Source organism: Marmota marmota, unplaced genomic scaffold, assembly GCF_001458135.2.
Source record: "Marmota marmota marmota unplaced genomic scaffold, marMar, whole genome shotgun sequence".
In the NCBI taxonomy this organism is placed as follows: domain Eukaryota; kingdom Metazoa; phylum Chordata; class Mammalia; order Rodentia; family Sciuridae; genus Marmota; species Marmota marmota.
Window position 1 is genome coordinate 6,189,700 of NW_026000242.1, and position 62,059 is coordinate 6,251,758.

The window sequence follows — 62,059 nt, forward strand, 5'->3', positions numbered from 1 at the left end:
GGGCCCAGATGGAAACAAGCAGAGCCCTGTTCTTTCCCGACAGGACCTTCTGAACCTGCCAAGTAATTCGCCTGCATCTCCCACGTATCTCCTACCTACAGGCCTTGGCTTGCTCAGCCCCCTGCACCAAACCCCCATCCTCCTCCTTCAAAGGTCACCTCCTCCAGGAAGATGCCCTGATTAGTCATCCAACACCTGATGAGCATCCTTCTCTTACCTTGGATGCTTTGGGTACGTTTTTCTTAATTGGGACATTTATACTTAGCACTCTTAAGTCCAAAACTTTGTTAGTATTTTCAGAGATTTTTCATGCATTTAGGAAAGTGTGTGTTTCCTCACTTCTAGTTAGGACACGGAAATCTAAAAAGAGATAGATGCGGAAGAAGGAAGAAATACTGGACCAGTACCCAGGAGATCTCATTCTGGTCCCCACTAACAAGCTGTGTGACTTTGAGCAAGTTGCTTGCCTTCTCTGGGCCTTGGTCTCCCACTGTTTGTTTTCTAAGATCTTATCCAGCTTAAACATTCCATGGCACTATTAAGTCCAAAGCTATGGCACTATTTCCTTTAATTCTCCTCCTCATGTCTAGTTTAGGGCTCCAGACTCAGAAATCTCTTATGTCCTGTGCCTTCTAAGACTACCTTTGTGAAGCTGTTTGATCTCGTACCACATGTGTCCCTGGCCCAGGCTGCTGTAGCTCAGACTCATGGTGTGGTCTAAGACTTCAGACCCACCGGGTTGCTTGTGAGTCATGCACGAAGCAGCCTGTGGGTGAGGCCAGTCTCACCCCCAGAGAATCCAATTTACCCATTTCAGTCTGCCTGCTGCGAAACAAAAAGTCATTTTATTTGCTCCGGATCTGTGGATTAGGAATTTGGGCAAGGCCCCGCTGAATGGTTCCAGGTTCAGGTCATTCGGGGGTTGCTTGGGCTGGAAGCCAGGATGGGATGGCAACACCCTAGTTAGCTTCAGGTCTCTCTCCAGCAGGGTGATCTGACCTGGCCTCCAAGAGGCAGCATTCCAAACATGGAAGGCAGAAGTTGCAGACTTCTTAAGGTGCCATGATAGTTGTACCTCTTTTTCTTGCTCAAAATAAATCAGAGCCAGCAGAGGATGAAGGGAGAGGACCCACCCCACCCCTCAGTGGGAGGAGTGGCAGAGTCTTGCTACGGATGAGCAGGAGGGATGAAGGACATCGCTGAGGTCAGCTTTGGGCACCTAATTTACCACAGTTTTTAAAACATACTCCAGATGAGATAGATGTTCTCAAGGTCTGTGAGCCATGCCTCAGGTACCTGCTTTCCATCTCTCTCCTTCTTCCTGCCAAACGAGGTGCAGTGTCTGCCTGCCTCCAGCTCTGATGGAGGGCTAATGATTGATGTGTCCTCTCGTTACTCTCCATCAATATCATTTCTATCTTTGCATGAGCAAAGAATCATCATGCACCATGATATTGGCAAAGGAGGAGTGGAAGGGGAGGGCTAAAGACATAAACCAGACAGTCTTCCTGTTCTCAGGTTGTTCTCCACCTAAGAACAACAACTTTGTCAAGTCCCTGGGCTGAGTCACTGCGTCCTTTCCTGATTCTGAGTTCGAAATCCCGAGTTACACTTAGGAAGGTAACTGTGGATCCTCTTTTTGACAATGTGCTGGGAAGGAGATGGGTTCTGAGTGCAGTGTAAATCTTTAATAGAATGAACAGCCAGAGTGGTCAGTGTTGGAAACTCATCGCCTCCTATCAACCATATCCAAGATCCTCACAAGGTCTTGAAAATGAAAATCAATAATGCTTTAAGTGGTGGACATCAAAACATGCCTTTGGTCTGAGAAGCAATTATCTCAACAGCATCATCAAAGAGATAACTGAATTTTAGGAGGGTGTGGAGGGTGGAGAGTCAACGGGCCCAGAGTCAGTTATAAACTGACAAGAGAAGCGAGGCCTCTCTGGCTACAATGGTTTGCTGACCTGCCCAGTATTCTTCAGTGCCATTAAAGGTGAGCCCTTTTCCCAAGACAGGCCAGGCACAGCCCTAGCTTGGAGTTCTCTGGCCACTGCTGTACTTTTCCCCAGGGAAAAATGCAGATCTGTCGACAGCACTGAGATTGCCTTACAGGGACGGTCCTCTCTGCCTTCAGAGCTGTTAGTCAACAGGCTCCACGAGACTGTGCTCAAATGATTTTTATTGTTTTCCAAAACTGCAGCTCAGGCTTTGGGGTGAGGGTAGAAGTGGGAGATGCAAAAAAGAACAGGTGGATTCAAATCAGTCTTCTTTGCCCAACACACATGACTGGGCTGGAGGGTTATTGTTTGGTTGCGAAGCTGTTGTACAAGCTGAATGGAGGTGCCTGCTGGTCCCTACAATTCCTCCTGGCTCAGGCACTCAGCTCTGCCTCTATTCTGAGCCTGCATCCGGTGGGTTGGAAGAAGGTATACGATGATAAACAGGTGCCTCTCCCCATGATCACTGGCTGCAGGCATTCAGGGAAAGGGGAGGGGGGTGAAATCCAGGCACCTGGGTTTGCTAACAGGCTGTCGGTTTCTCTGCGCTTGGGAAAGCAGAAACAAGAAGTATTCTGGTCTCGTCTAGGGAGCCATTATGTCATGAATTTCCAACGTCATTATCTCCAAAGGGCAATATTGCTCAAGTTTCTCTCGTTTGCATTCAACAGGAAAAGACAAATGGGTGCAGATCTGCAAATTAGAAAGGCTTGGGGGAGGAGTGTTCATGCACTGTTTGAATAACCAGTTGCTCTGAAAGATGCATGTTCGTAATTAGAGATCGGCACCTCGAGGTGACATTTCACACTTAAAAGACAAGTTTAAGTTAATCAGGCAGCAGTTGGTTTCCTTAACCAGTGGGGTTGGGGGTGGGGGGTTTCACTCACAAACAGATCTTGTCCAAGCTTCGACAAGTCTAAAATGATGCTGTTTTCCTACATGTTCCAGCTTCCCCATGGGGAGACTGCGGGTTTAGACTCCTCCCACTCTGACTGCTTTGGCAGACTCCCCCAAATCAATTCCCTCATACAAAGGTAGCCTAAGAAAGGGGCTGTGCAGGACCTTCTAGGCAGGGAAATCCCGTGTTGAGTTGTTTTTCCAATGTGCAGTGTGTCAGGTGTGTGGGACTTGAGGTGACCGGTAGAGGTCTGCTAGGAGAGACTTGTGCTGAATTTCGGCTTCCTTGCAATGAAAGGCCGTCCTGCCAGTGGCCCCACTCCACTTGTGTCAGTAAGGACTGTGTTGGTGGCATGGGGCAGAAACCAGCCCCAGTAGCTTTACATATTAGGAGCTGAGATCCCTCACACAAGACTGGGGGAAGCTATTCATGTGTCCTTGTGGCTCTTTCATGATTCTTGCCCTGACAACCTTGCTTGATGATTTCTTTTCTTCATGTTTACAAAATGGCTGTGCAACCTCCAGGGATGTTTCTGAAAAAAAAAAAAAAAAAAGGAGAAGGACTATTAGGTAGGAGTTCAGGACTCCAGGATGGCGAAGGCAGGGTACAAGAACAAGACAGGAAGATGAATCACCATGTCCCTGCTTACGAAAGGTCTCATTACCATGACAACTCCCGCCACTGGGAACTTACCACCCATGGTAACTCCCGCACAGGTTAGGTATGGTAAAATAACCAATGGCGGTAAAGTGGACAGTATCAAATTAGGTGTTCTAAAGTAACCAACGGGGTAGAATTGGACACTACTCTAACCAGGTATCACAAGGTAACCATGAAGAGCAAATGGGGTAAGGTCGTCCATCTGGTCCACAGAGGGAAGAGAACGCTGCACAGCTCAGCGTATAAGCCACTGATTTTTAACTTTGGGACCTTGAGCCCCTCTCTTGCTTGGCCCACTACTCCCCTCTACCTTACTTCCACCTTCACCTTCAACAACTCTGTACTTTGCCTGTTATTTCTGTATGTCTTGCTCAATTCTTTGTTGGGGACACCAGGGACTTGGACCCCAACTATACACCTTAATCATAACAGGAAGAGGAGGAGGAGGAGGAGGAGAAAGAACAAGGGTAAAGGCATAAGGCATGCATACCACACTGTCTTTTTGGAATTGTTACCAGAGTAATTCTGTTTCCATCTTCATGGCTGGAACTGAGTTATATGGACACCAGTAGTTGCAAAGGAGTCTGGGGAAATGGGCAGTTTACACTGAGCACATCACTGCTTGGTTAGAAAAAGTTCTGATGGGAAAAGAAGAGCAAGGAACAGGCTGGAGAACCAGCAGCACCTGTCTCCAGTTCCTGCAGCTCTACTCACAGAGAGGTCCCGTCCAAGTCAAAGTTGCCTGTTCTCTGCGGGCTTCTGGCCTGGGAGATCTCCAGGACTCACCACCCAGGAGAAGGCCTTCATTTGGAAATGATCAGAGCCTGTGAGACTTACTACCTATCTCTCCTCTGCCTGTGGCCTCAGTAACACCCACCGCTACATCCCTTCATCCTGGGAAGAGAACGCAAAGCTAGCACATCTCACAGGCATGGCCTACGCCCATGGTACAGTGCTCAGGGAGCCAGTTCTGAAGTCCCCCTGACAGCCTTCGGTTATGATCAATGGTTAAGCTGGGAGGTTTCTGGCTGGAGAGAAAGCCAGGAAGAAGTTATCTAAAATGAATGTGGAGAGGTTGGCAGAAACCTGATTATGCAGGGACTTTTAGGTCAAAAGCCACGATTCACTTAAATTCGCCAAGTTGTGCGGGGATCACCCTGGGAGACCCTGGGCCTATAATGGAGTAAGATGCCAGGATTGATCAAGAGGTTCCAGTTCTGTTAGAGCTGCAAACACCATCCAGCATGGGAAAGTTCAGGTCGTGATATGTGCTATCATAGTTATAGAAATGCAGTGCTGTTAATGAGAGCAGGGACAAGGTGGCTTTAATGTCAACACGGTAAAATTTGAATTCACCTCTGTAGGTTAGGAAGCATTTTTCAAGCAGAGACGAAGGAAGAGGATGTTTCAAGCAGACAAAACAATATGAGCAAAGGTTCGAGGCGGGAAGGCAAGCCGGGCGTTTGGATAATGATGTGCGGTCCTCTTGTGCAGGGCACAGCAATTACAAGGACTGGGGTCACAGGGTGACGGAGGGGGAAGTAGGGCACAGATAGGGTTGGCAAGTGAAGCAGGAAAGGCAGGTGCATGTTGCGTTTTAAAGACTGATGTCATATTCAGAATTTGCACTTTAAACTTGCAAGAAATAGGAACCAGACGGTTTGAATCATGTTTGCACTGTGCGGAGCAGAATGACCAAACAGGAGTTGACAGAGGCGGAGGTGGGACTTGAAGCAGAGCCCCTCGGCAGGAAGCCGGTGGCATGGACGTCTGACCTGCAATAGGAACAGCGGAGAAGGAGGAGCAAGCAGCCAAGAGAAAGCACGGGGCAGAGGCATGGAGATGGCGTGCATTTTTCTAGAGGAGGAACAGGATTGGGGCAGAGCTATTTATGAAGTCAAGGAAGACCCGGGAGGGGAGCACCCACAGGCATGGTGCTTTGATTTGGTCTGGTATGTCTCTCAAAGGCCAAGGTGTCCCCAGTCCAGCCTATGGCACTGTTGGGAGCTGGTAGAAGCTTTGAGAGATGGGTCCTTGTGGGAAGTACTTAGGTCACTGGGGGCGTGCCCTCAAAGGGGACAGTAGGAACCTAGACCTCCCTCTTCCTCTCTTTTGATTCTTGGTTGCCACGAGGCAGGCAGCTTTCCTCCACCTCATTCTCCCCATTATGTGCTGCAAGGCCCAAAGCAATGGGCTTCAGACCATGGACTGAAACCTCCAAAACCTTGAGCCCAAATAACCTTTTTCTGTTTATAATTTCATGTGTCTCAAGGTATGTGTTCCAGTGATGGAAAGCTGCCTGGCACACACAGGATTATAGATCCTGCATGGGGTGAAAGGACCCGGCTGGATGCTGGGAGATCATCAAGCCTGTGGATCACATTGCCCAGAAACTGCGTAAAGGGACAAAGGGCCCTACGCAGCTGCTTGAGGGAGAAGCTGGAGGAGTTTGAGAAAGAAAGGCCAGGAGGGAGGAAGGGCTCTGGGATTCAGGAGTGGTGTGGAGTGAGCAGAGCTCTTCGAGCCAAGGAACAGAAAACAGCTCTGTCGTAGGGGGTGACATCTCAGCACTGAGCTGCCTGGCCTGGGGGGCCACCACGCATTCCAGCCTCAGCAATCATGGCGCTGTGAATGGCCACAAAGCAGCAGATGGTGGACAGAATCCGCTTCCGTGATGCAACTTTCACCCCAGGATGAAACCGCGCCCTGATAGCTTCCTGTGTTTACCCTGCTAGCAAGGGTGAGACTCCTGATGGCTCCCCTTGAGTGTCTCCTGTGAGCCCTCCGCTCCCTTTCCAAGGCTACGTGACCTGGGCACTGACTGCGGAGGGGTTATTTCTGCCACAGTACAAGGAACCAGGGCAAGTGCTCTCCAGATGAGGGTTAGCTGCTGGGCCACAAGTCCTGGAGCTCAGCACAAGCTTTCAAGCATGGGCAGTCCCGCACCCATTCCGCAGCTGTGCTGTCCTCCCCAGCCCATGCTGTCTTTCCCATGGCTCCCATTCTGCAGTTGGGAGGGCGCAGAGTGTTCAGGAATGGTTTCTGTTCCTTCTCACCCAATTTCCATCATGGCTGTGCAGCTTTACTGCAGCTCTCTCGCTGCTCCTTGGGCGTCTAGAGAAGTAGGGTTCCTCAGTTAGGATGGAGCCCACTTCTCAGGTTCATGTTAGCAGCGTTCTTACCATGGTCTCCTGAACTCTCACTGCAGGGTCTCCCAGGAGTATCTTGAGAAAGTCTCTTCCCAATTCTTTCTCCTAATAATTTTCTTGATGTCCTCAGTGGCTTCCCATTGTCCCAGTGTTAAAAGCTGGCACCACCAGGAACTGCACAGCCTGGCATCTGCTTCCTACCCCAGCCTGTTTCCTTTGCTCAAGGACTACTTTGAAGGGTCTGGTCACAGTATATTCCTCCTGCCTCAGGGCCTTTGCAAATGTTGCTTTTATTCTACTATGGGAATCATTTCCCAACCCTATCTGGTACTCCAATTCCTGATCCTTTCACCTTTAACCTGATTCTTTCACCTTTAACGCCTCCTGTCCTTCAGCCTGCTTCTCAAAAGCTCCAAATTTCAGGGCCCAATCCATGTACTAATTGCCCACTTATTCATAGAACCATTTGGTAAACATCTATCTTGCCCTTGCTACAAGGGATCTTCCCTCTCTTCCCCTCCCCTTCCTCTCCCTTCCCCTCCCTTCCCTTCCTTTTCTTTCCCAGTGTCATCCCCATAGTTTGACCCAGGGCTCAGTGAGGATTAAGCCTCCCATTCATAAATGAGTTGAAAGAATAGAGCAGCTGGGGACCTCTTTTAACCCATGCCCATGTCCTTCATGGAGGTGAGGGTAGGATAGATGTGTTTCTTTTCCCTAGAAGAAGACAGGACTCCCTCTCCCCTGCCATCAAGGATAAGTCTGCATGTTGTTTCTAACGGTAGTATCCCATGTTCTCCCAGCAGTACACCTGGCTGGAACACCTGTATGGAAACACTCTTTGAGAGTCTAGCCATCTCCATTCCTCGTGAAGATTTTAACTCTTGCTGTCCCTCTGTAGTCTAGGCTGTCCGCAGTGTCAGGCAGGGGGACCTGGGAAGGAACTTGGCTGAACACTTTGGAATTCTCTGGTAAGAAAAGTGCTGAACCAAAAGGTGGCTCAGCTCTGGAGTTCTAACCCATTGGCCTTTCCTTTCCCAACAGGTTCACGAAGCCTGGGCTTGATGTGGGCTGGCCAGCAGCTGCTCCAAAAAACAATAGAGAGGTTTGCAAAAGGCAGAATTTAAAGGTATATGAAAGAATGGATCTCCCGGTTCGTGGCCGTGGGCCTAGAAAGTGATGCAGTTGCATCTTTCCTGCCTAAAGCAAGGGAAAAGGACAATTGTAACAAAGTCCTCAGTGTATAGAGGACAAGGCAGGAACAGCCGGGTCAGGGTTATGGGAAGTACAAGTTAACCCACTCCCCAAGGGTTCAGTATTCTTATGGCTGTTTTCCCATGTGAGGAAACGGAGACTCCAGAGGTTAGTGCAGAGCATGCTCAAGGTCATGTTCCAAGTAGGGCTCCAGAGCTAGGAAGCAAATCTTCATATTCAAAGATGGTCTTGGGAATGGGTTTGGGAGGGGTAATTTGTATCACCTCCTGGCAGAGTCAGGATTGGGGGAACTTGAAAAAGGGGGTTCTGGGAAGCAAATCTCTGGATGAGGTGAGGACCCCGCTCCCAGGGCCCTACCTGAAAATGACTATCAGCCACGCCGGTTTGTGTGCCTACGCGGCAGTCATTCATGCCGTTGGCGCCTGTTCCCCTTAATTGCCAAAGCACTCAATTAACGTGGGTTGCTGTGTCTGATGCTGGGCTATTTTCTCTTATGTCTCTGTCCCCCTGAGTTTACTATTTCAGAGACACACCAACTCTGTCATTGTGTTTGTCTGGCTCCCTTCCCACATTCACCAGAGGAAAACCGGAATGCAACAACAGCTGACGGCAAATCCGCCGCGGCCTTGGCGCGCCTCCTCGGCGGCGCTCCTGTTGCTTCTCCGAGCTTGACGGCCCTGGGGAAGAAATCTCCCCCGGCCTGGGGGAGAGGGGTCGGCGCGTGGACGCTACCCAGAAGCCACCGGACTGCGGCCCCCAGGAGCCCGGCCGAGCGAGCCCCCGCCCATCACACCCGCGCCCGCCGCCCGCCCCAACTCTCCGGCGCCGGGAGGCGGGAAAGCAGCGCAGGCCGCGCCCACCGCCCTGCCCCAGCCGCCACTCCCAGCTCCTCGGGACTCCGCACGTCCTCCCGGGATCTGCTGGAGGGGAGCGGCTGTGCAGGTGAGCGGCTGGGGAGTGGGCGAAGTCGGCTCCTGCTTGCCAGGGGGAAGAGGCGCGGGTGGGACGGAGCCCGAGCGCCGCGGGTGCGGGGTCTTGTTTGTTTCCGTGGGTGTGTGCGTCCCCCCCGCGTCCCCGCCTGGGCAGCCTAAAGGGCTTCGGGGATGTAAACAAGGAGGTGGGCGTCGAAAGACGCAGGGCCCCCGGGAGGAGGCAGGCTGTGGCGGTGGGGCGATGCTGGAGGCTGGGACGTGGCTGCCCAGTGCTGGGGGCTAGAACTGCTCCCACCCTCTATTCAGGGGGACTTTTCCTTTGTTACTGGAAGCCCTGGACCCTTGCGTGGAGCATGGGGATGAGGACGGGGAGTGTGACAGGATGTGAGTGTGGACACTCAGTGATACAAAATGGAACTTGCTGGTTTGGTGCCCAGGGGTGGGATGTGGGCTGGGAGATTGCGGTGGTAGAGAAGAAGGTGTATGGGGTTCCAGGGCGCGGGAATTCATGAGAATGGTTGCATCACTTTTTTTTTCTTATTCTGTTCTACCCAATTCTGTTTTCTTTTCCAGGGGGCCCAGACCCCCATCCCCACCTTTCCCCAGCAAGGCTGGCCCTGGCAGAAACGCCCTCTTTGTGTCGCCCTGGGCTTTCATGTAGAGTTGGACGGGCAGCCTGGGTCTTCCTGCCTGCTCAGGCTCTTACAAGTGGCAGAGCAGCCTGATTGGAACCGGGCCTGTCCAGGTGCCCGCCAACCTCAAGACCTGGGGGGATGTGGGTGCTGGAAGCTTGTTGGCACCAATGTGGCCTCTCTCTCCACTTCCTTTGTTTCCTTGGCTTTGTGCCCTGGCTAGGCCAGGATTTCCAGGTTTGCAGGTGGATCAGTGGGCATCCCAGGCCCTCTATGAAAGAACCCCCAGTCGAGGGGCCAGCTGCCCTCATATTGTGTATGTGTGGATGTGTATGTCTGTTTTGCAACTTGGCCTTTTGCACGTGACCTGCCTGGTAGTTGCCATGGAAACTCCAATTCTCAGCCTCCCTCCTTTTCCTGCCCATTCCTCACCTCCACATTGCCTCCCCTCCCCCCTCACCGTTGCCTAGATACTAGATATCCTTGGCTTCTGTAGAGAGGGTCTCCTGGTTATATGGCTCCCACTCCAAACTGGCATGCCCCCTTACCCACCCTACTCCCCTCACACTCAATACCCATTGCAAGCATCTTTACACATGTACATACACACCACACTACACACATACTATCACCACTCACACACACTACACACATGTCATTCACATTCTCATACTCAGGCCACATGCACCTGTTATCATACTATGTGTGCACCACATACACACCAGATATGCTCCATGCACACTACTTACTCCCCCCTACCTTCCCACTTGTGTTAACACACACATCCCAACAGTAACACATACCATTGCTTCCCCAGCACACATACACACATGCACACACACATTCACTCATTCTTTAAAATAGGTCCCAGGCTGGGCTGAGGTAAGGAAGAGAAGACAGGGTGGTTTGGGGGGGAAGATGTGACACCCCAGAAGAGAAACCCTAACATCTCCCTGGGACTCTACAGAAGAAGGTGGAAGAAAGGCACTTCTAGGTTCCTTCAGAAGAGGGGCCCCTCTTCTAGGTGCCAGACTCTAGAGGCTGAGCACAGACCAGAATTTAAATCACTCCATGTTGTGTTCTCCCTTCACTGATCCTGAGAAAGCTGAGGCTCAGGCATCTCCCTGGCTGGAGGAGCCTCTGTAAGGGAGGGGAAGGCTATTATGATGCTGGAGGGCAGGAGGGGACGAGAAGGAAGAAGAGGCCAGGAAGAGAGGGAAGTCAGACGGTGGAGGGAGAGGAGCCTAGAGAGTGGAAGTGAGGGTCCTTGCTGGCTCTTGCTAGTGTGCAGGCCACTCCCTGCTCCCTCCCCAGTAACATTTTCCTGCTTCCTGCTTGGCTCCTTCAGCCCCATCTGTGCATCTAGAAGAGGAGGTGGATTTGCAAAGACTCCTAGACGGCCAGGGCTCTTTCAGCACTTACACTTCTATGGTCATCAGATGGTAGATGCCTAAAGGAAGGATTTCCTTCCTTGACTGATGGGGAACTCATTTCATTCAATCATTTGATGGATTATTTTAAGTGTCTACTATGGGTTAACTGCTGGGGACATGGCAAGGAGAGAGACACAGTTTATGGCCTCAGAATCTGATTTCTCAGAGCCAGAAGGAGCCTTGAGAGAGCATCCACTCAGGGCATAGTTAGGGAAACTGAGGCTCAGAGATCACATGGCCACTAGGACCTACGGCTTTCTGACTTCTCAGCCAAGATTTTGGATCCCACACCACCTGACTTGAATCTCTTGCCTTCTTTTCTCAGCTACCATCAATCTTTTGGAGATTGGAATGATCCTTCAGAAGTGAGGGTCCTCTAGTAGGCAGGGGACAATAGAGAAGCCGGTTCCAGTATGTTTTCTTGGAAGGTGAAGCTGGAGGGTAAGGCAAAGAGAGGGAAGAAGGAGCTGTTTGTTAGTCCCTGGGATTTCCCCACAGCTTTAGGAGAGTCAGCCTACCTAGATCCCCATGACTTCCCATTGGATTTAGTGGCTGCCATCTGCATGGCAGGCAGTGCCGAGTAGCCCCTAGGCCAGTCCTCATGACTCACTGTCTGAAAGATCACGGGTGGGCTTCTGCAGCAGTGCCCTGGAGGAAGCAAACCTCCAGGAAAGCACAGCACCCTGCAGGTAGAGAGCCTCCATCTGGAAGGCCTGGTTCCAGCCCTGCTCCATAGTAACTGGGCTTCCCAGGGGCCAATGCATTTATCCCACAAATGTCCTCATATGCAAACTGGGCTTCTGGTGAAATCTAAAAAATGATTTAGACTGCTCTCAAGCAACTGAATGCTTCCAAGATTTTAGACCTCTGTTTCCACATCTGCCAACAGGGGGTTTAGAGTCATGATTTTCAAGCCAGCCTTCCTCTAAATTTATGTGGATTTTACAATCTTGAAAGTGATCTCTTTTCTCACTAAATTGTACTCATTACTTTGCAATACAAGGTTGTGCCTGAAAGGGGGTTGGGCTCTGGCTACTCTGGAAATAGATCCTTTTTCATCCAGTGGGCAGGCAATCCAGGAGCTGAAACCAGTTTTTCCTCTCTTGGGTGGTGGGAGCTGGCCTCTCCTGGACCCGGGTCTGCCTGGTCTGTTCTGCCAGGATGCACATGGAATTGGGGAGAGTCTTTAGAGGCTGTCCCCTGGACAGGACCAGACCCAGGGCCATCATTTGGTAGGTCTGCACCAGACTGAGGGCCATCAGTTTGTAGGTCTGTGAAGTCCTCTGTAGGATGAGATTTTGGTGGGCTGGAGAGTTTGCTACAGGAGGTCCTGGTCAGGGACACGATGCTGGCTCTCTGTCCCTGATGAGAAGCAGGCTGAGACAAACCATGGAACTCATTTGGCAGCATCTGCTGTGCTCTGAAATGGAGGTGGGGGAGTCTCTGACCTGGGAAATATGCAGCCAGCTTGGAGGCCACACAGAAACACTTTTGTTAAAATGTGCGGGGGAGAAGGAGGCCCAGGAATGAGGCTAGGGCCCCCGAGGATCAGGCTGGGGCTGTAGGAATGCTGCCGCCCAAACCTAGAATACCTGCTGGAGAGAACCACAGATTAGGGGGGGCGGGGAGTCTAGATGGAGTGACAGTAACCTCTACACTGCTAAAGGGCAAAGCCAGGCCTGGGTTGAGAGACCAGAGGCCAAGGTCTCCAATTCACTCACTCAACAAATGTTCATTGACTTCATTGATGTGCCAGGCCCCTGGGCATCTCAGGACCCAGTAAAGATGTGGAATGATGGCTTCTCATTCACCAGAGTCCTCCTGCTCGCGTTGGATCCCCTTACCTCCCCCCACCCGCCGCCTGCCCAGAAGGGCCCCCACAGCCCTCTTCCTCCCCAGGAGGGGCCCTCATGCTCGCTCACTCTGCACTCACACTTGTGGGCTCGTCCCTTCCTCACACATACATCATCGTCCACACCTGAGAGGCAGGTGCAGTAGGCAGGTCATGCACCTTCTCACCTCTGCAGCTGCAGTCTCTCACCGGGCTCTTGAAATGGCCTCTTCCACCCTCTCAGCCAAATCCAGTCCATTTTATCTGCCAGTCCTGCAGCACAGGTCCAGTTGTGTCCAACCTCCCAGGGGCGCTCCCCTGCAGTTAATTAGGACACGTGCTGACACTGCACTCAGGCTTCTGTAACCTGGCTACAGCCACCTCTCCAGGTGCCTTTTCTGGGTACTCATCTGAAGCCCTGCTGGAACGTGCCCTCACTCCTGCCTGTGGAGCAGGGTGGCAGCCTTGGTGGAGGCACAAGCTTGGGTTCTGATCCAGATTCTGATGCTATCTAGTTTTCTTAACTTTTCTAAGTCCCATTTCCATACCTGTCAAATGAGTGTGAGGTGAGTGGGGTGAGCTCTGTAAAGTGTTAGCACATGGTAAACATGCAGTAAATATTACTTAAAACAAAAACGGGAATGATAGTGACTATCGTATTATAATTAGAATGACATCATTATTGTTATATCATCCTTCAAGGCTCCTTCCAAGTGCCCATTTGGTCAGGTAACTCTAATTCCCAATAAAAACACATGTCCCCAAGGCTCTACTCCATGAGGCCCATGGTGTCTGCTACTTGCCAGATACTTAAAGACACACCCCTTTCTGGGTGTGGTCGTGCACATCTATAATCCCAGCTATTCTGGAGGCTGAGGCAGGAGGATCAGGAGTTCAAAGCCAGCCTCAGCAACATAGTGGGGGCCCTAAAGCAACTCAGTGAGACCCTGTCTGTAAATGAAATTTGAAAAAGGGTTAGGGACTGGACATGGCTCAGTGGTTAAGCACCCCTGGGTTCAATCCCTGGTACCAAAAAAAGAAAAGAAAAAAGAAAAACCCCGACGCACCCCTCCCTCCATTCCACTTGCCTTTTCAGAGGTGAGGTCTGTTTGTTCTCCCCATGCAGCCATGGAGAAAGCCCAGGGAGCCCATGTGAATTGAGCATAAGTAGGAAGAGTCCTTGTTCTCTAGGTGTGGCACCCAGTTGCCCCTCTGGACTGTCTCCCTTGCTTTGTAGAGAGACAGTCCTACAGAGCACAGAACCTGTTCCTAAGCCATTCATTTCTGTCTTCCTAGTCATTGTCCCAGAATGCCTGGTTCCTTTAGTAGAGTCCCAAAACTAAGATTTGACCCCATTTAGGTTCTGGGAGATACTTAAGAGCTGAGGTCAACAGAGGAAAACTGATTTATCATTGATTTTGGGATCTGACAGAGGCCCAGATGGCGGAAATGATGATATGAGGTTGGGTTGGGGTGTTGCTTAAAGCTCAGAGTGCCATAAATGCATGAAAATGCCATAGATGCCTAGGTTGTTCCGACCTCAGATTGGATTATGATTTTAAGAGATAATGAGCTGAAGCATCCATGTATTTCTCATTCATCAACATTTATTGAGCAGCCATTATGCTCAAGTGCTGGGCATCCGGGAATGCCTGGAATGTGTTTCTGGTCCCAAGGAGTTTATACTTTGATAGGACACACACACACACATACAATGGCAGTACCTGGAAGAGGTGTAGGTGTTGGCTTTGTGGAAATCAGGGGAATGAGGGGCCCAGGTGGGAAGAGAAGGGACAATGTGTTTTCTGAAACAGACTGACATCCCCCTCCCCCACCCAGAGATAAGGCAAATTTCCAGGTATCCCATTGGATCATTTTCCTACCACTCCCATCCCTGAGAGATAATGTGGAATGTATGCAAAGGGCTCAGTAGGGGGAAATATGCAGACCTGAGCTGGGCTCCCAAAGGGGTGGACAGAGAGAGTGGAGGCAGCTGGATTAGCCCCTAGGTGCTGAGGTCTGGCTGTGGGCAGGTAGTGTGGGCCTGCCCCAGGACCCCGGCCTGAGCTGCTGCTCCGGATTTTTATTGCTGCAGCCACAACTGCCCTTCTGGCCTCTCTAGAATGGACCTTGGTCATGATCCTATTCCTGACCTGCCTGGGTCACACCTGTTCACCAGAGGACCTACTACTGCTGTTCACTACCTCCTACAGTGGAGGCTCTCTGGGACTGCACTGACGTCCCCTTGGGATGGGTACTTGACCTTGTGCTGGGAGAGGAAAGCCTGTGCCCAACTGGCTGGCTTACTCTGGGCACTTGGTCGTTGGCCTGAGCCTGAGTTGGCAGCACAGTTCTGTTCCATGTTCAGCTTCCCAGGGCTGATACGAGAGGTCCACAGGTAATGGCTGGGATGGCACTGTGAAGATTGTCATGGTCCACAGCCACAGTGAGGTGACAACAAGATACCATGCCCGCTCCTGGTGGGCCAGCTCAGGGTCTTCCCGGGGAGACTTCTGGATATCAGGCCTGGGTTTGGCATTTATGAATTGTTTCCTTTTTTAGGAAGAAGTCTTATTTCTCTTCAAGGTCAGTTCTTTGCTTCCTTTTAATTCCCTTCTTCAGACCAAGTTTTCTTCCCTGGAAGTAACTCCATGTTAAAGATAAAGGTGCCTCTGGGTTAAAGTTAACAAGTCTCCAGTGACTAGTGAGGCTGAGACAGGAGGATGGCAAGTTTGAGGCCAGCCTGGGCAGCAGACCCTATCTCAAAATAAAAAGGGCTGGGGATTTAGCTCAGTGGTGGGGCACCCCTGGGTTCAATCCTCGGTACAGCAAAAACAAACAAATAAACACTCAACAAACCAAAAGCAGCCCAAGTCTCCTCTGCCCTCGCTCTCTACAGCCGGCCGGGCTTTTGTCTGGGTTCAGATAGGATTAGGTCGGGCTGGAGAGCAACAGCTTGGAGCCTTGGGAACCTGAGGGCACAGCTCTAGTCCCCATACATTATGGGCACCTCTCTTCCATGAATGAGGGGAGGTAGGGCAGAATCTCAGCCACTGGGCTGCTCAGGGGCCCTGCCAGGCCTGAAGGCCCTGTGAATTGGTGGAAGGGCCCCAGGGTGGTGCCAGCAGCAGTGTGGTGGGGGTACCATGCCCTGTGCCCAGGCTGTGTTCAGCTGCCTCTGGGCAGCACGGGGAATTTGGGGCCTAGTGTCTGCAGCCACGGAGTGCCCCAGGCATCTTGGATTATCCCTGCCCCTTGCTCTCTCTCCTCTCCCCTCCCCATACGTTGAATTCTCTTGTTGAATTCTCTCTCCTTCTCAGCTCCTCCCTGGAACTTTGTGTGTGTGGGGGGGAGATGATCATTTCAAGCTAAGCTATTAAATAGAATAATTGATGTTTAATTGTTTATCTGAATGGCATTTTAAATCAGGTTGAGGAAACAGGTTGCATTTTCCTCTGGAGGCCGCAGATCCATCCGTGGCCTCTGGTCCAGACCCAAAGCACTTGTTTTAAGAGGCAGCTTTAAAAGCCTTGGCTGGCTCTTGGCTCTGGCTGTGAATTGGAGACGCCCAGCCTCTTACAGAAGCCCTGGACACCGTGCCAGGAAGATGAGCTGGTGTGGGAAGGAAGGGATGCAAATGGAGATCTGTTTTTGTTTTCTTACTGAATAAGAATTTTATTATTGTTCTGTGAACAGCCTTTATTTTTTTTAGAACGGTTTCAGATTTACAGAAAGCTTGGGCAGATGGTGCAGAGTTTGATATTCTCCCCCAGATACAGTTCTGCTTACCTTACTGTTACTACAATTCGTGAGCCACCATTGATACATGATTATTAACTAAAGTTGACACTTTCTTCTAATTTCCTTAGTTTTTACCTGAATGTGCCCTTTCTGTTCTAGGATTCCACCCAGGTCACCATGTTACATTTAGTCTTCAGGTCGTTTTAGACTCCTTTTGGCTGTGATGGTTTCTTAAGACCTTCCTAGTTTTTTGTTTGTTTGTTTGTTTTGTTTTTGCAGGGGCGGGGTGGGGGGAATACCAGGGATTGAATTCAAGGGCAGTTGGTCCCTGAGCCACATCCCCAGCCATATTTTGTATTTTATTTAGAGACAGGGTCTCACTGAGATGCTTAGCACCTCACCATTGCTGGGCTGGCTTTGAACTCGTGATCCTCCTGTCTCAGCCTCCAGAGCCACTGCGATTACAAATGTGCAGCACTGTAAGACCTTCCTAGTTTTTGATGACTGTGGTAATTCTTTCTTTTGAGGGGGTGTACTGGGAAATGAACCTAGGGATGCCCTACCATCGAGCCCTTTGTTTTTTACGTTGATACAGGACCTCACTAAGTTGCCAAGGCTGGCCTTGAACTTGCCATTCTCGGGCCTCAGCCTACTACGTTGCTATGATTACAGGTGTGCACCATCATGCCCAGCTAACTGACAATTCTCAGGAGCAATGGTCAGGCGTATGATGGGATGTCTCTCTATTGAGACTCATCTGATGTTTTCCTCATGATTAGACAAAGTGTGGGTTTGGGAAGGGAAGATCACAGAGGTAAAGAGCTGTTGTCATCACGTCATGTCAAGAGTAAACACTGTCGGTGCCATTTGTCACTGTTGATGTTGAGATCAGTCACATGGTTTCCATCCTTCCACGGCCCTCAAGCAGCATGCTTCCTGTACCTGGCAATTGGAGCTGGGCTCTTTCTGCTCTTAAGACAAACACATTGGCCTGTTGATCAGCTCTCTCTGGCTGTCCTCACTGTCCCAGTTCTTGCAAGTCGTGGAGTAGATCAGAGACCTTCCAGCTAGAACCTTGTAAGAGAGCATGAAACAGAATGTTCTGTGTGCCAGGTCATTGTAACCGACAGGTTGCAGGTACTCTGAAGAAGAGTCTCCAGGTGTCTCCAGGCTGTCATGGTGGTTGGACGGAGGGAGCATTTCTCAATTTTGGCTGCATGTTAGAATTAGCGAGGGAGATTCTTAAAAGTTACTGATGCCTTGGTCACATGTCCCTGAATTTAGAATTTAATGGAGCTTAGTTGATTCCCAGATATCTTTCCTTTGTTTTTCTTTTTGTTTTTCCTTTTCTTTTCTTTTTTCTTAAATCTCTCCACGTGATCCTAAGGTGTAGCCAGAGTTGAGAACTAGAGTCAACAGGAAAGGGAAAGGCTTTCTGAGTAGAGGGAACAAAATGTACAAAGGCATGAAAATAGATGCAGTCAGGGCAGAGCATGGGAAGTAGCTGCCCTTAACTGAAAGTAACTGGGAGAAATTACTGGACGGTATAAAAGGAACAGACTCAAGGGTTTTTTGCATGCCAATAAAGAAAGGTCTGGAGTTTTAAAAAGTAAATAAAACACTGAAGGTACCACTAAGTGCTTTTGAGTTTGCAAGTGATTGGAAGATTGGTCCGGCAGTGATTAGCGTCCAGGACAGAGTGGAGGGAGGAGTTAAAGATGCTCCCAGCTACTGCAGTGGGAGGCAAGCTCCTGTCCAGCAGAGGGCAGCCACAGAAGACCAGGGCAGACTGGAGATGTTGCAGGAGGCAGGGGCTCAGCATGGAGCCCCAAGGGAAAGGCAGGCCCTGAGACCCTGGTCAGACCCGAAGCTCTACCAGGCAGGGACTGTGCCTGTCTTGCTGGTCGTGTAGTAGCCTCAGTGAAAAGCAAAGTGCCTGGAAAACAGAAGGCCATCAGGGAAAGAGAAGACTTCCATTCTTTCCAAACTCACACCTTGTTTCAATTCGCTCTCCCTTTCTACACAAAAATTCCCATTTAAATATAGGCAAATCTCAGGTGCGTGGAAATCAATCTGATTAAATAACTGTGGCTAAGATATACATGGCTGTTAGAATTGGGAGTTTTTCTCTTTTAAAGAAGGCTATCTTTGGAGGCCGTCCTGGGGGAAGAGGCATTTTGGAGTAAGGGGGGGCCTTTATTTCAGTTCTCCATGCTCACATTCTAGCTGGCCCACTGGAGAAAGGCTGCCGGTTGCTGGGCTCCGAGTTGTTGACATTCTCTGGGAGCAGAGCCCTGTGGACAGGATCACCTACAACTGGCCTGGGCCATTGTCCAGCTCCAGCATGGTTGCACTCATACCAGCTGGGCAGAGAGCAACAGGGCGCCCAGCAGCTGCTGTGAGACAGGCAGAGCTGAGGAGGGAGAAAGCCTGTGCTGGGAGTGATGGGGCAGAACTGAACAGCTGGGATCCAGCAAGGCTGGCAGATAGGCAGGCCTCCCTCCTCCTCGGAGGCTCCAGGGCCTCAGCCTTAGCCCAACATCAGCCACAGTTAGCAGAGCAGAACTGGGCAAGAAAATGAGAAACGAACATTTAAAAAGGCATTGTGCATGCTGAAGACTTTTTAAAAAACTATGTTTGGGGTCATTCTTACCCTAGGCTCTTCTACCCTGGCCCCAGCAAGAACATTCCCATCAAATGAGCCCGGCTTGGTCGTGAGTCAGGCTCAGCATCTCCCCTCCTCATCAATTATAGTCACTTTGTTTTCTCAGTAATTTAGTTGTAGATGGACATGAAACCTCTTTTTATTATTATTATTTTACTTATTTATATGGTGCTGAGGATTGAACCCAGTGTCCCACACATGCGAGGCAAGCACTCTACCACTAAGCCACAACCTCAGCCCTCTAATTTTTTTTTTTTATTGTGGTAAAATACACAACATAAAATGTGCTGTCTTAGCCATTTTTAAGTATACATTTTGGTGGTATACTTAAACATTGCTCTGCAAATGTCACCACCATCCATCTCCAGAACTCTCCTTATACAGATCCATGAAGAAAAACTCCCTGTCCTCCCTTCCCCAAGGCCCTGAGAAGCACCATGCTGCTTTCCATTTCTATAATTCTGACAATTCTAAATGTGTCATATAAGTGGAATCATGTGATGTTTATTGTGACTGGCTTATTTTACTAAGCATAATTTCCTCCAAGTTCATCCATATTTTAACATATGTCAGAATTTCCTTCCTTTCTTAAGGCTGAATAATATTCCTTTTATGTAAATACTACATTTTGTTACCACATCATTCATCCTTGGTTGGATACTTGGGTTGTTCTATGCTTTAACTAATAATGCTGCTATGAACCTGAATGTACAAATAGCTCTTTGAGACTTTGTTTTCAGTCCTTTTGAGTATGTGCTTAGATGTGGAAATTTAAAAGTTTATTTAAAAAAAAATATCTTGAGGAATCATCATACTGTTTTCTGTAGTGGCTGTGCCATTTTATGTTGCTATCAGTAGTGCACAGTGGTTCCATTTTTCTCTACATTTTTGCTAACACTTGAGTTTCATGTGTGATCCATTGGGATTTTGATTGATGTTATATTAAATCTACAGATCATTTGGGGTAGTATTGCATCTTAACAATGCTATGTCTTCCAGTCCATGAACATGGCATATCTTTGCATTCATTTGTTGTATTTTCATTTCTTGTAGAAATATTTCATAGTTTTCATTGTGAAAGTTTTCACCTTCTTAGTTAATTTCTAAGTATTTTATTCTTTTTGATGCTATTGATTTTTGTATGTTGAACCATCCTTGCATTCTAGGAATAAATTAGGACCACCATTTCATTTTCTTTAATCCTGTGCATTGTCACACTTACCAGGGAGGCCACAAGGAAGAGTAGAAAGTGCACAGCATTTGGAATCAAAACAAGTAGATGACAATTCCAGCTATGTTCCAGGGCCTTGGGCAAAAGCAAACCAGAGTCTTTCATTTTTCTAGCCTGTAAAATGGCCATGATAACCAAGATCACACAAAGTTGTGGTGTTTCTTTGAGCTAATGCTGTGGAGTTCTTTGGCAGATAGAATGTTAATTGTATGTTTGGTGTTTCATACTACCACCACCACCACCACCACCATCACCACCACCACCACTACCATCATCACCACCATCGCTACCACTATCACCACCACCACCACCACCATCACCACCACCACTACCACCACCACCATCACCACCACCATCATCTTCAGCCAAGGTAGGCCGTGCCAGGAGCTGGGTAGAGTAGGAATCATGCAAACCGCGGTTGCTCCCTTTTTCCTGATAGCCACAGGTATACTGTCGGGTCCAGGGGTGAGGGACAAGAGTCCCTTTCCTGATCCATCTTGCCCTGTCCTCGTGGACTCCAGGAGGAAGGAGGACCTGGACCACCTTAGGAACAACCTGTGGTTTTACAGAAGCACACTCGGCCTTGCCCCACCTCAGGGCCACAGCCCTCCTGGACATACTGCAGGGCCCCTTGTGGGGGGCACTGGCCTCTCCTTGAAGGGAAGGAAGGAGACTCAACATGCTGGCCAGAGGGGTGTGGAGGACCTCAAGGGCAGAGCCTCAGGCTGGGGCACAGTGGGCTGCTGGCCAGTGTCCCGTGGAGACACTGTGCCTTCCACTGGGCAGCTGCCCCATAGCCGGGGAACAGGGTGGGGTGTTTTCTCCCGGGAGCAGCAGTGGTCCGTTGACTTTCCTTTGCAAACTCCACCTTGGTGTGTTTACCTTTTCCTGCTCTTTCAGTTGTCAGTGTGACTAGCGAGCTTAGGGGCTCCGTGGAAGCACGCGGGCAGCTGAGGGTGTGGAGGCCCAGCAAGGACGTGGCAGGAGGACACAGCACAGCCTCTCAAGCAGATGTTCTTTTGTCCCCATGGTGTCCGTCCTCCTGCTCCTCCCCAGTGTCCTTCCCGCTCTCTGGCTCCGTTTCAGCCTCTGTTCCACCTCCAGCCTCTGTCCCCTCTGCCTGTCCCTCTTCCACTTCTCTCTGGCCTCTCCGCCTTTCAGTTTCTCTTCCTCTGGGATTTCCTACTTCGCTGTACATCACACCCTCTCCATTTTGTTTTGTTTTGCTGTTTTGCTTCTGCATATCCTTGAGGGGACTCCCCTAGTTCTTGACCAGTGTTGCTATTCCCTGGCTCTCCCAGTTAGTTGCACCACTCTGCCGATGCCACCTGCGTGTGGCCCCGGATCATGTGGGCTGTTGATCTTGCAGCAGGAGAAGGCAGTGGTCACGGGAGCCTGCATGGGCCATGGGCTGAGGCCCGCTCTGTCCCCTGTGTTGGTTCAGGACACTGGAACCTCCCCATGGTTACAGGAAAGGCAAGGAGGACCAGGAGGGAACTGGGCCTTTCCCTGGCCTCTGAACTCGGTTCTTTCCACCCCTTGTTTCTCTTTGTTACAAGTGGCAGTGACGAACTCATTGAGGCAAGGCAGGGGCTAGCAGTTCACAGGGCCACTCTGCAGGAAGGGCAGGTGCCAGAGGACCCTCTCCCTGTCCCTCCTGGGCAGCTGTCACCTGCTACTGCTGGAGGCTGGTCCACGCATAGACCCTCTGCAGTGGCATTTCTTGGCTTGGCTGCTTTGACCCTTCCTTCCTAGGTTCCAGTGTGACAACCCCAGATGGGGACACTGAAGTCTCTCACCCACTCCTTTTAGCTACCGGGAAGGCATGCAGGTGGCAGCCTGCAGCAGACCTGGGTTTGGGGTGGAGGGCAGGAGCAGGCTCCCTTCCAGCAGGAGATGCTGGCCACCGGACAGGGGTGATGGACAGGCAATAACTGCACCCACAAGGCCTCCCCATGTGACCCTCACAGGCCATGAGAAGCACATTAGTATCGCTCACATTTGCAGAAGCAAAGGCTCAGAAAGGTCAACCAACTTGCTGAGGCCACAAAACCACTGCGCAGCAGAGAGGCAGGAGTGATTCAGAGCAGGGACTCCGGGGCCAGGGCTCTTGAGTTGGAATCTGGGTTCTGCTACTTTCCAGCTCCAGACTCTAGGAAAGTGACTGACCGTTACTGGAGTCAGTTTGCCCGTCTGTCCAGTGGGAATAATCATGATAGTGATCTGGGGCTACTGTAAGGACTGCAGGAGTGGACATAACATTGGCACGATGAGAGCCCCATAAATGATGCGTATTGTGGTCACAGTGCTTTACAGTTTACAAAGAACCTTCACCTGGGTCAGCTCACTTGACCTTCATAATGGCCTTGGGAAGTGGATGAGAGAATGGACTAACTGAGTCAGCCGCACAGTGTGGTCTGTTCAGAAAACTCACTCTCCTGAGTAAAAGTTACCCATCCAGGAGGGGACATAAGCCCGCGCTCAGGGTCTGGAGAGGCTATGGGCTTGGCTGGTGGGCATTCACCCAGAGACAAGAGCCCTTTCCTGTGGCTGACTTTACAGAGCTCTCTGACTCCCTCCGGCCCTGAGTCGTGCGCCCTCCTCCTGCTGGACCAGGGTAGGAGCAAGGGCCACGTGGAAACTACTGAGGGGAAGTGGGTCCTTGAAAGAGCCATAGTGCAGGTGGCCCATGGTGATGCTTCACCACTGAATGGGTGGGAGCCCTCCCCTGTTGATCTGGGGACTGGCAGGCTGGCTACATGCTTATAACTGCAGACCACCCTCCCTCCTCCGACAGGGAGGCAGGCAGAGCAAGGTTAAAGTCTGGAACTCAGCACTCATTTGCTTTTGCTGCCTCAGTTTCTTTCCCTGGAAAGTGGGTTCAGTGATGGTAAGTCTGTCACACAGGGGAGCGAATGGATGATGGGAAGAGGCCTTTGCTGTAATCCCAGCCGCAGGGTGTGGGTGAGCTCTCTGCAGGTGACTGTTCTGTAGCGTGGATGGGAACAGCGTGAGGCCAGTGTGATGCCAACAGAGCAGCCCAGGACTAAGAGCTGTGGCAGAGGGACTGGCCAGATGTACTGGCAGGGAGGCGGAGTCTGTTCCTAAGACATTAGGAAGTCTCACTGTTTGGGAAGGACAGGGGGAGGCTGGTTTCATTCCTTTGTGTTAAGCAAGATTTTTCAGAGACAAGGGAGTGACCCAGGGGCTTTTAAGCCTCCCCAGCCTTGCTTCCTGGGTGAGGGAGCGGAGGAGCTGGGGCCCTGCCTTCTAGCCGGATGCCATCTCTCGCTGCCCCAAGGCCGCACTGCCCTCTTGCATCTCTAATCCAAGGTCACCTTCCAGTCAAAGGAGCCTGTGGGTTGTTTCTTTCCTGTCACTCTTTGCCCTGGCCACACTCATTCCTGCAGGGCCTTGTCTTCTAACCCGGTTCCTGGGTAACCTCTGGCGTTGCTGGGCCTTCCCCTGCTGCTCTCCAGCCCTGGTCTGCCGCCTCTAGACCTCAACACATCAAAGCAGCAGACAGGACTGGGGGCGAGTGCTCTGAGGCAGGCCGTGCCCCTAACTGGCTGGATAGATCAAGTACCTTCTCTCTCTCTCTGGTAAACCTCACATCTTGGTTCTGTTCTATTTATACACAGTCAGATCTTCTTTTAACAGCGTCTTTGTTGCAAAGATGCAGAGACATCACAGGACAAGCCGTATACCCAGCTAGCCTAAGCTATGGGGCCCAGGCATTCTATGACCATAAAAGGGTCCCTTTGGGTGTGCACTATCTGAAGTGGGCCCTCCCATCTCTCTTTGGGGCATCCCATGAGGATCCAGGCCACAGTGATCCCAGGACCTGTTGTCCATGGGCTGAGCTGCAGGAGGCCAAGCAGGCCAGAAGGAAGGGAGTGCAAGTGACGCTTTGGGATCCAGGGGAGCCAGGTGGGGGGAGCTGTGAGAGTGGGATAATGAAGTTTCACTGTAATTCAGAGCCTTTTCCTTTTATAGGGAGGTTGTTTCTGAGTTATTTTCACAATAGAATCGGGTATTCTGATCTACCTCGCTGCTGCGTGGAATCAGAAACAATACAGCATGTTGATATATCATCGACCAGGGGCTTCTCTTTCCGAGCCACGTTTACCCAGCAATTAAGTGAAATTACGTGACTCGGTATAGAAAGATAATCGCCGGAGAAGCTCTTCTGATTGCCGTCTCCCACACGTGCAGCAGGCGACCCTGCAAACGGCAGGACGATGGGAGAGGGGAATTAACGTGGAAGCTTTGCTGCTGCCCGAGGTGTCAGCTGTTTCCCAAAGCAGATGCATGAGGACATGGAGGAAGAGACATGAGTGCAGGCCAAATCCTTTCTCACAGTATGCTGCAGAGGAAACCAGTCCGTTTTCCAAACAACAGCATGGTCCCCATGGTCTAGGAGTTGAAGGAGAGTGATAGGCTGGGAGTCCCCTGCTCCCGCAGTGATGGCTTCTCAGCTCTCCTTTCCCAGCCAGTCAGGTCCTTAGGGCCCTAGGCAGGGCCCAGGGCCTTAAAACAAGGAGGCCCTTGCCCTAACATGCCCATAGAAACTCATGGAATGTTCCTGAACCCCCTCTCCCAGCTCCATCCAATTCTGCCTTGCTTTTCCATCCCCCTCTGCCATATCCTTGAACTCTGTGGCCTGGAAATGATGTCACTTCCATCACCTCTTAACCTCCCCACCCACTGCCCAGCTTCCTCCCTGGAAGAAGGGAGAAAGGAATGTGTGGGAGCTGGGGTGGGTGCGGAGGGGATGGGGGGGCCTGCTGGGGAGGGAGGGAGGGGAAGCTGAGATAGAGTTTCTTGCATCAGCAATGAGACAAAGGCACTCTGTGTTCCCTCAGAGACTCTGTGGATGTTCTTGGCCATGCCACTCTGGGCCAATGCCAGCTGTATCACTGATGAGATTTTTCAGAATGGGTTTGGGGCCAAGAGGCACCCAGAGGAGACCTGTGCTGGGGGGGTGGCTGGTGTAGCCCAAGCCCCCGCAGCAGCTTGGAGTAGAGCATTGGTCACAGTTCAGATCTGTGACTGTTTCTTTCAGCACACTGTGACTTCATCAGAAATGTTTTCTTCCGAGCACAAAGACAGGTCTTCACACTTTAGCTTGGCCTGGGTGATTTTCCACTGTCTGATTCCAGCCATCTTATCAGGAGTCTCTCCAAACCATCTGCCGTGCTTTACTTAAGCCGGCTTTTTCTAGAAATGTCAAACACTTGGTGGGCTGCTGCCACAGCCCCCTCCTGTGCCATGTAGACCTTACCAGGGGTGAAGCCCTCTCCTGCTGAAGAGCCCTCTGGGGAAGCCCCTTTAGGCAGTGACGTGCCTTGAGGTTCAACTTGAACTCAACTTGACCTGAGTACTATTTGTCATCACTTCTTTCCACTTCCCCTCTCTGCCTCTATCAAAATCCTAGGCTGCTCTCAAGATTAAATGGAAATGTCAGCTCCCCACAGAAGCCTCCCAGGTTCCTAGTTGTACTCCCTGCTTCCCTTCCCCCTGTCCCCCCGACTTTAACTGTAAGTAGCTTCAATCTCTCAGGAAATTCTCCTCACATTTGCTGATGGGTCAGAGAGCCCCTGGCTGCCAAACCCTGCCTTACTTTGGAAGCTAAGGCTGAATCTCCTTCACCTATGTACCCCCTTCCGGGAATTCAGTGACTGTGGGATTGACTTGGACCTGAGCATCTGTGGAGGTGAATTTGGGGGGCTGAGGGGAGGCACAGCAGTGGCCTGAGCTGCCAAGTTGCCTGGACTCCTTGACATGTGCCTCTTCTACTCCAGGAGGAGGATTGATCCTACCTGACTAATGATCCCTGTGCTAGCTAGAGCTGGGAGGCCCAGCCCATGTGTCCTTCCCGCTGGTACTTCAAATGCAACAGTCATGCCAAGCCCCCTGGGATTGGAGGGATTCTACTGTGTAGGTTCCATTCTCTAGGTCCAGGGTCCATTCTCCCCACTGAGTGAACATAGAACTGATGTAATTTAAATTTGTAATTTAAGATGGGATTTGGTCTGGGAAGTAGCAGTAACTTAACCAAAAATAAATTTTTTGAAGGAAATAAATAGAAATAGACATCGATTTTTTATTCATAACAGATGCACAAAACTTATTTTATGCCATACTTTGAAAAATGTATTTAGGACAAAGATTGCCTGAATCATTGAAGGAACTTTCCACTATAAAACAGTCGATCTCAGATTTGTTACTAAAGAACAAGAAGGAAGGGAAATATCCACTCATCAGTCACCTCTCCATGGACTAAACTATCTGAAAGGTCAAAAACTAAACCAAAACCAAAAAACTAAAAACCTGCGTTATAAAACTAACAGTAAAGTACGTAAAGTGCAAACAGAATTGAAGCACTTTTGCTGTTAGAGTGAATGCTAATCGACACAATTGCTCTCTGGAGACTAATAGTCACTGGGCCCAGCAAGGTTGGGAAGCCACACCTGAGATTGCTACATTAAGCCCAGGACCTTGGAGAGGGGATAAATGGCCTCAGGTTGGTATCTGACACTCTTAGTGTTCACAAAAAAAGCAAAACAAACTTGCTGGAGGAAAACATCTCATTTTAAAGCTATTGGTTTCCCATATATTAAAATCTAGCAACCATGAGTTCAAAATCAAAGATTACTGAGCACAAAAAGAAACAACAAGACGTCACTGTTTGAAAGGCAGAGAAATAACAGTGATTTAGACCCCCAAGGATTTAAGATTTTGGAATTATCAGATATAGGATATAAAATATGTAGGAAATGTTGAAAGAAATTTAAAAAATGAGATTGTAAAAATGTATAGGCCACAAAGACTAACCAAATGACCAAACAACTTTAAAAAGAACCAAATAGGACATTTAGACATAAAGAATGTGATCACCGAAACAGAAAATGAGATGGATAAATTAAACAGCAGATTCAACAGTTAAAAGGAGAAACAAAAATGGAAAACAAATCTGAAACAGCTACTCAGCACGTAACAGAGAAGCCAAGAAGCGAAAACTGAAAGCCCTGTTAAGTAATATAGAAAATAGAACGAGAATGTGTAAGCACATTTCCGTTTTTTCCAAGTTATTTATTGCTGAAGGACCCTGTATACATTTATCAATTCTAGTACCTTAATAGCTACCCAACAAGTCATTAACATACAAAAGCATGTGTCATGAGAAAAAGAAAGACCACATTCTGCTTGTTAGCAACTTGTCACTCCGGGAGCAGCAGAGCTCACGTCAGTGAGGTCTGTGAAAAGTCACTTTTTGTGTTCATCCTGAGTGAAAGCTGGATGACTTAAGGCCTTCACCTAAGCTCTCTCTCCTGTTATCTGGTGAGCCAACTGGATGTCTTTGGGCATGGTGGTACTTTCAGTGTGGATGGCACGCACATTAGTATCTTCAAACAGGCCCACCAGGTCTGCTTTGGTGGCCTCCCAAAGGGCACCAGTAGCTGCACTCTGAAGCTTCAAGTTGGTTTTGAAATCCTGGAGGACCTCTCTTACCAGCCTCTGGAAAGGCAACATGGATGAGAAAATTGGTTCATTTCTGGAAACAATGACACGGTCCCAGGCCTGTAGCCTTAAGGTTTCTTCACCCTCAGGTAGAGGAAGTGCTTTTCCTGGCAGCCTTGGGGGCCAGCTGTTTGCAGTGTATGTGTGTAGGAGGTGGGTTTACCACCAGGGGACTTACCAGTGGTCTCTTTGGTTCAGGCCATTTTCTCTTACCCAATGCCAAAATATTAAGCTGCTCTTCTGCCCAGTGTGGTGAGCTGCTGCCCAGTGAAGATCATAGCCCCCCAGCAGAAGAACGATGCTACTCCAGCCAACCACCAAGCCGCTGTGCACTCCCATAGTCCTGATTATAGTGTCAGAAAATAGAACGGAGGAGAGGTAGTAGCTCAAGGGACAATGATTGAGAGTTGAGAAGTGTTTGGTTTTGTTTTTTAACTAGTTGGTGAAAAGGATGACTACAGGAATAGGGAACACACAGACAATATAGAAATGAGTCAACATTTAGACTTTAGTGAAACCCAGAACATCATAAATACGACAAGAAATTAAAATGAGGCAGAACAAAGATAGAATGATTATAAAGGAATGAGAATGAACAGCAGACTTCTCAATAGTGATAATGAAAACCAGGAAGCAATGGAATATCATCTGCAAAGTGCAGAGCAAAAAAAGATTTTTTTTGGAATCACGTACATGGCCAAACTGCCTTTCGGGGCTAGAAGTGCATTTGTTTTCTATTGCTGCATAACAAATTGCTCCACATTTAGAAGCTTAAAAACATCACATTTATTATCACATGGTTTCTTTGTTTGGAAGTTCAGGACAGCTTAGCCGGCTTCTCTGCTCAAAGTCCACTGAGCTGCAGTCTTGGTGTTGGCTGGGGTTGCTCAATGCAGGGACTGACTGGGGAAAGCTCTGCTTCCAGCCTCCTGCAGGTGGCTGACTGAATTCATCTCTCTGCGGCAGAGGACAGAGGTCCCTCTTTTCTTGCTGACTGTTGGCTCAGGGCTGCTCACAGCTGCTAGGGACATCCCACAATTCCTTGAAGTGTGCTCCTCTCCAGAGGCCCCTCACACATGACAGCTTACTTTTTCAAACTAACAAGGGAGAACGTTCTCTGGCTCCAGTTGCTAAGGTCCAGTCTTGTGGAACACAATGCCACCATTTGAGTGGTTTCCCATCCCCTTTGCCATATCCTGTTGTGAGAAGCAAGTTGCCTCTCCTGTGTGTATTCAAGAGGGGTAGTTCACACAACGGTTGGATGTTAGCAGGTTGGGATGTTTGAGGATCCCCTTAAGGTCTGTCCACCCCAGAGGTGAAATGAAAACATTTCTAGATACAGAAAAAAGAGGCTTTTTCAACAAATAGTCTTTTTTAAAGAAGATTCTAAAAGATGATCTTTAGAAATAAGGAAAATAGTTTGGAGGACGGTTGAGATTCAGAAAGAATGGCCAACAAATCATTTAGTAAATATGTTACATTGATTATCTACTGCTCCATAACAAATTACCCCAAACTCAGCCACTTTGGGTAATAAACATTGGTTATTTCACACGGTTTCTGGGGATCAAAGAAACTGAGCTGGGCGGTTCTGGCTCAGGTTAAAGAGGTTGCAGTCACCTGTCAGCCAGCGAGGCAGTTGCCTGAAGCCCGGAGAATCTACTTCCAAGCTCACTTCATGGTTCATGGTGGGCCTAGTTTTCTAGCAAGTTTTTGGACGGAGGCCCTTGATTCTTTGCTACTCGGGCCCCTCCACAGGGTTGTCTGAGTGTCCATAAGATGGCAACCGGCTTTCCCCAGAATGAGCAATCTGAGGGATGTGGGAGAGGGAAGGGGAAGATGTGGTGGTGGGGTGGGGGCGTTTACAACCTGACTGGTACTGGGAGCAGCATGCCATTCCTTCTACCGTGCTGTAGGTCACATAGGCCAGCCATGGAGCAGGGTGGGGGAGCTGATGAGAACCGTATGCCAGGAGGCACTGGGGGCCATCCTGAGAACTGTCTGCTGCACCGTGGGTGGATTGAGACACTACTCTCACAAAGTACAAATGCTAAGACCTACTTTATAGGATTTTTAAAGAACAAAGCAAATATTATGCAATATTAGCATACATATCAGGAAGGGTGATTGGTAGTTTTGTATTTTTCAAGGTATTATGCCTAATAATTATTATAGCTATTACCTTTGGACTTCTAAATCTTTGATAAGTTGACTACACAGGTGAAATTCCAAAGGCAACCACTAAAAGGTCAGAAATAGGTTGTACAGTTTCTAAACCAGTCAAGAGAAAACGTGAATAAGAAAAAAAAATCAATACAAAAGAAAGAAAAGGAAAATAGAAGTAATTACTAGAAAATTAGGGGACAAATAAATGGCAAAAATCAGTCCAAATATAGTTACAGCAAATGAAGCTAATCTGACAATTATTAAAGTCCATCAGGTTCTATTTACAAGAAAGAAAAAAAAGCAGCTTTTTTTTACACAACACATAAGTCCCTAGAAAGGTAGAAAACAAAGTAGATTTTAAGACAGAATTGCTATATAATCCTAAAAGACCCAATCACAAGATAATAAAACAACTTTAAACTGTTAGAATTCTGTTAAGAAGCACAGGGATAAATTTATAAATCCTTTCTCATTGTGGTAGATTTTAAGGCACCTATTTCAATTTTGGATATTAAACAATCAAAATCATGAAAAAATAGAAATTTAAATAAGCAGTTAATGGTCTTAATTGTGTGTGTGAGTGTGTGTGTGTGTGTGTGTGTGTGTGTGTGAGAGAGAGAGAGAGAGAGAGAGATTTGTGTGGATCAAACTACAGGCCTAGCATAGGTTAGGCAACTGCTTTCTACCACTGAGCTACAATCCAGCCCAGGAACTTAATTTAATGAGCATATTGAACTTCCTTCCCAACAGTGAAGATATTCACAATTTCCTAAGAATCCATGGAATGTGTATTTTTAGTAAGTGACCACAGTTGAAGGCATCTGTCATACAGACCACATTCTTTGACTATAGTGCCCTGAAGTTAGAAGTCAGTAATAAAAGCAAATTAAAAATGACTCTCCATGTGGACATTAAAAAAAAATACTTCTTAATAATGCATGGGTCAAATAAGAAATTATAGTGAAAAAATTATAATGGAAAGTTAAAGTACAAAAAATTGAACAGTCATTTAAAAAAACACCATATTTTCAAGCTTATATGGTAGAGTGAAAGTGTCACTTGGAGGAAAATTTATCATCTTAATGCTTAAATTAGAAAATGAGAAAAGCGAACTAGATGTCCTACTAAGACAATAACAATAGGAACAACAACAAAATAGAATAAAACCAAAGAATATAGGAGGGCAGAATTAAGAAAAAATTTAAACATACAATAAAGATTAATTTCTTTGAAAAGATTAATATTCTGGTGAGACTGATCTATAAAAAAAGGAATTGTCACAAGAAATATTAAGAATGAAAAAAAAGGAAGTGGCCACAGATCCAACAGAAATTAAAATAGCCACAAGAAAATACCATGAACAACTTTGTAACAATAAGTTTTATAGCAAAAAGGGCAAATTCATACTAAATGTATCTGGATAGTAAATGTATTCAAGAAAAGATAAATATCCAAAGGTATATTCACAACTGTGAATTAATTGATTAGGCATTTAAATCTTCCTACAAAGAAAATACTAAACCTAGATTATTCCAATCTTCTTCAGACTTCCAGGGATTGACAAGAGAGCTAATACTTGTTCATGAGACCAGTACCACCATACTGTCTTAGGCTCTTTTGTTTCTATGACAAACTACTTGACACCAGGTAATGAAGGCTTAGGGGTTGGAATTGTGGCTCAGCAGTAGAGTGCTCACCTAGCACGTGTGAGACCCTGGGTTCGATCCTCAGCACCACATGAAAATAAAATAAAGATATGTGTTCACCTATAACTAAAAAATAAATATTAAAAAATATGAAGGTTTATTTAGCTCACAGTTTTGGATAGATTAAAGAGAAAAACCATATGTATAGAACCCGCAGTTATAATTAATATAAATCAGAAACATCCTGGAAAGATTAGAGGGGAATTTTCAAAACATTTGAAGAACTCCATTTGAAATCAATAGTAAGACACACGCATGTGTATGCGCGCATTTGTGTGTGCATGTGTGTCTACTGTTGTTTTAGACTAATGGGGTCAGGATCTTGGGGAAAGAGGAATGGGAGTGACTGTTAATGGGGTATAGTGTTTCTGTGGGGATGTAACTAAATAGTGGTGGTGGGTGCACAACCCTGTGACTATATTAAAAACCACTGGGTTGTACACTCTAAGTGTGAATTTCATAGTATGCCAATTATGTATTTTTATTGGAGTAAGAACACTTAACATTTCTAGGTGTACAATACTGTATTAAAAATGTACAGCAGATCTCTAGAACATATTCATCATGCAGAACTGAAATCTTGCTGATTAGCAGCTTTTTAAAATAGAAGAGCAAGGACAAAATTAAAAACAACAAATATATGTGAAATTCAGGATACTGATTACCTCTGAGAGGGAGACAGGGGGATGGGTTGGGGGAAAATATAGGTAAATAGAGCAGAATTTGCAATGTTCTTGTTCCGAACTTACTTGTTTATGGGTGTTTACCTTAATACTATGTTTCATTGTATAAGTGTGCTACAGATATTTTTATACATGTAACATATAATGTAAACTTTAAAAGAAATATAAATATGAAGTGAGATAGCTTTACAAGCAAATGATCGCTTTTTGATAAATGCACTTTGAATCACCTTCTCCAAGTCTAGGGCCTTGGCCTTGACAGGGCTCTGGATGTAGCTGTGCTGACCCCTGGTGGCTGAGAAGTGAAGGGCAGGTAGGGGTGCTTGATGGGGACCTGGGGAAAGTCATGGGTGACTACACTCAGAGCAAACAGAAGCCAGGGATTCAGCCCACTGCCAGTCTCGCCCCACATGGAAAAGAGCAAACAACCTTGGGCCTTCCCGAGTCGGGTTCCTTCCCCTTTTCTCTGACTCTGCACCACCATCATTTAATTGAGGAGTGTGACTACTGAAATCTGTACCTGGGTGGGACCAACTGGCCCTCTCTCTGCCTCTGCCCAGGTGGCCCATCCTGGGGCCACCTACCAGAGGCCAGGCCAGGACTCAATGAGCCCCTGAGCAGAGCTTTCTGAACCTCCTGGTGAAGGAGAGGCCAGTCTCCAAATCCCCTTTGACAATCAAGCCACCTTTGGGGAAGATTTTGAACTTGGACTTATCAGAGGAGAGGCAGGAAGGGTCAGGAGGACTGTCCACGGGGCAGGGCTTACCAGAAGGTCCAGGGAACAGTAAATCTCCTGCCCTACCTGCTGGCTGGGCAAGAGGGACATTGATGTACCGCCCCCTCTATTCTGTTATAAACAAGAATTTCTGAACGGGGTTGTTGGGTGTGGGAACCAGACCAGGGAGGCCCACATCTTAATGAACGAGGGATAGCCACAGAAGGGTGGCCTGAGAGGAGCACACTGATGAGATCCTGGTGATGTTACCGCGTTGGCCCTGGGGGCAGCGGAGGAGTTACTCAGTTCCCTCAGCTCTCCACCGAGACTCTGAGTGTCACTTAACCTCTGTGAGCCTCAGGTGCTTGGCCTGGAGCATGGGTTAGTCGTAGTAGCTGCTAATTGTTCTAATTCAGTTATATTAATTGAATCAGTGCATGCAGAGCATTCTGTGAGAGTCAGATATATATTAACTGCTTCAGCCTAGGTGGTTTGAACTCTCCCAGGTCTTGAGAGCTCAGAAGACAACTGTGGATTTGACTCACCCTGGATCAGGTTGATGGTTGGAGGGTCTTCTCCAGTCTAGGGAATAATATCTTCCTCCCTCTGTCCCCAGACGCCATGGAGGTAGTGCTGATCTTTCTGTGCAGCCTGCTGGCTCCCACAGTCCTGGCCAGTGGTAAGTACCATCTAGGGGTTGGTCCTGCTAAGATGGCAGCCGTAGCTCCTTCTCATGGAAGATTCTGGTCTTTTGGGACCTGAGGGTAGGAGGGCTCTCAGATCCCTCTTGTTTAATCAGAGGCTCGTCTTTTTAGTCAGCAGAGAAAGTCTGGGAAAGACAGATTCTCACAGACTGTCACCGCCTTGTCCACCTCTTCCCCTCACAGGTCCAGCTGAACCTGCTTTCTTTTAAGTCCTCAGAGCCACCTCAGGACTTTTGGGCTGAACCTTAAAAACATGCCTGTAGGATCTGGACCATAACTAACCAGTTCTGGCCTTATGCAAATCATGAGTCCTTCCTTGGTCTCAGTTTCCCCCTCTGTCACAAAAGGATGACCGACCCTACCTTTGGGGAATGATGCAAGGGGGGAAAGAAGAAGAAGAAGAAAAAGAAGAAGTCTAAATGCAGGGCTCACCAGCTCTGAGCTGTACCTGGCCTTTGCCCTCAGGTTGGCCTTGACCCCAGCAGGCCCTCCACTCACGCATCCCCAGTATGTCATTCCCAGGAATCTCTGTGGGCACTGAGATCTGTGAGTTAAGACAAGGTAGTCCAGCGTGTGCAGCTGTCTTGACCATGTCTGTTTACTTTTGCAGCAGCTGAGCAGGAGAAAGAAAAGGACCCTTTTCATTATGGTGAGCAGCCTCAGCAACCCTGGGTGTAGGGAGGGGGAGTGAGGCGCAGTCCCATCCAGGGAGGGACAGGCATGCTCTGGTGCCCTGCCTCTTCTCCCTCTCTCACCCCTGGTTCCTTTGGCAGACTACCAGACCCTGAGGATCGGAGGATTGGTGTTTGCTGTGGTCCTCTTCTCGGTTGGGATCCTTCTTATCCTAAGTAAGTTCATTTCTTGTTTTCTGTGGCTGCTAAGCAGGTGGGAACAGCATAAGGCCTGGCCTTTCTGACTCTGGCCTCCACCTCATCTCCAGGACCTAATACAGAGCTGGGCATGGGTCTGGGCACAAAGTAAGTGCTCAGTAAAATAGTTAAGCATGAACAAAGACTATGTAGGTGAATATAAGCATAGATAAGAATGGGCAGGGTGGCTCTCCCAGTCCTGTATCCATTGGGCATGAGCAGGACAGTCACAGGAGAAAGGAGACAGGTGCTGTCCCCAGTGGGCTCCAAGGGACATGGCCCTGTGTTTGTTTTTTTCCACACAAGCCTGGTCTGCACAGTGCCCTCGCAGGTCCACAGTCAAGTGCACGGTGGTGGTGTGGCCACGTTCCAGCTGTGGAACGTACAACCATGGCCTCTGAGGAACCCTGCTCCAGTCTAGGGTTTCAGCATACAGCCGTTCAAGGTGCACTGCCCAAGTCTAGGGACCATGAACATAGTCCTGCATCCTGTATGGCCTCAGGGCAGCTCTACTGTGGCGTGGCCAGGCCAGGACCGTGACCTTGGATGATTTCTTTGCCTTTCAGGTCGCAGGTGCAAGTGCAGTTTCAATCAGAAGCCCCGGTAAGGATGCCACACCCGTGGCCATCTGGGATGACACTAGGAGGGACAGGGAGGGATCCCTGGTGTATGACCTCAACGGGTATTCTCCTGGACTCTTGTCTGGAAGGAGAGTGTGTGTGGGAGGGTGTACAGATATCAATTTGATAATTACAGTTGACTTAGGGGCAAAAGAGAGGCCAAAACCTTGACGCTCAGCCAGTGACTTATATGGGGGAGCAGGGGTGGGATAGAAGGTGCTGGAAACTATTGACTATTGCCCTCTGGAATAGCTGGGCTCGGGACAAGGGAAGAAGAGGGCCTCGTGGTCTCTCTTGAGGCCCAGGTCCTTTCTACAGGACCCAAGACTCTGTCCCTGCCGCTCACCTCTCTGTAAGGCTCCGTGAGCTGCATCGACATGGGGCCTTCCTGTCTTCCCACAAAACTCCCACCCTGTCCAAGGGCAGCTCTGGTTCTCAGAAGCCCAGATTCGGTGGCAGGGCACACGTAAGCCCCCCTGGCCCTGGGCCACCCCTCCTAGTACTTACTTCTCTTGGGGACTGAGGCTGAAGGGTGCCTGTAAGTTCTTTCTGACTCTGTGCTTTTCAGTCCCATCTTCCCTCCACCCCGTAGAGAGTGCTCAGAGGACTTGGAGGGACAGGTCCCAGGTGGCCCTGCTCCAGCAAGCAGCGTGATGATGCTCCTGGGTTTGCCTGGAGACCTCTGATGGGGCTCTGTGTCTCTTTTCCACAGGGCTCCAGGGGACGAGGAAGCCCAGGTGGAGAACCTCATCACTGCAAACGGTAACTGTCCATGACCACCTGCCCAGTGGAACAGAGGGGACAGGAGTGGGTTGTTGTATGGCCCAGGAGGGACTATTGCTAGGACCCATGGCCTGAGGGCCCTCCAGACAAGCTCCCACAGTGCCAGGAGAGGACTCTGTGACATTGCTCCTTTACCTGCACCAAACAGGCCACTGCTAGTGACAGTTGCTATTTATAGAGCACCTGCTTCTTGTCGGGCACAGACGTCATCTCACATAACGTGCACGTAGCCCCAGGAGGTAGGCCCCACTACCACGTCCTACGGCCCAGGTCTAGGGGCCCAGGTTCCCCTAACCAGCAAGTAGCAGAGCAGGAAATCACACCCACTCTGTGACTGGGACTCCCACGTGTGGGACACAGGCGCCCCTTCTGCAGGGGTTGCCCTCCGGAGGGGGTCCTTCACCCCATCTGTCTGTTTTTCTTTCCAGCAGCGGAGCCCCAGAAAGCAGAGAACTGAGGAGCAGCCTCCCGAGGGAAGGTGAGCTGCTCTGTGCCTGGGTCCTCCACTGTCCCCATCCCTGTCCTCATCCCTGTCCTCACTGAGCTGGGCAGGGCCGTGAGGCAGGAGTACTGGGCTAGCTTTTCCAGTGGACAGTTCCTGCTCCGAGGAGCTCTTCCCGAGGTATGAAAAGGACAACAGGACAGTCCAATCCATGACACACCAAGGTGTCCCCACCTGCACTCAGTGAGCACGGGGAGTCGTGCTTCCACCTGGCCCGCGCCCGGCCTCCTAGGGCACCAGCGCGGCTGCCACCCAGGCACAACTTGGAAACACTCCCATATCAGGGTAGCATTAAGATAATGGCCTCCAATGATGAGTCAAAAACCAAACAGTTTACTGTGATGTCCAACCTCAAGAATGGGGTCCTGGTTAGAATAACTGTGCTCCGGGTACGTCATCAGGTGTCAGAGTGCACTCTCTTCTTGTGTGTATCTAAAAAGAACAGAGGAAAAAAAGACAAAAATAAAAAACATTTTATTATGAAATTTTCTAGCCCTCCTCAAAAGTAGGTCTAATAGTATGTGACCACAGCCCCTAGGCTGGCATTGTCACTTCTCCACATTAAGGGACACCGCTTTCCTGCATTGCTTCAGCAGCCATTTCTGTTGCTCCTCGGGGAGGCACCTGAGGGAAGGTCGTGACTGGCAACTGCTTTCCAGTCTTCAGGGCCAGCCACACACACGGGCTCCCTGGAGCCACCAGAATTGAACAGGACACGTGGGGCTGACCCCATTTTGTGGATGAAAAACTGAGATCACAGAAAATACCCATTTGGATAGAAGGGGACCAGGCCGGACCTTTACATGGGTCTCTGTGGCTGTAGGTTAAGGCCATCCCGCCGCACCCTCTGTCCCGTCTGTGTCCCTTCCTGGCAGACCCTGGAATATCCCAGGGCAAAAAAGCCGGTCTTCTCCCAGTTCACTAGTGCCCTGCCCTCCCTGTACAAACAAGCCGTAACAGACAAGCTCATAATTTTGTCCTAAACTCCAGATTCAAAGAGATTTCTGCTACGCTGCCCGCGATTGTTACCCGGAGCTCCTGCGGGCTGCTGTGACTCCTTTCCTAAGTGTTAGTGCACCCTCCCAACAGCCCGTGGCAGGCAGAGCCTTACACCCATCTTCAGGATGGGGCTCTTGAAGGCAGGTGGCTGCCTAAGCTGGGGAAGGTCAGAGTGCACAGCTCAGGAGGCAGGAGTCCACCCCAGAGCTTGGTGTTCTGTCCTCTTCCTCACAGCTGGCTGGGCACACTGAGGGTGGGGACAGGGCGGGAAGGCTCAAAGGAGGCGGCCTCAGAATGGAATGTTCTGCCCCCCCACTTCCGTCTTCCAGGTCTTTCTCAAAACCCCTTTTCTCCCAAGCCTTAGGCCATGAGCCACTGAAGGGGGAGTCCCAGGTGTTGGGGTTTGCCTTCCCCATTGACCAGCTGCCGTCCCCTGGGAGAACCAGCCCCTCTGGTGCCTTCACCCCTTTCCCAGCCTCTCAGGCCTGACCTGGCTTCATTGGAGAGTAGAGCTTGGAAGGAATGTCATTTCCGAAATTTCAGTGGGCAAGGGGGCTGCGCTAAGGTGGGAGGGGGCAGGTGAAGGAGCCAGAGCTCTGTTTTCATTTAATTCTGTCCATTCTCAGCCTCCGGAACCTGAAGGCAGCTGCTCCAACCTTCAGATGCAGATGGCGATGCTTCAGAAAGCAGCCACCCCCACAACAGACCCTTCCCCAGGAGAAGCCAAGAACTTGTGTGTGTCCCTTGTGCCCTTCCTGTGCCCACTAACCCCGGTCCTCTACATCATGATGCAACTAACCCTGGCTTCCCCACCTGCAGCCTGTGGTCCCCACCTAGTGTGTGTGTGTGCACGTGTCTTGTCGACTTGATCTTCGTGGCTACTTGTTGGTGGCTGGTATCATATTCGTGATCTGTAGACTCGCTTTCCCAGGTAGGGACTGAGCCATTGCCATCGGCTCCTCCCTGCCTCCCCGTGGCTCTGCATCCTCTCCTGCTTCCTGGAGTTTGCTTTTCCCCTGGGAGCCCAATCCCTCCTCCTGATTTAGGGATGAGGGTAGAGTAGGTGCCCGGGCAGGAGTCCCCAGCTCCCAACTCTCCTGGGCTGGAGAAGTTTTCTATCATTGCTCCTCACCCACTCTTCAGTCCTTTCGCGAGAACCTCACTCCCATATTCCACCCTGACCCGAGTGCCTGGAAGGCCTCTTAGCTATTGGAGGTGGGAAGAAGTTGCTGGTGAGCCAAGGTTGCTGTCAGGCGGCCTCCGCCCTTCCATGGCCTCTTTCCTCTTGGGTCCTGCACCATGGAGCCCCATCTGCCTGCCCCTTTGCAGAGTACCCAGGGATTCCAGGCCCAGGGCTTCTATTCCATCCCTGGGGAATGTGCCCCTTGCATATCTTCTCAGCAATAACCCAGGGGCTCTGGAACCTCTCACTCTGTCCCATCTAACCTGCTTCTCAGATTTCAGTCTGGGCTCAGACTCTCATCCTGGAGTTGGGTCACTGGCAGGTGACAGCTGAGGGAGGCCTGTTCTGCTGGGGCCAGCTTGTGGAGATGGGATGGACAATGGGGAGAGTGGGAGGTCTTTGCTTCTCTGCCCAGGTCCCCTTGTCCGGGGAGCAGGGGCAGCTCCTTTGTCCTTCCTCTGCCTGTTGACTGGAGTGTGAGTGTTGGAGTGATGTGTGAGGCCACAGCTGTGTTGCAGGTTGGAGACGCAGCAGGGTTCCACGAAGCCCTGCTGGAGAGCCATGGCAAGAAGTTGAAGGTCATAAGAGTGGAACTCGGCCAGACCCTGCCCCACCCATCCATTGCATTTGTGGAAACTAACCAAACCTTGATGCGTGACCAGGACTGCTGTTCTCTGTCTTGTGATCTGTCCTCTCAACAGAAAGAGATAAATAAAACACATCGTTGTTTCCTAGTGGCTCTGAGGTGCTTCCCTTTCTGAGAAAGAACTTGAGTATGTGTAGGGCTGTGGAACTTCAAGGGCTGCAGGGAGACTGACCTTGCTCAGGGGAAGAAGCCAAGGCTGGAGAGCCAGCCAGGGAGAGGGGGGCTACTTCAGCTGCTTTGACAGATGGTCCCTCTCTAGTCTCTGCCTCTCTCTTCCTCTTCCTCCCCACCTGCTCCCAGGTCGCTGGGCTCAGGCTGCATCCCATGGCAGGACCTGTGTTACGCACAGCCTCGGAGGAGAAAGGTGTCACAGTGCATTGACCAGGTGCTCACTCGCCCTCATAGCCTCTGTCTGAATTCCGTGAGCTGTTTAGAGCCACAGAACCTCAAGGAACAGTTGTGAGGGACTTGGCCAGGCCTAGCTACTCCCTGGCCTCTCCTGAACCTGCTTGGGGCCTTGCCCTGTCCTGATTTTATATCCACTCTCCACCCCTCAGGTTGCTGAGGAGACTGAGGCTTATAGTTGAGATCAAAGTTAAGTTTGTCAGACCAGTGATCATGGCAGCGAAAAATATCCTTGGTCCCAGGTAGACTTGGTCAACAAGCTAATGACTGCACCTCATGAAATACTGGGGATGGGAGTTCATGGGTCTGCAGCATTTCAGAGCGCAGCCACCGAGACCCTCACAGGCCCCGTGCTCAACAGATTACAGAAGCCTCCCTCAGGCCTTATCAAAAACAAAAACTACAAAATGAGTTTAAGGAAGTTCAATGGGGGTTGTGACTAGCAGATGTGGGACGACTTGTACAAACTTGGCCAGTTAGTTCTCCTGGGAACCCAGCCTTATTCTGACAGCAGGACAGTCCCTGATGATTTTCTGCTGATTTTGCAGATTCTCTCTGATGTACATATTTGAGACTGGTCCAGGCCGTGCAGCTGACAGATAGAGGAACTAGAGTAGACCCCAGGCTGTGTCCATAGTGCTGTGTGACACCGGCTCCTTCCGGAGGAACTGGCATTTGGGTGAAGGAAGGGGTGATCTGATGGTTCATGTGGCCCCCATCTGCAGCATGGCTGTCCCTTCAGGGCATGAACGAGCTGGACTGTGCTATGGAGGTCCATGTGGTGACATAAGACACATAAAGAGCAAAAACACAAATCAAAATGATAATAATAAAGTCATAACACGTTTACTGAGCACTTATCACATGCTGGGCTAGAGATTTCACGTGGACCAACTCACTTAGAACTCACATCTGGAGACTTTGAGGATGGCTGAATAGAGAGGGTTGCTTTCCTCCATGACATGAAACCGAGAAAGCAGACAGGCAGCGTCTTTGCAAGGTGGGTGAACCAAAAAAAGGGGGTGGGACTTTACTGGAATTTAAAACTGGACATTCAAAGCAGATTTGGGACTTAGGGAGAAATCTCCAGCACCACAGCCACTGCTGAGGCCAGAGGCACAGGCCAGAGGAGTCCCTGGGCCAGCAAAGTAGATGGAAACGGAATCAAAGGAACCTGCATGTTTTAGGAAGCCACAGGTGTGTCTGGGTACCGAGAGTTTAGGAGATCACAGACACTGCCCGGCAGAACTGAAAGACACACTGAGATATTCTTGTGTGAAAGAAGCCCCCATCTCTCCAGGTGGCATGTGGAAGACAGAGGAAGGAACAATTTTGCAGCCATGGCACAGGAGCCAGCAGCGGAGGGGGCCAATTCCTGGCAAACCGAAGTCTGGCCTGAAATACAGGCCCCAGCAAATCCACACTGCACATGGAGTGTGTGCTTAGGTGACCGGGAGAAAATCAGACGTGGAGAGAGGTTTACGCAGGGGACACCTGGTCATGGAAACCCCCAGCTCTCCTTCTCCCTGCTGGCAGGACCGCTGGGAGAGACGTGTCTGGCCTGAATTGGAAAGGGAGTGGTGCAGGAGAGATTGAGTTTGGAGGCTGAAGCTGAGACCAGGAAATGTGGGGTCTACAGGTGACCTACTGGACTAAACATTGGCTCCACCACACAAGTGGAAACCAGGGGAGGTCCCCGGGGTACAGTCTTCCAGTGTGGACCATCAATTGCTGGGCTCTGGAGGTACGCTGATTTAAAATCTCCAGACCAATTGGCATTCCGCAAAGAGCCTGGAGCCCACTTAGGCCTAACCCCTGCCTCCAGGAATTCCACCTACAGGATTACCTCTCCCACTCCAGCAATCCAGAGGGTGGAGCATCTCGCTCCAGATGACCCCACCGAACGTTGTTGAGAAGCTGAGAATCTTTTGAAATCCAACTGAAAGAATTCTTTTTTTCAAAATCTTGTTTAAATTTATTTATTTATTCTAATTTGTTATACATGACAGCAGAATGCATTTCAATTTCTAGTACACATATAGAGCACAATTTTTCCTTTCCCTGGTCCATCTGAAAGAATTCTTTAACTTTACATTGATATTTTTTTTCTCTCACCTGTTTTCCTCAATTCTCTTTCTTTCTTTTCTTCTGCTAACAGCTAATCTCTATTGTTCTTTCACTCTTCCTTTAATTTTTTACATCTACCTTCTCTCCTCCCTCATAATCATCACATTCTATATCATTCCGTTCTCTCCCTGTCCACCATTTGAAACTGTAAACCCTTTTGCAAACTTGCTGTTTTTATTATAGGCAATAACTGATCTATCATTTCTGTTTATCGTGATAATTAACATTGTAGACTTCATATTGGGAACTACTTGGTTTAATGCTTTATATTGTTTGCATTGGTTGTTTTTATTATCTGTCTCCCCCTAAACAGTGAGGTACTGGAAACCTTCAGGGAAACTGTAAGTCCACAGAGTAGAAACTCTACTGCCTCAGATCCATACTGTTAGATGGGTAGACACACTAACAACATGAAAAAGCAAGGGAACAAATCACCCAAATCAACCAAAAATACTTCAATAACAGAATCCATTGACACCACAGTGGAAGAAATGTCAGAGAAGGAGTTTACAATTTATATAGTTAAAATGATCTGTGAGATAAAAGACGATATAAGGAGTGAAATCAGAGAGCAATTAGAGAAAGTCAAAGATCACTTCAATAAAGAGAGAGATTCTAAAAAAATCAAGCAGGAATCCTGAAAATGAAGAAATCAGCCAAATTAAGAATTCACTGGGAAGCATCACCAACAGGCTAGACCACTTGGAAGACAGAGGCTCAGGCAATGAAGACAAAATACGTAATCTTGAAAACAAAGTTGACCGTGGAGAAAAGATGTTAAGAGACCATGAACAGAACTTCCAAGAAACATGGGATAACCTGAAAAGACCAAATTTAAGATTTATTGGGACAGATGAAGACTTGGAGATACAAACAGAAGGAATGCACAACCTTTTCAATGAAATAATACCAGAAAATTTACCTAAAGAATGAAATGGAAAATCAAATATAGGAGGTTTACAGGACTCCAAAAATACAAAAATATCAATGATTGAATATACTTTCTTCTATCAGCACATGAATCATTCTCTAAAATAGGCCACAAAGCAACTCTTAGCAAATACAAACAAATAGAGATAATACCTTGCATTCTATCAGATCATAATGTAATGAAATTAGAAATCAGTGATAAAAAATAGAAGCTACTGGACTGGGGCTGTAGCTCAGTGGTAGAGTACTTGCCTAGCACATGTGAGGCACTGGGTTCGATCCTTAGCACCACATAAAAATAAATAAATAAAATAAAGGCATTTCTACAACTAAAGAAAAAATTAAGAATTAAAAAAATAGAAGCTACTTTAACACATGGAGACAAAATAATATGCTCTTGAATGGCAAATGGATAGCAGAAGAAATCAGGGATGGAATTAAAAAATACTTAGAGGTAAATGAGAATAGTGATATAACATATCAGAATCTCTGGGACACTGTGAAGGTAGTGCTAAGAGGAAAGTTCATTGCATTGAGCTCATTCATTAAAATAATAGAAAGTCAACAAATAAATAACCTAACATTACATCTCAAAGACCTAGAAAAAAAGAACAAATCAACACCCAAAGCAGTAGAAGATAGGAAATAATTAAAATCAGATCTGAAATCAATGAAATTGAAACAAAAGAAACAATCCAAAAAATCAATAAAACAAAAAGTTGTTTCTTTGAAAAACTAAATAAAACTGATAGATCCTTGGCCAATTGAACAAAGAGATAGAAAACTCAGATTACTAAAATTCACGATGAAAAAGAAAATGTCACAATGGACACTTATGAAATACAGATGATAATCAGAAACTATTTTGAAAATTTATACTCTAATAAAGTAGAAAATCTTGAGGATATTGACAAATTTGTAAAGACATATGACCTGCCCAAACTGAATCAGGAGGACAGAGAAAATTTAAACAGATCAATTTCAATGAAATTGAAGACATCATCAAAAGTTGACCAAGAAAGAAAAGCCGAGGACCAGAGTGAGTCTCAGCCAAGTTATACCAGACCTTCAAAGAAGAACTAACACCTACCCTCCTCAAATTATTCCATGATATATAAAAGGAGGGAACCCTTCCAACTCATTCTATGAAGCTAATATCAACCTGATAGCAAAACCAGACAAAGACACATCAAGGAAAGAAAATCTCAGACCAATATCCCTGATGAACATAATGCAAAAATTCTTAACAAAAGACTGGCAAATCACATTAAAAAACACTAAAAAGATAGTGCACCATGATCAAGTTGGGTTCATACCAGGGATGCAAGGCTGGTCCAACATACATAAATCAATCGTCACATAAATAGACTTAAAGACAAGAATCACATGATTATTTCAATAGACACGGAAAAAGCATTTGGAAAGTTCATTGCATACTTTCCTGCTCAAAACACTAGAAAAATTAAGGATAGTAGGAACATACCTCAACATTGTAAAATCTATATATGCCAAACCCAAGGCCAATATTGTTCTAAATGGAGAAAAATTAAAGCATTCCCTCTAAAACCTAGAAGAAGACAGGGATGCCCTCTTTCACCACTTCTGTTCAACATAGTCCTGAAAACCCTAGCCAGAGCAATTAGGCAGAAGAAAGAAATTAAAGGGATACAAATAGGAAAAGAAGAACTCAAACTATGCCTATTTGCTGATGACATGGTTCTATATTTAGAAGATCCAAAAAACTCCATCAAAAAACTTCAAGAACTCATAAATGAATTCAGCAAAGTAGCAGGATATAAAATTAACACCCATAAATCAATGGTATTCTTATCTATCAGTGATGAATCAACTGAGAGAGAAATTAGGAAAATGATCCCATTCAAACAAAATAAAATATTTGGGAATCAGTCTACCAAAAAGAGGTGAAAGACTTCTACAATGAAAACTACAGCACTCTAAGGAAAGACTTTGAAGAAGAACTTAGAAGATGGAAAGATCTCCCATGTTCTTGGATAAACAGAATTAATATTGTCAAAATGGCCAGACTACCAAAAGTGCTATACAGACTTAATGGAATTCCTATTAAAGTTCTGATGACATTCTTCATAGAAATAGAAAAAGCAGTCATGAAATTTATTTGGAAAAACAAGAGGCGCAGAATAGCCAAAGCAATTCTCAGCGAGAAAAGTGAAGCAGGAAGCGTCAAGATACAGACCTCAAACTATACTACAGAGTTTAATAATAAAAACAGCATGGAATTGGCACCACAACAGAAATGAAGACCAGTGGTACAGAAGACACAGAGACAAAACCACATAAATACAGTTATCTCTTACTTGACAAAGGTGCCATAAACATACATTGGAGAAAAGATGATCTCTTCAACAAATGGTGCTGGGAAAACTGGAGATCTGGGGATCCATATGTAGCAAAATTAAATTTAACCCCTATCTCTCACCATGCACAAAACTCAACTCTAAGTGTAATAAGGACCTAGGAATTAGACCAGAGACCCTGTGTCTAATTGAAAAAGTAGGCCCAAGTCTATATCATGTTGGCTTAGGAACTGAATTCTTCAAAAAGATTCCAAAAGCACAAGGAGTAAAATCAAGAATCAATAAATGGTATTACATCAAACTAAAAAGCTTCTTTACAGCAAAAAAAAAAAAAAGAACATGAAGAGAGAGCCTACAGAATGGGAGAAAATCTTTACCACATGCACCTCAGATACAGCATTAATCCCAGATATATAAAGCACTCAAAAAACTTTAAACAAACAAACAAAACCCCAAATAGCCCAATCAATAAATGGGCAAAGGAACTGAAGAGACACTTCACAGAAGAAAAAATACACTCATCAACAAATAGATGTAAAAATGTTCAACATCTCTAGCAATTAGAGAAATTCAAATTAAAACTACACTGAGATTCCATCTCACTCCAGTCAGAATGGCAATTATCAAGAATACAAACCACAATAAATGTTGGTGAGGATGTTGGCAAAAAGGTGCACAAATACATTGCTGGTGGGACTGCAAATTGGTGCAACCACTCTGGAAAGCAATATGGAGATTCCTCAGAAAACTGGGAATGGGACCACCATTTGACCCAGCTATCCCATTCCTCAGCATATACCCAAAGGACTTAAAATCAGCATACTATAGTGACTCAGCCACATCAATGTTTATACTAGCTTAATTCACAATAGCTAAACCGTGGAACCAACCAAGGTGCCCTTCAATAGATGAATGGATAAAGAAAATGTGGTATGTATATACAATGGAATATTGCTCACACATAAAGAAGAATGAAATTATGGCATTTGCCGGTAAAGGGATGGAACTGGAGAATATTATGCTAAGCGAAATAAGCCAATACCAAAGAATTAAAGGCCAGATGTTCTCTCTGATATGTGGATGCTGACTCACAATAGGCAGGGGGGAAGAAGAAGTGGAGGTTCACTGGATTGGAAAGGGGATAGTGATGGGAAGGAAGGGGATGGGATTGGGAAGGACAGTAGAATGAGTCAGAGATAACTTTGCCATGTTCACATATGAAGACGCGGCCAGTGTAACTCCACATCATGTGCAACCACAAGGATGGGAAGTTATACTCTATGTATGTATGAAATGTCAAAATACAGTCTGTCCGTATAACTAAAAAAATAAATAAATAATTTTTTTTTTCTGCTATGTGAAATGTAAAATAAAGAAAGGAAAAGAACTCACATCTGCACTGTAACTCACCCTCTGGGAGGGACCCAACCTGCATTCTCCCAGCCTCCAAGCACAAAAGTCGGCTTCTACTTGAGACTTGGTTTGATGTGACAAAGGTAACTTGGCTGAATGGGAGAGTTGCCATACCATGAGGTGCCACTTCCCAGAAATGGACGCCAAGTCCCCTCGTCTCAGTGACTCCTTCCAGCTATTCCCTGTGGAGGTATTTAACACCACTATTAAAACGGGTCAGTTTGCCTCGTGGGCCTTCAGGGGCTGGGGCCCTCCCATCTCTCTGGGTTTTTTGCAGTTTGTAGATTGTAGAACTTGCCAGATTGTTCTCGGAAGAGGCTGAGGCAGTGTGCCAGCAGCAGGGAGGGCAGGTGGGGAAGGGGATGCCAGGCTGACACATACCCCAAGGTCACCAGACACTTGTCCCCTCCTCCAGGGAGGGGGGGCTGTGCCGGCCGGGATCCCAGGCTGGCAGGGGCACTGGCAGGACGAGGTGGGAGGGAGCTCTCCAGCTCTGTCTGGTTCACCCCACTTTGTCCCTGACTACTCTGCTTTACCCAGGGCCCAGGAAAGAAAAGAGAGGTCATGTGTGTTTGCCTGAGCCAGGGCAGGAGCTTTGGAAATACCTGTCTCCAGGCCACAAAGAGAAGGAACGGTCACCTCCTGCCATTAGCGAGATTCATTACCGTCACACCTGAGCTCCGGGGGGGGGCAGACTCAGCCAGCTCAAGCCAACCAACTATTGATTTTATGGAGCCGGCCCCAGCCCCGTGGGCAGCTGCCAAGGCAGGGACAGCAGGCAGGGGATGCTGGGACCAGATGTCTTGAAGGGCTCGGTGTGGCGGGGCTGGGGGGTGGGCTCCTGCCCCTGGGCTCACCTGCCCCTCTCTCCTGGAGCCCCGGGAGCCTCGCCTGTCAGTTTTTTCCTGCAGTGAGCGGATCTTCCTCCACAGGCTAGGCAGGGCCTCCTGCTAGCTGTGTGGCTCTGGAAGGTCACGGAGCCTCAGTGTTCTCAGCAGCAAAGTGGATTCATCTGCTTCTTGTTCCCTCCCTGGATCAAATGAGTCTGTGACATAAAAACACTTTGAAAATCCCACCTGCGGGTATCACGTTATCAATCCAACATCACCATCGGCTGCTTATCTCCTCTCTCCCTGCCAGCAGGGCCTCCTGTCTGTTAGATGTGGGTCCAGCGTCATCCTTGGCCCATCTCCCCTGCAGTTGCCACCCCCTGTTAATAGCAGCCACAAAGGTTGCCTAGATGAGTTGTCGGGAAGAGCAAAGCAGATCTTTGGAATTCTCTGGAACCAGGACAGGGATGGGATTGTTGCTATGTCAGGAAAGCTGGGTTCTGTAAAGATAGGAAGGATGAACCGATAACCACGATCCAGCCCTCCCAGAGCCAGAGAGACTCTGCGATTTGTGCAATAAATGAAAAGAGTGACCGCAAAGCCACAGGCGAGCCGTTGGAGTCCCGTCTGCGGGTTCCAGAGGCGGTGGAGGCAGGGAAGGCTGTGAGGGGAAGGCTTGCTGGAGGGGATGGGGAAGGAGGGCTTCTAGAGGGAAGGGCCACTGCCGAGCAATGGCCTTGGTTCCAGGTGAACGCCAGGCATGAGTTCTGAGGAAAGTCAAGAATGCATTTCTCTCCAGGGTATTCGCTGTGGGGGAGGCGGGTGGAATGGGTTTGACCTTGTCACCAGCTAGTGACTTTGACTCTAGAGTACATTGCCCTTTGGCAGCTCCCAGGACCTCTGTGCCCCATAGTTGGGGCCATCTTGAAGCCAACACTTAAGGAACGGACCCTTTGGGGCCCACCTCCTTCCTCCCAGCCCCACCATATAAGACCCCAGTGAGCTGGCATCTGTAGGCAAAGCAGGTGACAGGAGCCAGCGTGTCACAAATGTTGCCTAGAAGAGCCACCACCATTCCTGCGCAGTAGGCACGCACGCCACGCACCTGTGGATGAATGGGAGCCAGGGGTCGGAGCTTTGCAGGGGTTTCTAGCTCCTGCCCCCTCAAAGCCCCATTCAGCTGTGAGCCAAAACCAAGAGGGATTGATCTGGGGGCCTAGAGTTCAAGGCTGGGGACTCTGACATGCAGACCCTGCAAAGCCCAGGGCAGGTGGGACTGGCGAGTCCTGTCTTTGGGAAGGCCTCTGCGCTGGTGGTTCAATTGAGCACCAGGGAGACCAAGGTCAGCTGGACATCCCAGTTGTTACTCCCACCCCAGGCTGCTGCTGAGACTTCAGAGTCAGGGCATGGGTGGAGGGTGCTGCTTGGGGGAGACAGAGGAGACTGAGGCTAATAGCTGAAGTCAGTGTCCCATTTGGCATGATGGTGCTGAAAGAGGGATCCAGGGGTGAGACCACCCCTCCACCTCCAAAAGACTCCCAGGTCCTGGGTCTTGGAGGGACAGGTGGGCACAGCTGGATTGTCCCTCCAGCTCCAGCTTGAAACAAGCAAAGAACGACAGGGGAGGTCTCTGCCTGCCCTGGAGCCTGGCTGGGACTGCAGCACAGGGGTGTCTCCACCCCAGCTGGTCCCAACACCCCAAGGAAACCTGCAAGAGCAAGAACCGAGGCCAGAGCCAGCAGGGGACAACTGTCACCTTGGTTTGTCTGGGAGGCAAGGAAGGTTGGGACAGTGATGGGGGCTGGCAGGGGTCAGCAAGGGGAGGATGCTCCCAGGAAGCCTGCTGCAGAGGTCACCACTTGGACTGAGCCAGGCGAAGGGACTGGAGTGAGTATCCTTGTCCCCTGGGGCCAGCTGGGGCTCACGACCTTCTTTGGCCAAGCGCTTTATCTATATCACCTCTTCCTACAGCGACCCTGCAAGGTAGGTGGTTTCCCATTTTACAGATGGCAGGGGACAAGAAGGACACCAAAGAGATGTCCTTCCCCAGTGTCATGCAGTCCAAAGCGCAGGGTCAGGATGCAAGGGGATTTAAGTCCCTGAGGGTCTGGGCACATCTGTAAGCAGAGACACGTGGGAGGAGATGTTCCTGAGCTGCCCTCAAGTAACATGGTCCAGGGGTGGAAGGGCCAGGCCCTCTCTGCAGGACAGTAGGATGTCTCAGAGAAGGCTCCTTGTCCCCAGTGCAAAGTAGGCCCTGAGGATGACCTTGGCCAGCTGGGGGAGGATGAGGAAGAAGCCTTGGAGTGAGGAGAGAGGGTGGGAGCTCTGCCACTCTCAGCCAACATCATTCGGGTTCCCAGGCTCCGGGAGGAGCCCATGGTGGGGGGGGGGTGGCAGGAGAGGAGGCAAGAGGAGTGACAGCGAAGCCCCAGAGGAGCTGCGGGCAAGGTTGGGGTGCTGACCTTGCCCACAGCTGCCTGTCGGGGAGAGTGCAGCTACCGGGCTGATGGGAGGAGGCTGCCTAGCCCTGGGCTCCCAGCACCACCCACAGGATGCCCTTCCCCTCTCTGCGGCTGACCCATTCATTTAAAAAACTCAGGGTCCACTATGTGCCGTACCAGGCACTGGGGATCCAGGAATGAGCACACACACACACAGGGGTTTACATTCTAGTTGGGAGAAAGAGCAGATAAGGACAATGTTTAACTTGTCAGAAATAAGTGCTGCCCACAAAAAAAGCCAGCTGGGAGGGGGTTTGTAGTATTTTGCAGAGAAGGGCGTGGGAATTTTAGACAGCAATGCCAAGAAGGGTGGTCTGAGTCAGGTACAGGAGGAAAGGCCTGAGGATAGCATGAGTTTAGCCAGGAAGCTCACTGGAGGACCAGTACTCAGGAAGAAAACAGCCTGTGCAAAGGTCCTGAGACAGAATGGAGCTCTGGGTGGTCAAAGGACCATCCAGGGGACCAGTAAGCTGGAATAGAGAGATGGGCAGAGAGATGAGAGAATGTTCAGAGGGCTCACTGGAGTGACAGTAAGAAGGGCCTCTTAGGACACCAAAGGACTTCAGGGTATACTCTGAGCCCTCAGATTTTGAGCAGGAGAGCAAACCATTTTTTTCAAGTGAGGGGATTGGGTGGGATGGCATTGAAGCCCTCCTCTGTGGGACACAACACCTTTGTTCACAGCATCTGGGTTGGGGAGGGAACTCCGGGGAGCAGAGGGGCACAGCTCAGATCAACAAAATTTTCTAGGCCAGTGATAAAGTGTGTGAACCTGGCCACCCTGAACGTCCCATCCAGCCCCGAGGCCTAGACACTTCTCCAGGGGCCCAGTTGGGGAATTTCCACTCACAGCTCTGGGCTCTGATGCAGTTTCCATCTGGGAACACATGACAAGGCCACTGGGCAGGGGTGCGGAGACCAGGAAGGGTGGGAGGACCTGGAGCCAGCTGCCCCTGCGAACTTCGCCCCCCCAGGGAGCCCCCTCAAGGCAGCCCACTCTCCACTTCAGAGGGTTTTCCAGCCCAGGCAGCTTCCTGTGGTCACTAGTCCCCCATCAGGGCAGGAAGTGCTGCTAAGGAGGGACACAGAGGCCAGCTGTGAGTGACCAGACCCGGCACCTCCTAGACTCTGCTGCTCTGTGTCCGTGCTAAGATGGCCACGCCAGGGTGACCGCAGGGGCCAGAGGGAGACCTGTGGTCTGCCTGCACAGAGGCTCCTTGTGGCAGCTCGCCTTGGGCCCATCACGGTGGCCAGGGAGTGGGCAGCCTGCGTCTCCCCTGTGGGCTCCCAGCTCCATCCCTGCCCTGAGAACCCAAGAAGCGCTGCCTTCTGGCTGTGCCCCTCTGGCACCCAGGGGAGCCCAAGAGGCCTCAGTAAGCGCAGTCCCCTCTGGAGGAGTCCTCTGAGGTGTGGTGGCAGGTCTGAGACCCCAACCTGACATCACATCGCCAGTCCCTGGGGCTGGGCGAGGAGCCCCGTGGAGGAAGGGCAGCTCTGGCCCCAGCTGTTTCCCACTCGCTACCCAACTAACGACCCAGGAGGCGGCCACTGCCTCCACCCCCAGGACCAAGTGAACACCACCCCTGCCTCATCAGGGGCACTTCCCCGGGGCTACTGCCAATCCATCCAGTCTCAGGAGCTTCTTAGCAACAAAATGAGACCTGGAGGCGAGAGATATCAGGGCAAAGGCCAATAGGGTCAGAGGATAAAGGTGCCTCTCATCCTGCTCACCCCAAAAAGGCTCAGGGGACCCACACACGCCCTTGAGGACCAGGGCCGGAGCAGCGCTGGCCAGTGTCCTCCTGGCGAGCCGTGCCATCACGATCCCGGGACAAGGGAGCAGTGTGGGGCTGAGGTGGGCGTTGCTGGCGCTCACAGCTGGCCCTCCTCGCGCCAGGTGGAAATCAGAGAATCTCCCCCAGCCCACGTGGATCCCGTGCCCCAACCTGCCCAGACAGGTGAGCACAAGGTGAGCGCTCCCTTGGCAGCCCCTCCTCCTGCCTCCTTTCTTCCTGTCTGTGGGCTCAGGTGACACAGGGGGAGGGAGGAGGCCACTCCTCCCATCCAGACCCCAGGACGCAGCACTTCACCTGCATCCTTGACCACAGCCTGCAGCTCCGGCCATGGACAGGTGGTACCCAGGTGAGTGCCCCAAGCCCTGTCCCTCCCTGTGGCCTCAGGCTCTGACTTGGAGGCCACCCCATCACTCAAATGCCCCAGGCAGCTCCCCAGAGGCACAGGAAATGCAGAGGTGAGGAGAGGGACAATATCCAAACAGAGGCACCCGGGTGCAGAGTCCTGGGTCTGCTGTGGTGTGGACAGAGCGTCTCTGAGCCACGGAGCTGGGAAAATGTCTGGTCCAGCCGCCTCCTCCTCAGGCTGTCTGTCTGTCCATCCACCCGTGCAGGAACCCAGAAGCCAGATGGCTGACTTCAGATCTTGGTCCCCCCCCCCGCCCCCCGCAGCTTCCTGCCCTCCGGAGAGTCACTGAACTACTGTCTCAGGGTCTTCCTCCAGAAAACAGGATGATAGCAAGGCCTTCTCTACCTTAGACAGCAGAGCCCCGATTGAGGAGTAAATTTCCATAAAGCGTTTGGAACAGTGCCTGGAGGAGTTCCGAAATGCATCTGTCAACCAGCCTGCTCCGCGACTCTGTCTGCCTGTCGGTCTGTCAGTCATCTGTTAAAATTTCTACCTATTTTTTTCATCCCTTATTATTCCAGAATAGATCCACAATGGCTTACAAAAATAAACAAAATCCACTGAGGTAACTTGGTCTGCCAAGTGGGGGTCACAGCACTGCCCTGGCCACCTCCAGGGGTGGCGCAGGGACCAAGGATTCTTTCTCTGTACAACCAGAGCTAACTTGGATTCCATGGGGACAGTGCCTGGGAAGAGGTTGGCCCGTGGTCCGCCCTCGCTAAGCTCTGGTCATAGTCTCATGAGTACTTGTCACTTGGCTCTGCAAGCAGAAGGGCGCTGAGTGGGGTCTGTGGGATCATGACCTTCTCCCCATCTCACTGGCTCATGCTCATTTGCAATGGAGGGTGTCGGCTTTTCTGTGTCCAACAGCAAATGTTAGGCGGAAGGTTAAAGCCCGTCATTTCTCACCCAATGCAAACACAGCAGTGACCGCAGTGACACTTGTTGTGAGCCAGGTCCTCTGCTCCTCAGGCTCTCACCTGGGCCTGGCAGCCACCCTAGGTGGTGGGGGCCATGCCCACTGTGTGGATGAGGAGCCGAGTCACAGAGAGGCAAGCAGGTGGACAGGAGCCCCACAATGAGCCAAGGGAGGACCTGGGTGCGAATCTGGCCACTGCTCCAGGAGCACATGCCCTCAGAAGGACTCTACTGGCCCTGGAGGCCCCTGGCCCCTGCCTCGGCCCTTTGGCTTCCATTGTGCATTAGCCTCTTTGGAGGCAGATGCAGTCAGTCAGAACTCACAGGAGTGGAGAACCCGGCCCCGGAGCCCGGCTCCGGGGAGAAGGTCACGTGCCATGGGGGGACAGCCTGGGAGGGGTGGGGAAAGTGTCTGACCCCTGAAACCAAAGACTGACCAACCGTCTCCCCATGCCCCTTGAGGGCTGTGTGACCTTGGGCGAGGCTCCGACCTCGAGGTTCACGTTCATCTGTAAAATTGGGCGCATGCAGAGCTCAAGGAGCTGCCAGCCAGGAAATCGCTCTGTGAACCATAAAGCAAAGTGTTGCCTCTGGGATAAGCCGGGGCCCCTGCCTGAAGGAGGAGACAGTGTGTGCTGGACAAGTGGCATGGGGACAGCTTGAGAGCAGGAGTTTCATGGTAGAGGAAGGAAGCATCAGGGTAGCAGAGAAAGAACCATCAGTCAGGGATGGCTGGAGCCTTCCAACTGAGGCATGCATGCCGGAGGAACCTCAATGGATGGAAAAGATATCACGGGGCAGGGCCTTCCAGGGCAGCCGAGGCCTGGCCACCTTGTAGCTGTCCAAGGCTGGGGCTGCTGGTTGGCTCAGGGGAGTCCTTGAGGGCTAGAGTGGGAAGGGGAGGGTGCGACACCGGGACCCACTCGGGAAAGTCCTAATGCTAAGAAATAGGGGCCATCTTGCTGGGCACCATGGTGCATGACTGTAATCCCAGTGGCTCAGGAGGCTGAGGCAGGAGGATTGTGAGTTCAAAGCCAGCCTCAGCAACAGGGAAGCTCTAAGAACTCAGTGAGACCCTGTCTCAAAATAAAATGTAAAAAGGGGGTGGAGATGTGGCTCTGTGGTCAAGTGCCCCTGGGTTTAATCCCTTGTACCAAAAAAAAAAGAAAGAAAGAAAGAAAAAGAAACAGCAGCCACTACAGTGGCGTTCTTGGGCCGGGAAGGTGGCCACTGCTGGGGGGCTCCCAAGGACAGTGCAAGCTGAGCAGTCTGAAACTTCCCCTTCCCCCCCACGCCCCAGCTGTGGCTCCTCCCGCTGTGGAAGAACACCAAGGCTGGCCTGGCCTGGCCCTTCTCTGGAAACTTCCTCTGGGAGGGCTGGAAGCTGAGCCAGCCTCCCCAGCCTCCCCCTGGAGCCTCAGAGCCTCAGCGGGAGCCCTCCGTCCACACTGCAGCTTTCTGGTGACCAGGGTAAATATTACCTGGTACTGTTAATGTTTAATGCCCCCACGTCGTCCCCGGCCACCACACGGCAGACGTTCTCCCCAAAGCAGAGGCAGCAGGAAAAGGGTAGTGGGGACAGGCCCCCGCTGGCTGGGGAAATGGCAGTGTTGGCAACGACAGACGACGGTGAGTGTTTCTGTGTGTGTGTGTGAAGCCGGGTGACCCTGCTGGGGCCACCGCTGGGGGGGTGACCCCGCTCTTCCCTCTCCTGCCTCTCAGGGTAGCCCCCTCCTCCATGGGCCAGCCTCTTTGCTAAGAAAATTTGCATTTTGAAAGAGGACCCTGCCTTCACGCCAAAGAAGACTGGTTCAAAGGGCAGGACTGGGGGCAGTAGGTGGAGCTGGAGGGGGATGAGTGTCCCTCTTTGGCTCTCTGAAAGCGCCATCCTGGCCAGTGCATCTTCCTAGGCCGTCTGAGCTCAGGGTGCTCTGGGAAGAAGCAGGCCTGGGGGTCAGCCTTCCTAGGGTAAGAGTCACCCAAGTTCAGCACACACTCCCCAGAGGCATCAGGTGATGGGGGACTCGGGCCTGGAGCCCAACAGGGGCAGCTGCTGATCAAGGCGGGTTCTGAGCCAGACCTAGAGGAGGGGGAGGGGCTCATTCATGGGTAGAGGAGGCAGTTTCCTGAGTGGGGAGGGGACTCCTAGTGTGGGTCTAGCTGGCTCTGACACTACCTCCCTGTGTGACCTTGAACAAGACCTGGACTGAATCTGGGGAGATGACCTTAAAGGCTTTCTGCCTGGGGATGGGGGCCTGATTGCTCACAGACTTCCCTTGACCTCTGACCCTCCTGAGCAACCAGGCACCAACCCCTCCTGGCCTGAACCTTCCTGACCAAGGGTCTGGCCACGGGGGACATCAGGGCTCATGGGGGCCTCGAGGCTACCTCTGCCCAGGGCACAGGGCAGGAAAGGGGGCAGCTCCAGGGATGGCTGGCCACCTTGTAGCTGTCCAAGGGCAAGTGAACTCAGCTCAGGGGGAAGTCGGGCAGAGCTGTGACATCTGCTGGTTACAGGATTGGGGCAGCCACAGGAGGCAGAGGCAGCCAGACAACTTTGACTGGAAAGTTCTCTGAGAAGCAGCATAGCATCTTGATACAGCCACTTCCTTCCTGGGTTCAAATCCCAGCTCTGCCCCTTACTTGCTGTGTGACTGAGTAGCTTACTTACCCTTTCTGTGCATTCAACTTCTTGTGGATCATACTGGGAAATATCAGTGGCTCAGGGTAAATAAGTTAATGTTCTGCTAACTTTAGCCTGGTACCTGTAAGTTCTTTATATTAATGTCTTTTAAGTAAATTTGCTCACCCCTGAGGATGGTAATGTAGGAAAACAGAGTCTAGAAAGGAGTCAAGCCCCAGTTCGGCCTCCAGCTTCCCTGGAACTTCACACAAGCCTCCCACTAGGCCCCAGTTCCCTCCTTCTGTTCCGTGAACTCAGAGGCTGAGTTTTATTCATTGGTTCATTGCACAGAGGTCTGCTAAGGGCACGTGGTGGACAATTGGTGGGAAGAGATCCTGCTGGAGACTCTCAAGAGAACAGCTCCTTGGCCTTCCCTTACTGGGGTGTGAGGCAGAAAGGCCCCCAGGATGGACCCTCTTGGGGTCCCCAGGCAGCCTAGGGCAGGTGCCCCCTCTGGCCTCCTCCTTCCAGGGCCTATTGCCCAGCTTCCCTGGACCCTGGGGGGCTAGCTGGGAGAGCAGGGTCTGGCTGGGAGGCGGAGGACTGCAATCTCCGCCTGTGACTTCCCTTCCCCTCATTCCACCTCTGGCTCTCTCCTCAGGTGGCAGCCCCAAGGGGGACGTGAACCCATTCTACTATGGTAAGCCTGGCCACCCACCCCTCCTCCCGGCCCTTCCGGAGTCTTGCCCTCCCCCACCTCCTGGCCCAGCAGCTGGCCCCAGCTCTGACTCTGTCATATCCCCCTTCTGACGGCCCCCAGTCACCACGGGGCTGCTGCTGGGGGTGGGGGGCCGCGGGGAGGGCTGCCGAGAGATGACTCATACCCCATGTCGCCTCTCATGCCCTCTCTTTCCTGAGACTATGAGACTGTCCGGAACGGGGGCCTGATCTTCGCTGGCCTGGCCTTCGTCGTGGGACTGATCATCCTACTCAGTAAGTGCGGTGGCCTTGTGTTGGAAGCGGGGCGCTGGTTAGGGCACAGTGACTTGCCAAGTCCCCAAGGGCGGAGTGAATCTCCAGCCCCGCCCGCTGGCCCTGCAGGACTGGGAAGGAAGTGCACCCTCTAGTGGGCCCTGGAGGAGCTGCAGGGAACTTGCGGCGGGGCGGGGATGGGGGAGGTGGGGAGCGGAAATGAGAGGGCCAGGCAAGGGGAGCCCCGCACCTTCCCTGATTTGCTCTCACTCTTAGATGTGAACTGCATATCAGCCCATTTAATCATCTGAGCCCCACTGAGGGAGGCCACCACTGTCAGCATGTGACACATGAAAAATCAGGCCACCCAGAGAGGTGCAGCTGTTCATGAGGAGCAGAGCTGGATTCAACCAAACCCAGGGGTGTCTCTTGTCTGACCCTGCGGCTGGAAAGCAAGCGTGGCTGGGAGCCAGACCCCTGGGCGCTGCTGTCACCTTCCACAGACCCCAGTCCCTGGGCCTCAGTTTGTTCATCTGTTAAATAGGGATGATCCCTCCCACCTGCCTCTAGATTAGGGCTTGCACTAAAGACATGGCATCAAGAACGGGCTTTAAGAAGGGTCCAGTGTGGACATGGAGCATTCTGGGTGAGAAAGGCCTGGATTTCTCCCATCCCCAGCAGGTGCTTAATAAATGCTTGTCGACCTGTTTTGCAACCAAAAGAAAAACATCAGACGCATAATTAGTGAAAAGGAGACCCCTTGTGTAGCAGACACACCTCTGTGTTCTAGAATGCTGGCACAGTCACACTCACTGTCACTGCATCTACAGGACTCGGTCTGCAGGAATAGCTGGTCTCCCCACTGCGCCCCATGGGAGCTCCTCCAGGGTGGCACTGTGTAGTGGCTGAGCACACAGGTGCCGGAGGTCAATGGGCCTGTGCAGGGACCTCAGCTTTGGGCTTACAGGCACCCTTCTCCAAGCACGTACTGAGCAGCTACTATGTGCCCAGCATTGAGCTGGGAGTACCCACAAGGCCCAGTCTCAGGGGCCATGCTCGACGGGCTCACAGTCCACTACAGATCGGCTGCCTAAATATTTGGCTGGCTGGCTGGGGCTCTTGAATGCTTATTGTCCAGCCCCCTGTAAAGAGAGAGAGTCAAATGTGGTCTTCCAGCCCCACACTGTGGTCATGCTGGCAGGAGGGAGGGAGGAGACTGGAAGAACCAAGTCTTCCAGGGTCTCCTTGGGAAGGGAGAGGTCAGTGAATACAGATCCTCCTTTCTCTTTTCAAGGCAGAAGATTCCGCTGTGGGGGCAACAGGAAGCCTCGGTGAGTGATGCCTGGGGAAACCCAGAGGGGGGCAAGCCTGGGAAGAAGGGACAACTGTCTCTGAGGTCTTGAGAGGGGGGTCCCAGCTCAGGCACCTCCCACTGACCGAGTCTTTGTTCCTCCCATCCCAGGCAAGTCAGTGAGGACATGCTGTAGCGAGAGGTATGTCTGTATGGCTGTCTGCAAGGGACAGGAGGGGCGGGCAGGGCGTGGCCAGGGAGGGGTCCAAGGGAGGAGGGCAGGGCCGGGCACAACAACCCAGGAAGAATCTCAGGGTCATCCGAGCAGCCAGGTGGGCTGTCTCCATCACCTGTTTTTGATCGCCACGCGCCTGGCGTGAAGTAGGTGACAAGCAGAGACTGCAGAGGGGCCCCACAGAGCATTAAGTCAGACAAGGAGGAAACAAGACTCCCAACCTCTGCCACCGTCCTCCCTGCCTGAATGCTGCTGTGTCCTTGCAGGGTCTGCTGTGCCCATCACGGCCAGGGGGCTGGCTAGGAGGCCAAGGATGCCCCATCTTCCCTGGGCTGTTGACCTTTGTCCCTGCACTGCCGGCTCACAGGCTGAAGGAAGCGCCAGGCTCGGTGTGATTCCTGCATGGGCGACTGTGTCACCGCCTCCTGCCTCCTGCTGCCCCCACGCCTCTTCCCTCACCTCCCCCCACCCTTCCATCCCGTAACTACCACAGCCCCCTGTTCCCAGATGGAGTACAAATGCAGCCTGGTCTTGGTTTGGTTTTCAATGACTCTTGCCGCCACCCACCTGCCTGCAAAAGCAAGTTGAGTGTTGACCTCCGAAGGCGTCTCTCCGCTGGCCCCTGACCAGCGGGATCCCTAGGGACAGAAGCCTCAGTCTAGCTCCTGAATGCCTGAAGAAGTCCGAAAGTCCATAGGTTCAAAGTCTCTGGGTCTTTTGGGTTCTGCTAAGGCCTCTGCCCGACACGGGGTGCTGCTCTTGGAAGCCTGGAAGCTTCTGTGTGGGAATTACTATGGAGATGTCCCGGGCTGCCCAGGCTGGAGCTGTTTGTGCCACATTCATGTGCTCCGCCCTTCCCCCAAGTGCACCACTGTGCCAGGCAGGCAGCTCTGCTCCCCCTGACTTTGGGCATCAGCACTCTCCCTTCTCCCCCCACCAACCCTGTGCTCAGCTCAGGCCACACCTTTCTGCTCATGGGGCCAGGAGACCCCAGCTGCACCCACTCCCACCAGCTGTGTGGGTGCTGGGTCCGTCAATCCAGGGCCCGGGGCTGGGTGGGCAGCAAGGGTAAGCCCACTGCAACTGCTTGCTCCAGCCCCTGTTGGTTCAGGGACCCACTCAGGGCAGACTCAGCCTGGAAGGTGTCAGACAACCTCACCTACCTGTGCCCACATCCCCAGTGCTGCACCCAGGCTGTTCAGGGCGCCCCCTTCTGGGAGTCTGCATTCAGGACAGAGCCCAGCTCCCCCTCCCTCCCTCCTCATACAGGAAGGATGGTGGGATCAGGGCACCCTGGTGTCTGATTCGTCATCTGGATTGGCCAGCATCCTAGGGGGCCTGGGGGGGGGGGCACGGGCAGAACCAGCAGCACCAAGGACAGCGGCATGCTGGGCTTCAAATGGAACAAGCTATTCTTGGGACCAGGGGCAGGGTGACCACTACTGTCCTTGGGAATTAAACTTTGTCCTAATCCAGTGCTCCCAGGCCCTGAAGACCACCAGCCCTCATGGAATCACAGAAGGCTTGCTCCTTAGAGAGCGAAATATACACACCCTCATTTACAGGACAGGACACTGAGGCCCCAGGAGAGACAGTGACTTTGTCCAGAGTGACTCTTCCAGCCACACTGACACCCAGGTTTGGAAGGCTCCCCACCACCCACCTGTGCACTTGAAGAGCTAAGGGGAGAGAGGGGTCTAAATGGTGAGTTGGGGGGGGGTCTCCAGAGGAGCCCAGGAGCCATGAAGGGAAGAGCCTGGCTACTCATCTCAGCACCAAGGTCTCTGATGTTGGCTTACTGATGACTAAATGTGACGGTCACACCATTAAATAAAATATGGTATTACCATGCAGGAGACAGGGCCACACCCGAGCACCTGTGTGAGGGTAGGAGATGCAGCAGGTCCAGTTAAGAGGGCTTTCAGGAGGAAGTGGGCTCCCAAAGTTTCCCACATATAGCCAAAGGCAAGTGGGAAAAGGAGGTATTCCAGGCCTGGACCCACCCAGAGAGCAGAGCAATGGAGAGGAGTCATTTCTAGAATATTCTATTTAAGCCTATAACACTGAAAAGGAACCCAGTCCTGGGTGGTCACTTCCTGATCAGCCTGACTTGAGGCCTTCCTCCCTCTCCTTTTACCACCAGATGCCCAGGATCCCCTCGAGGCCTGCTGGATATGAAGCTTGGGGTGGGCCCATAGTCTGAGGCCTAGAAAGCTACCTAGTGGCCCTAAGGAGAAGCCAGGGCTGAGAACCACTGCCCCAGGGGACATTCTGAGTCTGTGACCTGCTCTCTGGCCAGGACTCTTGGGAACATTTTCCTTCCCTCTCCATGAAGGTCACATGATCTGTAGTCACTGAACTTTCACTTTATTTTGGAACTTTCCACAATTCAAACCTGTATTGAGTCACAAAACAACCAAGTCAGGAAGCAAGAATGAATTACTGTCAATCAAACAGCTGGGACACAGCCCCTGTCTGGGGTGCAATTCCCACTATCACCACCAGAGGGAACCAGTGTCCTACTCGGAATCCCCTCCAATGGCTTTTTTGCAAAACAGTCTTTCCAAGGGTCTTTGCCAGGGAGGAGGGGGCACCCGAATGGTCTGCCATGCACCCCGATTTCCTGGAAAAGCCCTGAGCTCTTTTCATTCTGTCTGTATACCCCATGCCTGCCTCCTGTCTCAGGGACAGTACTTGCCCTGCTGTATAGTAATTCTTGGCTGCCGGATCTTGAGCCCCACTCCTTCCAGAGCAGAAGCCATATATGATCTACACTTTCCCAAAGCCTGGGACAGCCATGAAACTTCGAACCCCATAGTTTGAGTCAACATCTTGATCAGGACCCTGGTAGGGACACACCAAGCAGGGACCCTTGTGAGGTGGGGGAAGAGGAGGTGGGTTGCCGGGTGCAGCCCCAGCTGTGGATTCTGATGGGATCCTCAGGGCAGCATGGTTTTCAAACTTTCCCAGGTGACTTCAATGTGGAGTTGAAAGTCAAGGCCAATCAAGGTGAAAGCCAAAGTGGGCAGGCTGGGTGGGGGAGGGGAGCTTTCTGTTGAGGGGCACAAAGCTCAGCCTTGCCCCATCTGTGTCATCCCAGCTCCCCCAAGAGAGTGCTTCTCAGGACAGCAAAGGCCCAAAAATGCTGGCGTTGGGCAGTGGGGCCACAGGGCCTTTGCCTGGCCTGCCTTCCTTACAACACTCTCAGCAAAAACTGGACACAAAGTCCTGGGTGGGCAAAGGATTAGCCCTGTCCCATGCTCAAACCACAAACTATGAATGAATGAACATTTTTTATCCAATTCATAGTAGCTGAAATTTCCAGAAGTGTTATTGGCCTTCCATCTATTCACTCAGAGGGATGCCTTTGCTTTTTAAATTCATAAAACATTGAAGTGATTTAAAAATAATCCACAGCCCACTCTCACCCAGCCTCTGTCCATCCCACAGACGGGGGGGACTCGCAGTGAGAACAAAAAGCCCGCACTGGGATGACATCCTTGGCTGGGAGGCCTGGGCAGAGCCTCTCCTTCCTGGACTGGGTTTGCTCATCAGAGCAGCCAGGCAGAGGCTGGGGCTGAGGATGGTATTCTGTCCAGAGTGAGGTGCTACCGGCACGAGCCTCCAACTTTTCTAAATGCCTTGGGACCTTGAAGGAGACCCTTCCCCTGCCCAGCAATCTTGAACTCTCCCAGGTCGAGGAAGGGTGCCCCAAAGAACTGGCCGTGAGTAGCTCGCTGGCTACTTTAGTTAAAGGAGAGGGCACCCTGGGCATTGGGGGGGGGGGGA

The 62,059-nt window shown here is 50.4% G+C and overlaps 2 protein-coding genes and 2 long non-coding RNA genes across 8 annotated transcripts; 2 read left to right on the forward strand and 2 right to left on the reverse strand.

Moving 5' to 3' along the window:
• Positions 1 to 8,581: 8,581 nt before the first annotated feature.
• Fxyd6 (FXYD domain containing ion transport regulator 6) lies at positions 8,582 to 39,572 on the forward strand. Of its 4 annotated transcripts, none has more exons than XM_015489818.2 (8): positions 8,582 to 8,861; positions 33,795 to 33,857; positions 34,493 to 34,531; positions 34,656 to 34,730; positions 35,318 to 35,354; positions 36,084 to 36,133; positions 36,583 to 36,632; positions 38,282 to 39,572. In XM_015489818.2, the coding sequence occupies exons 2-7, from the start codon at positions 33,800 to 33,802 to the stop codon at positions 36,609 to 36,611; spliced, it is 288 nt and encodes a 95-aa protein (XP_015345304.1). In that variant the 5' UTR covers positions 8,582 to 8,861; positions 33,795 to 33,799; the 3' UTR covers positions 36,612 to 36,632; positions 38,282 to 39,572. The 4 variants fall into 4 exon arrangements, with proteins under 4 accessions (XP_015345304.1, XP_048651811.1, XP_048651810.1 ...); XM_048795854.1 differs by lacking the exon at positions 8,582 to 8,861 and adding an exon at positions 9,158 to 9,235 and having other exon boundaries at positions 36,586 to 36,632; XM_048795853.1 differs by lacking the exon at positions 8,582 to 8,861 and adding an exon at positions 9,182 to 9,235.
• LOC125613949 lies at positions 16,839 to 21,499 on the reverse strand. The gene is made up of 3 exons (XR_007344559.1): positions 21,267 to 21,499; positions 20,376 to 20,459; positions 16,839 to 17,894 (listed from the first exon to the last, which is right to left on the reverse strand). It is a non-coding gene; the product is annotated as an uncharacterized LOC125613949 (long non-coding RNA).
• Positions 29,263 to 48,706, reverse strand: LOC125613948. The gene is made up of 2 exons (XR_007344558.1): positions 46,693 to 48,706; positions 29,263 to 37,088 (listed from the first exon to the last, which is right to left on the reverse strand). It is a non-coding gene; the product is annotated as an uncharacterized LOC125613948 (long non-coding RNA).
• A 3,123-nt stretch (positions 48,707 to 51,829) lies between these two features.
• On the forward strand, positions 51,830 to 58,800 carry Fxyd2 (FXYD domain containing ion transport regulator 2). Of its 2 annotated transcripts, XM_048795856.1 has the most exons (7): positions 51,830 to 52,171; positions 52,495 to 52,699; positions 56,434 to 56,472; positions 56,691 to 56,765; positions 58,039 to 58,075; positions 58,207 to 58,237; positions 58,537 to 58,800. In XM_048795856.1, the coding sequence occupies exons 2-6, from the start codon at positions 52,651 to 52,653 to the stop codon at positions 58,229 to 58,231; spliced, it is 225 nt and encodes a 74-aa protein (XP_048651813.1). In that variant the 5' UTR covers positions 51,830 to 52,171; positions 52,495 to 52,650; the 3' UTR covers positions 58,232 to 58,237; positions 58,537 to 58,800. The 2 variants fall into 2 exon arrangements, with proteins under 2 accessions (XP_048651813.1, XP_015345301.1); XM_015489815.2 differs by lacking the exon at positions 52,495 to 52,699 and having other exon boundaries at positions 51,974 to 52,171.
• Positions 58,801 to 62,059: the final 3,259 nt, after the last annotated feature.

Bases quoted from the DNA above. Each gene is read 5' to 3' on its own strand.
- Fxyd6 (XM_048795853.1), top strand. From the start codon at position 9,205: ATGGGGATGAGGACGGGGAGTGTGACAGGAT. The intron at 34,532-34,655 runs GTGAGCAGCCTC...TTCCTTTGGCAG, and splicing joins AAAGGACCCTTTTCATTATG to ACTACCAGACCCTGAGGATC. The intron at 34,731-35,317 runs GTAAGTTCATTT...TTTGCCTTTCAG, and splicing joins TGGGATCCTTCTTATCCTAA to GTCGCAGGTGCAAGTGCAGT.
- Fxyd2 (XM_048795856.1), top strand. From the start codon at position 52,651: ATGCATCTGTCAACCAGCCTGCTCCGCGACTCTGTCTGCCTGTCGGTC. The intron at 52,700-56,433 runs GTCAGTCATCTG...CTCTCTCCTCAG, and splicing joins CTCTGTCTGCCTGTCGGTCT to GTGGCAGCCCCAAGGGGGAC. The intron at 56,473-56,690 runs GTAAGCCTGGCC...CTCTTTCCTGAG, and splicing joins CGTGAACCCATTCTACTATG to ACTATGAGACTGTCCGGAAC.